Raw genomic sequence first — 72,089 nt, 5'->3', positions numbered from 1 at the left:
GATTATTTCACTGAGTACCTTCTATCTCCCACCAATACAAATATCGAATTAGTTACAATGCATCTACACAATATTGAACATTATTCATGATCCTAACTTAGTGTAAATGTAACAACTTTTACCTTCATGAGATGCACGACCAACATGCCACAGCTGACAAAATATGATAGCACCCTTTGCATGCACTACATCAACTATTTTCTTCCATTCCCTCACTTGCTCCTTTGTGAAAATCCCTGGCACATGAGGAAACCTGCAAAAAACCCCACCACAATATGATATTTCAGAAAGAAATTCTCAAGAAGCTAATTTGATAATGATTCTTTTAGAGGTAAATACATATTTGCATGCGGTGTTTACATCGAACTAAGCAATTAATCTTAAAAATTACTCCCTCCGTCCCATTTTATGTGGCACCATTTCTTTTTGATTGTCCAAAAAGAATATTACATTTTCTTATATGGTAAATATTTACAAGTATAATTTCTCTTTTACCCTTATTGATCCCACTTAATTTTCTAATACATTTATGAGGAGAGAGAAAAGTGAGTTACTTTTTTTAAGGGCAATTTGGTAAAAATTTCAAAATCGTCATTATTTCTTAAACTCTATACTAGTGCTTGATCAAATGTTGCCACATAATATGGAACGGAGAGAGTAACAAATTAAAGTGAAAATGCATATAATGTGTTTTTTAAGTGTTAAAAGATGTATATTGGGAAATATATCTTACATTCGGAATGATATTATTTTAAATTTATTTATATAATATATATATAAATTTAATTATTATATAAATAAATTTAAAAGAAACTTCAATATTTAATGATTATGATACACATGGGAGTGAAAAAATGCCACACAATAGGGACCCAAAGTTCCATTAATTAATTAATTAATATTTGACTATACTATTATACACATGTAAAGAAACTATACTTTTTTTAATGGTATAATGTGGGACCCACAAGCATCAATAATTGACTACTGTCTTACCGAAAAAGCCCCTAAAATGTAATCAAATTTTCAAACACATACCCAGCTGAAGTCGGAGAAATCATAGTGCCTTCAGTGATCAGAAATCCACCGGCCGACGCTCTCTGCTCGTAATACTCCCCTAGCGCCGCCTGTGGAATATTATTCAGTGCTCTGCACCTTGTCATCGGAGCCAATACTACCCTGCCACGTGTCAAACAACCGTAAATATTTTGTTCCTCCATTCACAAACTTAAGATCGGAGGTGAAGGTGACTGTAAATATGATCCCATCTCAAGGGTAAAATCGTCACAATAAAAATCCACTTCCATTTTTGAGTTCTAATGGAATCATCGCTATTATATGATCCAATAGATATAACTTTTTTCTATTCTGGAAACAAAAAAACTAGCAAAATCAGTAAAAAAAAAGTTAGGATCTTATAATGGAAAGTTGCAGATATGTAAATACCCTTTTGGATTTTTGTTAAGAAAAACCCATAAAAAAAAAGTATAGAGCAAATTTTGAGATCCAAATATAACTAAAATCTTCGATTCAACTGTGAAGTGAAAACTGACCTGTGGGATAGATTGAACTTCCCCATCTTGTAAGGAGAGAAAAGGGGATTGTTTCCATCTTGAGCTGAAGACGCCATTGTTGTTCGAAAGAGGATCTGTAGAACTGAGAAGAGAGAAGAATAGTGAGTTTAGAAGATGATGAGATACAGAGAAAAAGGTGTGTTTTAATGGTGAAAGATAAAAATGGACGGCGATGAATGGTGGACTGTGGAGGTCGTTTTCGTGGAACTTGGGAATTTGAAAAAATACACATTCTTCATGTGAAAGAGATGTTGAACATGACTCTCAACTATACTTTAAATTTTATTTTAATTTTTTTGATTCGTATTAATATTGTATTGTTAGTTTAAATTTAATGTTTGTTGTGATCGATATTTAAATTTTATTGTATAATATTATTGTTAGGTAGTATGATTAAAAAAGTTGTTTTATATAACAATTGATTTTAGAAAAAATTATTTTAATGCACAACCTAACTTACCTTATTTTTCATTTTCCCTACTTTTTTTTAAATATTTCATTAATCTCTTTTTTTACTCTTTGAAATCCATATCTTTGATACATAACTTTACATCTCCTAACTCACGTCTATCTCATTCACTTTTCACTCTTCAAATTACGTTATATTTTTAATTTTCAATTTGATTTTCAAGATATTTCTCTCTCCAGTCAAACGATTTTTCATTCCTTCTGTGTATTATTTCAATTTCATTACTTTTGTTCATAGTTGATAGGTTTTTTTCTTGATTCAAAATTCTGATTCATTATGATAATGCTCCCTTTTCCAGTATAGGTATTATCCAGATGATGAAATCTAACTTCGATCATATTTATGACCATGAAGACGCAAGTTGAGTTGAGAATAGATCGATGAAATTGCATTGATCCCCTGTAATTGCCAACGTGAGTATTGAGAAGGAGAGGAAGAATGTGCCTTTTTCTTCAAAAGCGAAGGTTGAAAAATCTCCTAAAAAGGGGTAGAAACATGTCATCTTCTATTTTCCGTCCTAATCTACCTAAGGTGATGAGTTCTGATCTGTTTTTGTATTTTTTATGTTCAATTTTCGATTTAATTATTAATTTGAATTCATGATACATTACTGATAGAATATCAATATAGATTTTTGTTATCATTTTTGAATGTATCACTATATATAATTTATTTTTAATACATAAAAATCTAATTTTCAGTAACATATTACGTATATGATACAAAATTACATAGTTTAGTTGTTCTCAAATATTTCATTTAACTGATACAAAAAAAATCAATTGTTCTTTTTAATATATCAATGTTTAAATATTGTTATAACAAACTGGATTATATATTATTCTCAACTAAAGACATACATTATGTTGTACATTCTTTATTCAAGTATCAAACCCGATTTATCATATAGAATACATAATAAATAATTTCAAATCATTTTTTATAGAACCAAAAATATAATAAATAATTTCAAATTTTAATTTTATCTCATGTAATCAAACACGTTTTCAAAACAAATGTTTGGAGCATTGTTATTGAAAATTGATAATAATGTTTTAAACATGTATTGTGTATGGTCAAGTGGACGGCGCCTCAAACTTCCCGTATGGACCCAACCCACAACGACATTACTTATTACTCTTTCCATTCTTATTTTATATTTTATATGACGTAATTTATCTTAGCATATAATTTCTTTTTTAAGAAAAAAATTATTAAAATTTGTGATTCAAAATAAATAGTTATATAACTTTAAATTATTTCATTAATAATGAAATAAATATTCTACAATTAAATTATTACTTAATATAAAAATATGTTATTATTAGAGTTTATTAAAAAGAAAAATAAATACTAACATAAAAATTAAAACATATGGAGTACAATTTTGTTGGGCATTTAGCTAATAGAGTAATGTCAAATCGATTTGAAATAGTATCTCTCTAGAATCTATCAATAAAAATGTTTCTTGTTTTAGATTTAGGGTCGGTTTGGATTGACTTTTGGCTTATGACTTGTAATAAGTAAAGTAAGTCATAAGTTGAGATTTCTAACTTATGAATTTTGATTTATTTTTGTTATTTTGACTTTAAAATAAGTGTTTATAATATAAACATTTTTTAACTTTACTCAAACACTTTAAAATTGCTCAAAAGTTATTTTAGTTTAAAAACACCTAAGATAAATCAATCCAAAAGGACACTTGGGCTGTTATATTTGTATCGCAGATGCTCTTCTTATTACCAATATCATTTTTCCTATTTTTGATTTCCAATATTTTAATTATGATTTCGATTAACTTAAATTTATATTGTTTAAAGCCTATCTTTTTTTAAAAAAAAAAAAGATAATTTTTAATTTAAAAATTGTATTCAAAAATCAAAATTGAAACTTATGATTAAAGGTTAGAGAATGCAATAATGTTCTAACCGTCCACTTTAAAAAAAAAGATAATTTTTAATTTAAAAATTGTATTCAAAAATCAAAATTGAAACTTATGATTAAAGGTTAGAGAATGCAATAATGTTCTAACCGTCCACTATGGTTGTGTGTTGCTACGAAAGAGAAAATATTTTCTAAAGGAAAATCAGTATATTTTTTAATATTTAGTACATAAATAAACTAATATTATTTTAAAATTATTTATATTAACTTACGAATAAATAATTACAAATAAATAAGAGAAAAGAGGTCTGATATACCCCTCAACTTTGTCATTTAGATTGGATGCACCCCTTGTTATGAAAGTGACTCAGATATACTCCTACTTATAAACAAATGACTCACATATATCATTTTCTTTTAACAGAAATGACAAAAAAAAATTTAATCTAATTTTTAATTATTTTTTCTAAAAAATTTAATCCCATATGAGTAAATTTAAACCTCGTCAAACATATTATTTTGACTTTTTTTGTTGCAATGACTAATTTAGAATTATTATTTTGATAATCAAATTTATTTCTGTTTCACTAATATTCTTGTAAAACTTATTGTAGATGACAAAACTTTTTTCTTCAAATACAAAAATCAAATTACAATATAGACAAAAAAATTAGTTTAATTTTTTTTTAAAAAAAACAAAGGAATAAAAGAAAAAAATAAGAAACTCAAATAATTATAATAAAAGAAGTCAAAAAATAATTTATGTATGAAAATAATTTAAATATACATTGAGCTTTGATAGAAGAATCATATATACCCCTAAATAATTTTTGAAAAAATTAAAAATATAAATTTCGAACTAATTTTTTAATTGTCGTTAAATCAAGAGTATATGTGAGCTCATTTTGTAACGGTAGGGTTATATGTGAGTCGTTTGTATTACGATAACGGAATATATGAATCACTTTCATAACGAGGAATATATCGGCTCTAAATAGCAAAGTTGAGAAATATCAGACTCTTTTCCCAATAAATAAAATCGAACGAAGAGTGGGGGATTCGAGGGTTGGGTGGGTAGGGTCGCCAATAGACTTAAAATGACGTTATTCTAAATTTATTTTCATTAAAAAAAATATATATCAGCTCTAAATAACAAAGTTGAGAAATATCAGATTCTTTTCCCAATAAATAAAATCGAACGAAGAGTGGGGGATTGGAGGGTTGGGTGGGTAGGGTCGCCAATAGACTTGAAATGACATATTCTAAATTTATTTTCATTAAAAAAAACATTCTTTCATTTTGAGCTAGCTTATTTTCTAATAATAATATTTTTAAAATTAAGAATAATCAATCAAAATGATAGAATTGAAAAACACAATTTGAAAATTGTATTCATCCGTACAATAATAATTTTATTTAAAAGTTCCACCACTAATAATAATAAGATTTGAGATATATATAAATCTTATTTCTATTTTTATTGGATAGAAAACTAATTTTCGATAAATACTTAAAAAATATATATAGAAAATAATACGGAAAATATTTGGGATATATTCAAATTTTAATTGGTATTGCTGCAATAATATCAAACTTTGAAAAGAACATTTACTCCATACACTATTTAGTAGTATATTTAAACGTGTATATACATCTACGTGAACATCATAAATATTATATCATTATAAATGATAACATGTCTACTCAGACACATATATATCCTTAAAATACAATATTATATAGTGCAACAAAAGAAATAAAAAATTCTTTATAAAACTTAATTTCATAATAATAATTTCAGCCAAAATTAAAATATTTTTAAAACTCTTTGTCCAGCACTATAACTAATTCCCATAAACTATTTATAGTTCTACAAAAGACAAAAAATAACACTATTAGCTTAAGCACTTTTCAAAAAAATGAAAATTATTATTCCTTCCATCTCATACTTTATTAGTTAGTCCTTATATATGTCATAATAATTTTTATTATATTAAAAATATTGAATAATACTTGTCCAATTTAAATAAAGAGATAATTTATCTTTTATATTTATTTTATTTATGATATTAAATATTATTTATTATCTAACACATTTTTTAAAGCATTTAAATTTAATAAAGTCAAAAGACAATATAGTAATAAAAAAAGAATTTGGCCAGAAAATTTGATTAGAACAGAATGGTATCTTATCTATGTTATTTTATCTTTTTAAACATTTTTATCCTTCTAACTTTAATACATTTTAACTAAAAATGAAAAAATATTAGTTTATTTGAAAATAAAAAAATATTGTAATTTTTAAAATTTCTGGCCAAATTTTATGGGCATTTAGCATCACTCATTAGTAATATATTCCTATTATTTATTATTTCTTTAAGAGTGTGTCAAGTTAATAGTGAAAATTACTATTGAACAGATAGACTATTACTAACATTATCAAGAAAAAATAAAATTAGTCTTTTTTATGTTAAACTTTGTACCCAATCAAATTGCAGAATTAAAAAAAAAAACCTATATACTAAAAAATGGCTAGAATTCATAAATAATCACTTTTCAGTCTATGTAATAAAAAAATAGTCAGTATAGTTTCAAATTCCTAATTAAACTTTAGAACATTATTAAGAAGTTTTATTAGAAGAATTCAAAATTTTATTATAATGACTATTTTTCAAAGATAAGATTGCAAAATGGTTATGAAAATGTTATTTCAACCTTAAATGGAGTACAATTTTTTGCAAACTGAACTCAAAATTCTACAAAATTGCTTCTAATCGTGGCTATTTTTCAAAGACAAGATTGAAAAGTGAAAACAAAACGTTATTTCTAATTTTTCATCATAAAAAAGTTACAGGAAATTGCATACTTAACTCAAAAATCTATAAAGAACTTTATGTCAAGGACTATTCTTCAAAGATAAGATCGAAAAGTGTTCAATAAACATTATAAGAAGTTGCATACTTAACTCAAAAGTCTACAAATTAAAAGCTTTACGATAATAATTATTTTTCTCAGAAGAGTTACCGAATAACACTATATCTACTTTAAAAGTGGTACAAGAAATTGCATCCTTAACTCAAAATCTACACATAGCTTTATAACATTGACTATTCTTAAAAAAAATGCAAGATCGAAAAGTGGCTTAGTAAACACTATTTCTACCTCAAAAGTAGTACAAGAAATTGCATACTTAACTCAAAGTCAACAAATTAAAAGTTTTACGATAATGACTACTTTTCAAAGACATTACCGAAAAGTTGCCATATAATACTATGTCTATCTTAAAAGTGGTACAAGAAATTGCATCCTTAACTCAATCTACACATAGCTTTATAACATTGACTATTCTTAAAAAAATATAAGATCGAAAAGTGGCTTAGTAAACACTATTTCTACCTCAAAAGTAGTACAAGAAATTGCATACTTAACTCAAAGTCAACAAATTAAAAGCTTTACGATAATGACTACTTTTCAAAGACATTACCGAAAAGTTGCCAAATAATACTATGTCTACCTTAAAAGTGGTACAAGAAATTGCATCCTTAACTCAAAATCTACTCATAGCTTTATAACATTGACTATTCTTCCAAAAGTACAAGACCGAAAAGTGGCTAGTAATCGCTATTTCTATCTCAAAAGTAGTACAAGAAATTGCATACTTAACTCAAAGTCTACAACTTAAAAGCTTTACGATAATGACTATTTTTCAAAAGACATTATCTAAAAGTTGCCAAATAACACTATGTCTACCTTAAAAGTGGTACAAGAAATTGCATCCTTAACTCAAAATCTACATAGCTTTATAACATTGACTACTCTTACACCCACCCACCCCCAAAAAAAAAAAAAGACCAAAAAGTGACTAGTAAACGCTATTTCTACCTCAAAAGTAGTACAAGAAATTGCATACTTAACTCAAAAAAATCTACAAAGAGCAAGTGTAACCAGGAGGTGGAGTCTTTCCACAAGTAAGAAGCAATTGAAGTGCCAATGGGACATAAAGGTTAAGATTCAAAAGCTTAAGCTTAAGAGTTGTACAAAGACAAACAGCAGCTTCAATTTCCACAAGCCCTTCAATAATTGGACAACATTCATTAACAACAGGATTACCAAGCCCAATATGAACAAGCCCACCAAGAAGATCCACACAAGCCCCAAGCTTAATAGTATCAATTGGACAAGAAGTAGTTGGTACCTCTATTGGTGGTGGTGGACTAATTATAATGGGCTTTTTCTTGTGTTTTTTGCAATGGCCACAACCAAGAATAGGAGTTAATGATGAAGAAATGAGTAACATGGAGATGAAAAAAAGAGTTGTTGTTTTGGTATTTGAAGACTCCATTTGTATATTTTTTGTGGTTGTTGGGAGGAAATTAGGATAGGGTAAAGAATTTGGTGCAAAGATTGATGATGTTATATAGAAAAAATGACTTGTATTGAGTGGTGGAGAAAGAAAACAAAAACCTAAAACTTGTCACGTGAATAAAGAGGGGTCTAATGTGGCCATGCCATGTTTTGCTAGTATAATATGGCAAAAGCAAAAATTAATTTAAGTTATATACATTGACAGCGTAAAAGACTCTTACATGTATAATTTATAACCACGTCACGTATATGAAATATTCCAGGTAGCATATGCACATATTCACTTATAAACAAATTAACAATAAGAACAAGAATCAACTACAAAAAGTGAAATTATATTCATGATTTAACATATAATACACTACTAGTATAAACATTATGTCCCTTATTAATAGATTGTATACAAAAGATTGATACGACTTTCTTTTCAGAATTTCACACATAGCGAAAGTTTTTTTGAGATGAAATATGAAAAAAGTATGTCAATGAAAAGAAAAAAATTGATATGTTAGAGGAGAAAGACCACAACTCTCCCCCAAACCCCACCCCACACACATACCTTCTTTTTTTTTTTGGCAGTGTGGAAAGGTGATAGATAGGGCAAAGATGTTGGTACAAAGAGTGATGTTTGTTATATATAGAATGAAATGAGTGAGTAATACTGGTGAAAGCTAGCAAACAAAAGAACTAAACTTTGCATGTGAACCATTGGGACTATGGTCACATGCCAATGTTTTCCTAGTATTACTAATAATATTACTTTACTTTTTACTTTATATATTTTATATATATAGGGTCAGGTCAATTGATTGATTTGCTTTTCTCCTATAGTTTCCTCTCTTTACTTAGTATTTTTTCATTTCAATTTATTTGTTTTGTGTTTTTTTAGTATGGTATGTATTATAAGAATCTTAAGGAACTTAAAAGTTAGTTCAATTGACTGATTTATCTTTTTTACTTCAATTTTTTTTATTTATATTCAATACTTTATTCATTTTAATTCATTTATCTTACCTTTTTTAGTATGTTATATATTTAAAGATTACGAAAAAATAATAATACTATAAATTACAATAAATAACTACTTAAGATACTAAAAGATTGATGAACTTTTGAAGTTTCATATGTACCATATAAACTGAGATAGAGTGAGTAACATATGTTATTTTAAAAATTCTATTAAAAGTACTATAAATCAAAATAATTAACAACGTTAGGAGTATGATATATATATATATATACATATATATATATATATATATATATATATATATAATTTTGGTTGATTTTCAAAATTTAACATGTATCACATAATTAAATAAAAATGGAATGAGTCACATATATAATTTGAAATTATTTTGAGTGTACAATAAACCACAATAACTAAGAGTTTATAATATTTAAACATCATACAAAATGTGATTGTCTCTCCTAATTTTATCAGTGACATATAAATTAAAACAAATATATCTTCTCCTCATTCCTTTTTATTCTTTTGTTACTTTTTTCTTCTTTATCTTTATCTTCCCCTCTTTCTTCTTCTTCTTTAAAATTTCACGTATCACAAAATGAACATCATTTTGAGAAAATTATATCAAAAGACTCAGAATATTGAGAGGACTTCATATCAAAATTTTGGGATTGTTTAGAGGTGATTTTAAGTAAATCGAGATAGAATAGTCAGTTTATACTTCTTATGTAGTTAAGCTATTCAAATTTTTGATTCATTGAGTGTGTCATAATGTACAAGCAGTGTATGACCCATGATAGGTAAGTTATATTGTATAATCAATATAAATTCTCTATAATTTTTGGTAAACTATATTGTATAGTTAAATATATTTTTCGCCTGTGGTGATCAACTAGCTCCATAGATAATGTCTTGACGGACACCATGTAAATTTTTGGCAAAAATCATGTCGAAATTTCGGATCACCAAAAATCTCATGGATTATAGCACATGAAAATCAACAAAATAGAGAGTTTATCAACTCTGGCGCTCGTTTGACCTTGTAAATGGGCAGTTTTGGCCGTGGTGACCAACTGACTCCATAACTAAGGACTTACCGAACATACATGTAAATTTTTGGCAAAAGAAGACGTCAAAATTCTGGATCACCAAAAAAGATGGTAGACTATAGAACACGAAAATTGGCAAAATTGGGGGTTTACCTGCTCTAAGGCTCGTTTGACCTCTAATATAGGTCGTTTTGGCCGTGGTGACCAATTGACTTTATAGATAAGGTCTTAACTTCCATCTAAATTTTCAGCAAAAATCATGTCGGAATTTCGGATCACAAAAAAAGATGACTATAACACACGAAAAGTGGTAAAATGGGAGATTTACCTGCTCCAGGGCTCGTTTGACCTCTAAAATGGACCGTTTTGGCAATAGTGACAACCTGACTCAATAAATAATGTCTTAACGGACGTCCATGAAAGTTTTTGGCAAATGTCACATCGAATTCTGGATCACCAAAAATCACATGGACTATATCACATAAAAATTGAAAAAATAGGGAGTTTACCCGCTCTGAGGTTCGTTTGACCTCTAAAATGATCCATTTTGTCAATGGTGACCAACTGACTCCATAGATAAGGTCTTAACTGATGTCCATGTAAATTTTGAAAAAATCACGTCGGAATTAAGGATCACCAAAAAAGATGGTAGACTATAGCATATAAAAATTGACAAAAATGGAGGGGGGAGGGCTTAATGGTGATCAACCGCCTCCAAGGCTCACGTCTTAACAAACATACAAGTAAATATTTGGCAAAAAAAATGTTGGAATTTTAGATCACCAAAAAAGATGGTGGATTTTAGCGCACAAAAATTGGCAAATAGGGGGTTTACTTACTCTAAGGCTCGTTTGACCTCAAAAAAAAGGTTGTTTTAACCGTGTTCACCAACTGACTCCATAAATAAGGTCTTAACGGATATCCAAGTAAATTTTCGGCCAAAATCAATCTGAATTCTGGATCACCAAATACGAAAATTAGCAAAATGGGGTGTTTACCTGCTCTGGGCCCGTTTGACCTTGTAAATGGGCCATTTTGACCATGGTGACCAATCGGTTCCATAGTTAAGATGATGGACTATAACACACGAAAAATGACAAAATTGAGGGTTTACCTGCTCTGGGCTCGTTTAGCCTCTAATATGGGATGTTTTGGCAGTGGATAAGGTCTTAACGGAAGTCCATGTAAATTTTTGACAAAAATTACGACAGAATTCTGGATCACCAAAATAGATCGTAGATTATAACACATGAAAATTGACAAAATGGGGGGGGGGAGGGGTTTTTACCTGCTATGTAGCTCGTTTGACCTATAAAATGTGTCGTTTCGGTCGTGGTTACCAACTTGCTCCATATATAAGGTTTTAACTGACGTCCATGTAAATTTTTGGCAAAAATCACGTCAAAATTTTGGATTACCAAAAATTTCATTGAATAAAACACACGAAAATCAGAAAAATAAGGAGTTTACCTGCTCTGGGCTCGTTTGATCTTTAAAATGAACCGTTTTGGCCTTGGTAACCAATTGACTCTATAAATAAGGTCTTCACAGACATACATGTAAAATTTTGACAAAAAGACATCATAATTCTGGATCACCAAAAAATACGGTGGACTATAACACATGATAATTGGTAAAATGGAGGAATTACCTGCTCTGGGGCTCGTTTGATCTCTAATATGGGGCCTTTTCGGACATGGTGACCAACTAGCTCCATATAAGGTCTTAACGGATGTCCTTGTAAATTTTTGGCAAAAATCACTTCGGAATTCTGGATCATCAAAAAAGATGGTGGACTATAGCACACGAAAATTGAAAATATGAAAGGATTTTACCTTCTTTTGGACTCGTTTGACCTCTAAAATGGGTTGTTTTAACCGTGGTGACCAACTAGACCTATAGATAAGGTATTAACAGACGTCAATGTAAACTTTCGACAAAAATCACGTCGAAATTTTGGATCACCAAAAATCTCATTGTCTATAGCACACGAAATTTAACAAAATAGGGGGATTTACCTGCTCTCGAGCCCGTTTGACCTCTAAATTGGATCTTTTGACCATCGTGACCAACTGACTCCATAGATAAGGTCTTAATGGATCCATATAAATTTTTAGCAAAAATCACGTCAGAATTCTAGATCACCAAAAATCTCATAGACTATGCACACAAAAATTTACAAAATTAGGGGTTTACCTGCTCTAGGAATCGTTTAACCTTGTCAATGGGTCGTTTTGGCCGTGGTGACTAATCAACTTCCTAGTTAAGGTCTTAACGGACATACAGGTAAATTTTCGACAAAATGTCGAAATTTTGAATCATCAAAAAAATTGGTGGACTATAGCACATGATAATTGACAAAATGAGGGGGGAATTTACCTGCTCGGGGCTCGTTTGACCTCTAAAATAGGTCATTTTTGTTGTGGTGACCAACTGAACCCATAGATAAAGTCTTAATGGACGTCCATGTAAATTTTTGACAAAAATCACATCAAAATTTTGGATCACCAAAAAAGATGGTGGCCTGTAGCACACAAAAATTGGCAAAATGGGGGATTTAGTTGCTCTAGGCTCGTTTGACCTCTAATATTGACCGTTTGGTCGTGGTGACCAACTGACTCCATAAATAAGGACTTAAAGAATGTCCAAGTAAATTTCCGGCAAAAATCAAATAGCAATTCTAGATCACCAAATATCCTATGGACCATAACACACAAAAATTGGCAAAATAAGGGATTTACCTTCTCTAGGCTCGTTTGACCTTGTAAATGGACCATTTTGGCTGTGGTGACCAACTGACTCCATAGCTAAGGTCTTAACTGACATACAAGTAAATTTTTGGCAAAAAAGTAGTCAGAATTTTGGATCATCAAAATAAATGGTGGACTATAGCGCACAAAAAATTGTCAAAATGGGGGGTTTACCTGCTTTGGGTTCATTTGACCTCTAATATGGTTCTTTTGGCAGTGATGACTAACTGATTCCAGATATAAGGACTTAATGAATGTCCATATAAGTTGTCGACAAAAATACATCGGAATTCTGGATCACCAAAAAGGATGATGGACTATAACACACGAAAATTGACAAAATGAGGAGTTTACCTGCTCTGGGGCTCGTTTGACCTCTAAAATAGGTCATTTTGATCGTGGTTACCAATTGACTCTATAGATAATGTCTTAAAAGACGTCCACGTAAGATTTTAGCAAAAATCACGTCGAATTTTTAATTACCAAAAATCTCATGGACTAAAATCAGAAAAATGGGGGGTTTACCTACTCTGGGCTCGTTTGACCTCTAAATGGACCGTTTTGACTGTGATGATCAACTACTCAATAAATAAGATCTTAATAGATGTTGTTGTAAATTTTCAACAAAAATCACGTCGAAAATTCTGGATCACAAAAATCCCATGGATTATAGTACACGAAAATCGGCAAAATAGGGGGTTTACTTGCTCTGGGCTCATTTGGCTTCTAAAATGGGTCATTTTGGCCATAGTGACCAATTGACTCCATAAATAAGGTCTTAACGGACGTCCATGTAAATTTTTGACAAAAATCACATCAAAATTCAGATCACCAAAAATCTCATGGATTATAACGAAAATCGGTGTTTACCTACTCTGAGATTGTTTGAATATGTAAATGGGCCGTTTTGGCCGTGGTGAAGAAACGACCTCATACATAAGGTCATAAGAGATATGCACATAACTTTTAGGCAAAGAAAAGCGTTAGAATTTTGGATCACCAAAAAAATGGTGGACTATAACATACGAAAATTGACAAAATTGGGGGTTTACCTGCTCTAGGCCTCTTTTGACCTCTAATATGATCTGCTTTAGCCGTGGTGATCAACTAACTTTGTAAGAAAAGGTCTTAGCGGACGCTCGTGTAAATTTTCAGCAAAAATCACGTCGAAATTTCGGATTACCAAAAAAGATGGTAGACTATAGCACAAAAAAATTGGCAATATGAGGGGTTTGTTTGCTCTGCGCTCGTTTGACCTTTAGTATGGGCCATTTTGGTTCCATAAATAAGGTCATAATGGATGTCCACGCAAATTTTCGACAAAAATCATGTTGCAATTCTGTATCATAAAAAATCTCATGAACTATAACACGCAAAAATTGGCAAAATCGGGGGTTTTGCTCTAGGATCGTTTGAACTGTTAAGTGGACCGTTTTGGCCATGGTGACCAACTAGCTCCATATTAGGTCTTAACGGACATCTATGTAAATTTTTGGCAAAAATCACATCAGAATTCCGAATCACCAAAATTTTTATGGACTAGTACACGAAATCAATAAATGAGGGATTTACCTGCTCTGGGCTCGTTTGACCTTAAATGCATCTTTTTGGCTGTGCCGACCAACCAACTTCATACTTAAGGTCTTAACGGACATACATGTAAATTTTTGGTAAAAAAGACGTTCGAATTCTGAATTACCAAAAAAGATGGTGGACTATAACACAGGAAAATTGGCAAAATTGGGGGTTTACCTGCTCTGACTCATTTGACCTCTAAAATAGGTTGTTTTGGTTGTGGTGACCAACTAGCTCAATAGATAAGGTCTTAATGGATGTCTATATAAATTTTCGGCAAAAATCACGTCGGAATTTCAGAACACCAAAACAGAGGTAGACTATAAGACAAGAAAATTGACAAAATGGGTAGTTTACCTACTCTGAATTCGTTTGACCTTTAAAATGAATTGTTTTGGCTGCGGTGACCAACTGACTCCATAGATAAGGTCTTAACGGACGTCCATATAAATATTTGGCAAAAATCACATCGGAATTTGGGATCACAAAAAATCATATGGATTATATCAACATGAGAATCGGCAAAATAGTGGTTTACTTGCTCTAGGGTTCGTTTTACCTTGTAAATGGATCATTTTAGCCGTGGTGACCAACCGACTCCATAACTAAGGTCTTGACGAACATACATGTAATTTTTCGCCAAAAACATGTAGGAATTTTGGACCACTACATAAGATGGTGGACTATAGCACACGAAAATCTGTAAAATGGAGAGTTTACCTGCTCTAGGCTCGTTTGACCTCTAATATGATTCCTTTTTTGTCGTAGTGACCAACTGACCCCATAGGTAAGGTCTTAATGAATGTCCATGTAAATTTTCGGAAAAAATCACGTCGGAATTCTGTATCACCAAAAAAGATGGTAGACTATAGCATACAAAAATAGGCAAATGAGGGGTTTATCTGCTCTGGGGCTCGTTTCACCTCTTAAATGGGTCGTTTAAGGCGTGGTGACAAGGTGACTCCATAGATAAGGTCTTAACAGACGTCCATGAAAAGTTTTGGCAAAAATCACATCGAAATTGTGGATCACCAAAAATCTCAAAGACTATAGCACACAAAAATCGATTAAATGGGGGTTAACGTGCTCTAGGGCTCATTTGACATCTAAAATGGGTTGTGTTTGGCCGTAAAGACCAACTGAATCCATAGATAAGGTCTTATCGGACATCCATGCAAATTTTTGACAAAAATCATGTCGAAATTCTTGATCACCAAAAATCCGATGGACTATAGTAGAAAAAAATCAGCAAAATTGGGGGGGGGGAGGGAGGGAGGTTTACCTGCTCTGGGCTCGTTTGAAGCTTTAAAATGGGTCGTTCCGAATGTGGTGACCAAGTGGCTCTATATATAAGATCTTAACGAATGTACATCTAAATTTTCGATAAAAATCACATCGAAACTCTGGATCACCAAAAATTCATAGACTATATCACACGAAAATCGATAAAATGGGGGGTTTACTTTCTCTGAGGCTCGTTTGACCTTGTAAATGGGCCGTTTTGGCCGTGGTGACCAATTAGCTCCATATCTAAGGTCTTAACGGACGTCCATGAAAAATTTTGGCATAAATAACGTCAGAATTCCTGATCACCAAAAAAAGATGGTGAACTATAGCATATGAAAATTGACAAAATAGGGAGTTTATCTACTCTAGGGCTTGCTTGACCTTGAAAATGGGTTATTTTGATCTTGTGGGCAACTGACTACATAACTAAGGTCTTAATGGACGTCCATGAAAATTTTTGGTAAATATGACGTCGGAATTCTGGATCACCGAAATTTCATCGACCATATCACACGATAATCGGCAAAATGGGGGATTTACTTGCTTCGAGACTCGTTTGACCATTAAAGTGAGTCGTTTTAGCCGTATGGGCTAGCTGACTCCATAACTAAGGTCTTAACGAATGTCTGTAAAAAATTTCGGCAAAAATGATGTAATTCCAAATGGATCAATTTTAGCCCCAATGAAAACTCTAACTCATAAGCCACTTGACCTACCCTTTGAACAATCCGATATGGCCCAATAAACTGATATAAATTAATTAAAATGATTCAATTTTTATCAAAACAATTTTTGCACCCCCTAATTTCAAATCAAATTTCAATCTATATTCACAAATATTCAAACCTCTCTTTATGATTTGTAACGCCATGCTTGTATGACAAAATAAAATTTAAAAATAATAATTGTATCAACCTTCACGGTCAAATAACTCTTAAATTTATTGATATTATCGAAAGTGAACCCCTCATTTTTGTATTATTATTTTAACAATTACTTTTTAACCAGAAACTCATTCTCACTTCACTCACATTCACCAATTCCTTTTTCAAAAAACAAGTCTCAAACCCTAGAATCCGCCGTCGTCGATTGAGGTATACCAGTTGATTTCCCTTTTGATTCTGTACTTTTCTTGCATTCTATTAATCTTCTTCTGTGTTGTTCCTCATTTAATTTGACTGCTACTAGTTGATTTTATCTTTTTGGTAATATTTTATCGTCCTAGATGGGTGCTCTTTTGCATTGATTAGTTGCTATTTCAGTTTTTTGCTTTGATTGTTTCTTGTAAATCATTTGACTTTGTTCTACCAAAATTCACCTCCATGTTTTGGGCCTTCTTTTTAATAAAAGTTGTGTTAAAGGAATAGATTGGGATTCAGGCTTTAGAGTTGTATGTGATTTTCCTCCGTCATTGTTTATTTTTTTTGCAATCTAGTGTTATCAAAAGTGAAAAATGCAAAAAAACTCTTTAACGCTTCAAGCACAAATTAAAAAAAAAAGAATATAGAAATTTATAAATTTGTATGTGTAGTTGAAATTACTAATTATAAACATGAACAAAACTATATGAACAAAGAAATTAGTTCTCTAATTTTTTTTTGATAAAGTGGAAATTAACTATTTAGATTCCACTTAGTAAGAAAAATATATCTTAAAAGCCTAAATAATACACAAAAATGCCTATAAACCTAGACACAAATGTTCAAACATGTTTTGCACCTCACTTTAGAGCTTAAACACACATTTCTTATGTTATACTTGATGTGTTAATTATCAAAATTGATGTCCAATAACAACACATACATCAATAATACATATATTTAATATAAATACAACATGTATAGTATTACTTATTTAATTATAACAATACTCATTTTAGTATTGATTTTAAAATCTTAGTATGTAAAACTACATTATATATAAGATTAATTTTTACCTTATACTACGTACTTAATTTTTTTTTAGCAACCCAAAAACTTGGTTTAATTTTGTATTTCATATTCAATATCTATATTAAAATTATAATATTTTAAAATCGTACGACTTAAAGTCCTATTCGAAAAAACTTTCATAGTTTAAATCCGAGACCTTTTTTTTGTTTTTTTAGAAGAGTCACCCATGGACTGCACCATATATTAAATCCCTAATTACCGAAGTCCAAAAATAGACGAAAACTCGATGTATTATGCAAAAGTTTTTTCAGTTTTTCGTTTTGCTCTGTGTCGGTCTCTTCTCTTTCACTCTCACTGCTTCTTGCTGCTACTGCTACACTATCTCCGTTCATGGCTTCCCTCAGTAAGTTTTTGTTTTTAAATTTTTGTTAGCTTTTTTAAAAGCAAAAACTTAATGAGGGTTTTTGTTAATGTAGAAATCTAGAGTATTAATCAATTAAAGAGTAAGAAACAGAGTCTAAACAGTGGTCATTAGTGTAAAATTTAGATGAACATTGTCACAAGATCATCATATTAGTAGTTTATAAAATTGAAAAATACCATAATCAATGAATTATGGGGTATTTGGATTAGCTTTAGGTGGTTATTGGCTTTTTAAGCATTTTTTGTTATTTTTTTTAGTTTTGGAGTTGTTTGGAAAAGTTAAAAAGTGTTTTTTTAAGCATGGGCTTTTAGGCTAAAAAAGTTTAAAATCCCAACTCTTTTTTTAAATGACAAGACAAACTGTAAGCAATATCTCGCAAACCCTATAGGAGAGTAACCTGCGGTAACCCGGTGTGAGGAGTTTGACCCAAAAGGCAAACCTAGAGATTTCAAACTTGAGACCTTTGATATGAGGTCTTGACGAACATACATGTAATTTTTCGCCAAAACATGTAGGAATTTTGGACCACTACATAAGATGGTGGACTATAGCACACGAAAATCTGTAAAATGGAGAGTTTACCTGCTCTGGGGCTCGTTTGACCTCTAATATGGTTCCTTTTTTGTCGTAGTGACCAACTGACCCCATAGGTAAGGTCTTAACGAACGTCCATGTAAATTTTCGAAAAAAATCACGTCGGAATTCTGTATCACCAAAAAAGATGGTAGACTATAGCATACCAAAATTGGCAAACGAGGGGTTTATCTGCTTTGGGGCTCGTTTCACCTTTTAAATGGGTCGTTTAAGGTGTGGTGACAATGTGACTCCATAGATAAGGTCTTAACAGACGTCCATGAAAAGTTTTGGCAAAAATCACATCAAAATTATGGATCACCAAAAATCTCATAGACTATAGCACACAAAAATCGATAAAATAGGGGTTAACGTGCTCTAGGGCTCATTTGACATCTAAAATGGGTTGTGTTTGGCCGTAAAGACCAACTGAATCCATAGATAAGGTCTTAACGGACGTCCATGCAAATTTTTGACAAAAATCATGTCGAAATTCTTGATCACCAAAAATCCGATGGACTATAGTAGAAAAAAATCAGCAACATTAGGGGGGGGGGAGGGGAGGGAGGGAGGTTTACCTGCTCTGGGCTCGTTTGAAGCTTTAAAATGGGTCGTTTCGAATGTGGTGACCAAGTGGCTCTATATATAAGATCTTAACGAATGTACATCTAAATTTTCGGTAAAAATCACATCGAAACTCTGGATCACCAAAAATTCATAGACTATAGCACACGAAAATCGATAAAATGGGGGGTTTACTTTCTCTGAGGCTCGTTTGACCTTGTAAATGGGCCGTTTTGGCCGTGGTGACCAATTAGCTCCATATTTAAGGTCTTAACGAACGTCCATGAAAAATTTCGGCATAAATAACGTCAGAATTCCTGATCACCAAAAAAGATGGTGAACTATAGCATATGAAAATTGGCAAAATAGGGAGTTTATCTACTCTAGGGCTTGCTTGACCTTGAAAATGAGTTATTTTGATCTTGTGGGCAACTGACTCCATAACTAAGGTCTTAATGGACGTCCATGAAAATTTTTGGTAAATATGACGTCAGAATTCTGGATCACCGAAATTTCATCGACCATATCACACGATAATCGGTAAAATGGGGGATTTACTTGCTTCGAGACTCGTTTGACCATTAAAGTGAGTCGTTTTAGCCGTATGGGCTAGCTGACTCCATAACTAAGGTCTTAATGAATGTCCGTAAAAAATTTCGGCAAAAATGATGTCGAAATTCCAAATGGATCAATTTTAGCCCCAATGAAAACTCTAACTCATAAGCCACTTGACCTACCCTCTGAACGATCCGATATGGCCCAATAAACTGATATAAATTAATTAAAATGATTTAATTTTTATCAAAACAATTTTTGCACCCCCTAATTTCAAATCAAAATTTCAATCTATATTCACAAATATTCAAGCCTCTCTTTATGATTTGTAACGCCATTCTTGTATGACAAAATAAAATTTAAAAATAATAATTGTATCAACCTTCACGGTCAAATAACTCTTAAATTTATTGATATTATCGAAAGTGAACCCCTCATTTTTGTATTATTATTTTAACAATTACTTTTTAACCAGAAACTCATTCTCACTTCACTCACATTCACCAATTCCTTTTTCAAAAAACAAGTCTCAAACCCTAGAATCCGCCGTCGTCGATTGAGGTATACCAGTTGATTTCCCTTTTGATTCTGTACTTTTCTTGCATTCTATTAATCTTCTTCTGTGTTGTTCCTCATTTAATTTGACTGCTACTAGTTGATTTTATCTTTTTTTGGTAATTTTTTATCGTCCTAGATGGGTGCTCTTTTGCATTGATTAGTTGCTATTTCAGTTTTCTGCTTTGATTGTTTCTTGTAAATCATTTGACTTTGTTCTACCAAAATTCACCTCCATGTTTTGGGCCTTCTTTTTAAAAAAAGTTGTGTTAAAGGAATAGATTGGGATTCAGGCTTTAGAGTTGTATGTGATTTTCCTCCGTCATTGTTTATTTTTTTTGCAATCTAGTGTTATCAAAAGTGAAAAATGCAAAAAAACTCTTTAACGCTTCAAGCACAAATTAAAAAAAAAAAGAATATAGAAATTTATAAATTTGTATGTGTAGTTGAAATTAATAATTATAAACNAACTATATGAACAAAGAAATTAGTTCTCTAATTTTTTTTTGATAAAGTGGAAATTAACTATTTAGATTCCACTTAGTAAGAAAAATATATCTTAAAAGCCTAAATAATACACAAAAATGCCTATAAACCTAGACACAAATGTTCAAACATGTTTTGCACCTCACTTTAGGGCTTAAACACACATTTCTTATGTTATACTTGAGGTCGAATACCAATACATACATCAATAATATATATATTTAATATAAATACAACAAGTATAGTATTACTTATTTAATTATTTTAGTATTGATTTTATAATCTTAGTATGTAAAACTACATTATATATAAGATTTATTTTTACTTTATACTACATACTTAAATTTTTTCTTTTTAGCAACCCAAATATTTGGTTTAATTTTGTATTTCATATTCGATATTTGTATTAAAATTATAATATTTTAAATTCGTACGACTTAAAGTCCTATTCGAAAAAACTTTCATAGTTTAAACCCGAGACTTTTTCTTTTTGTTTTTTTAGAAGAGTCACCCATGGACTGCACCATATATTAAATCCCTAATTACCGAAGTCCAAAAATAGACGAAAACTCGATGTATTATGCAAAAGTTTTTTCAGTTTTTCGTTTTGCTCTGTGTCGGTCTCTTCTCTTTCACTCTCACTGCTTCTTGCTGCTACTGCTACACTATCTCCGTTCATGGCTTCCCTCAGTAAGTTTTTGTTTTTAAATTTTTGTTAGCTTTTTTAAAAGCAAAAACTTAATGAGGGTTTTTGTTAATGTAGAAATCTAGAGTATTAATCAAAGTAAAGATTAAGAAACAGAGTCTAAACAGTGGTCATTAGTGTAAAATTTAGATGAACATTGTCACAAGATCATCATATTAGTAGTTTATAAAATTGAAAAATATCATAATCAATGAATTATGGGGTATTTGGATTAGCTTTAGGTGGTTATTGACTTTTTAAGCATTTTTTGTTATTTTTTTTAGTTTTGGAGTTGTTTGGAAAAGTTAAAAAGTGTTTTTTTAAGCATGGGCTTTTAGGCTAAAAAAGTTTAAAATCCCAACTCTTTTTTTAAATGACAAGACAAACTGTAAGCAATATCTCGCAAACCCTATAGGAGAGGTAACCTGCGGTAACCCGGTGTGAGGAGTTTGACCCAAAAGGCAAACCTAGAGATTTCAAACTTGAGACCTTTGATATGAAAGTTCTAAACCCAAACCAATGGGTCAAACCCAAAGGGTTTGAGGTATGCCTGCTTTTAACTTTTGACTTATAAGTTACTTTTTTATAAGCTCATCCAAATGGGCACTACGTTTTTAGATATTCCCTCCATTTTTCAATTTCAAATGGAGGGACATGTTTTGACTTGACATATAGTTTAACTTGTGGTCTAAAATTAAAGATTTGTTAAATGTACCAAAATGCCCTTTGATCTTTTGGTGTTAAACATCTCACGTGGAAAGTTGAAACTAACAAGTTGCTAAAAAGGGAAAAAAATCATTCTTTTTTAAAATGGACTAAAAAAGAAAAGTAGGTTGAATAAATTCAAAATGGAGGGAGTATTAGATATCAGTGACATAGAAATTAAGTTTTAATAAGTACAGTTCAGTTGTAAAAATTATGCTGCTTCTATAAATTCTGAATGGCCCAAAACATGCTTTCCTCTGTAGGTATGGATTTGTTTGATTGCTTGAGTTTTGTCCCTTTGATTCTAGGTTGCTCGTTGGTTTTCTGTAGTACTATCGTTTTTGTTCGAGAATCGTGTAGCTTTCTTTAATGCCATCTCTTTGTTCATTTTATTTTTGGGTATGCCATTTGGATTGTGAAGCTTAAGTGCAAACAATTTAGATATCTAGATTCATTGTTTCGGGGACAGTGGGGTGATAAATGAAGATGTAACACACGTACTTAAAATAGGATGATCTTAATGGAGGAGCGTTATGGAAGTGCAACACATAATTATATGATAGTTCCTTATTGTACTTTGTAGACCTTCTTGGTACTTATTAATGTAATTTGCCTCCTTTTTTTTTATAACTAAAACATATAATTATATGATACAATTATGCTTAACAAAGCGCAAGACAAGTTTTATCTGACGACGGTATGACTAACAATATACTATGAAAGTGAATGTTGGAACAATAGAATATTTTCATAGGATAAATATTGTAGAAATGTGGATCCTAAGATGCATGTTTCTCTGACAAGATTATACAATATTAGAATGCTGATCTCCAATAGAGGGTGCAACTTGCAAGTAAAAATACGGAGTATAAACTCAGAGAAGATGGCCTAAAATGGTTTCTCCATGTCTTGTATAAACCGCCAAATACATTTGTTAGTAGGTATATATGAGTGAAGGCGCTAAAAGTGGATGGAGTAGACCTAAATACACATCAACTGAAAGTTGGTCCAGACAACCCTTTATTTCTCAAAAACCAATACCAGTTTAGCTAAGAAAAGAACACCACAGAAGCAAATGATCCATTTACGCTATACCAACTAATCAAGGTTAAAGTTTAGTTGTCTTTCACCTATACTAGTTCCAGTATTTTCAAGGAGTAAATTTAGTCTGGATAGAGACTTTGTATGTCTGTGAAATGATAATTGTGATATTTGTAACATCTAGTTTCTTTAGAGGACCCTATTTGTCTTTTCCGAATGATAACAATAGTAATTAGTTTGGTTTGGGTTTGAGATATAGTTAATTGATATTGAGATTCCTTGGGAGGTGATCTAAGGTTTTTAGTTTCTGTTGGACCATAAACTTAAAATGACTACTTACATTGCTGAGTGTTAGGTAACATTGGAATGTCAATAGACAACTGTGTTTGTTTGGAACCAAAGAAGAAATATGTAGGATGTGTTTTGGTTTCATCCAGAAGAATCAAATATGTAAAGATACTGAATGGGTCATCTAGATATCTGGTTGGACAGCTATTGGTAAACATAGTTGGGGTGTTAACGGATGTCATCATGCACAATTATCAGATAGTGAGAGGAGTTGGATATGATTTGGTTGAGATTCAAGCTGCTCTTCTGGTGCAGAATGAAGTCTGTTTTATTTAGTTTAGGCTTAATGCATACTTTATCCCTCCAACTTGCTGGAACTTTTTTTTATGCCTTTGTTTGTTTACACGCTCTAGTTTGTCATGTCCGTAACTAAGATCTCCCTAGATGACTTACGACCACTTCAAGTTGGGGAGTCCATAACACACCAATGGGAGCATGACACACGTGTCACATTAAATTAAAAGAAAATACCCCCTCATCTCCTCTTGAGCTTCATTAGTGACAGTTTAAAGGCAAAATAATTTTCATCTTGCAGATTTCCTCTATACAGACCACCTCTTTCTTTGTGTTAAACTGGAATACTACTGTACTTCATTACTGTAAAATATCCCCTATGAAAAACTTGGAAAAGAAACGTGAAGAAATTAACTGAAGTAAAAAAAGACTGCTTTTGGTGTAAAGAGAACTTTGCAAAGGAAGCTGAAATTCTGTTAGAATTCTTAAAATCCTTTAAGAAGAACAATGTCACACATTTGTTTTTTGAAATTGTAAATATGCTCCAGCATAGCCTTTGTGCTGATGATTAATGGATTGTTGTTTTCTTTTTTTCCTTTCTCAAAATAATATAAATAAAAGAATAATATACTGTTACTCAACAAAAACCAAAAGACTTTTTTATTGCAATAATTTATCCCTTTGGCAAAGCTAGTTCAATCCTATTCTGTGGTCGGATGGCTTAGTCAAGACTAAGTTGTATTTAGTCAATGGGTTGGACTACGTTATATATTTTTGCGAGGCAAGTTGTTTACCTTATTTTTATTTTTATCTTGTATATCAATGGTGTGTCCAACTTGTTTTTGCTTCGACTAATCCCCTGGGTAGCCGGACCAGTCCACAAGTAAAGCTTGCCAAGTTAATCCCACACAGCAGGGGTGGAGTAAATGGTGCAACACTGAGTGTTGTAGTTGGAATTCTGACCTGGATCTGCAGGTTGTACGGCATGTTTCAAGCACTAGGTCATCCCCATGGGACAGTTATAGCATACCTACTGATTGTTATGGACAAAGGGGAATGTATTTTTTTTCGGGGTGGGGGTGGGTTGGGTGGGGGGTGAATAATCACTCAGATAAAGCTTCTAACATGTACCCTTCATTTCTGTTGTCAGCTGTAGTTTAAGTTCTCTCCTTAGTTCTTTTATACTATTTCTAGCTTTCTGAAGTGCTTGTAGATGACTTTTCTTTGTTTTCCTCTGATTGTTCTCTTATCTTATTGATCTTATTTTGCTAGTGAGCAGGATTGAGTTATAACTGTGCGAGCAGTTGTTGGTCATAAACGTTTTGTTTTATTACGACTTAAGGAAGCTTGGATGGAAAAAAAAATACTCCCATCTTCATCTGGAGGCTACGACATTGCTTCATGTGGGACGCATTTGGGTCAAAGGATATCGAGGCCAGTTGATTTGCCTGAATTTTCCTGGACTCCAGAATCAAGTCTAAAAGGGAATGGTCCACTCTTATTCACCACAGAAGAAAACACCCGTGAGTCAACTGTAAATCAATCAAAGTCTGCCTCAATGGTTGCTCATGGAGATAGTTTCCAGCATCAATTTAATCATCAGAACAGTGTCGAAGGATACACTAGTAATTCGAAGGCCCAAGAAAATGAAGTTAAAAGTATGAACCATTACTCTTCATGCATGCAGTTGCAATCTACACAGCACCAGCATCCACTCTGGAAATATGATTTTCCAATTGGGGAGGCACCTGATTCGCTAAATTGGGTATCACAGACAAATAACATGCTTGCACAAGCTGACACTGGTAGATCCTCTTCAAAATCCGATAATTCGTATACTGGAAAATCTCAGCTTCATCCTCATCTGGGATATTTGATTTCTGGGAACCCTGATGTCACCTCTAGGATGTCATTCGAAATGCATAATGTTTCCACTGGAGGTGTGAGAGAGTTTGGAGCAGTTGAGCAGATTTCTTCTCAGCACCATTCCTCATATGCTTCTTCTCATGGAAGAGGCTGCCCTGAAGAAGCCAATAGATTTGGAAATTCTTGTGTTTCGGATCAAAGTCTTAAGTGTTCAAACAGATCTGGACTGCCTTGTTGGTGGGATAGAGATATTCTCTTAAGGGGCTCGGCTTCTACTGACCAAAAGGCTGGTGGAAAGTCATTGCAGACCAAGGCTCAGAATTCCATTGGTTCTTTTGATAATCTTGTAGACACACTTGAAAGTAGAGGAACAAGTCACATGGAAGGTGATATGAAAGAGGACGTGAAATCAATAGATAAGTCAATCCATAGATCTCACAGATTGAATGAGAAGAGTAGGTTACCGTCTAATAAGATGTCTCCTGCGGCTGAAAAGCTATGGGAAGGATCTCTTCAGCTGAGTTCATCTATTACCGCTTCTGTGGTGGCTTTCTTCAGAAGGTCTTTCCATTTACTTTTCATTTTGGTTTTCAACTTTTGCTTATAACTTCTTAAATCTGCAAGTTACCTTAGAAGTAATACTAAGTTTTTACTTTATATTATTGAGGGGTTGTCTGCTGTATTTTAATCTTGGCGTTGCTATGGCACATTATGTGTTAAAAGATTCCCCATTGTCTCGGTTAAATCATGTCTGAAATGCTGCTCCTTTGCATGTTGATCTTATTGTTTTCTATGTTCTGCGGTAGTACTACTAAATTGCTTTGTGACTGTATTTAGTTTTGATGAATTTCAAACCCAAAAGCCATAGTGGAATGATATCTTAAATTAAGAAAATTAAGCAAACAAAGAAAAGAAGGAAAAAATGGATTAAAAAGCGAGTGGAGAAGATGTTTGTCCAAAAAAGAATTGATAGGAGATTGGGACTAATTTGTTGTTTAGAGTTTTTGGAGAAACCAAAGAATGCTTGGATGTTGACAGTTAACCTTGCTCTTCCTAAGCCCAAGTGGATTCTGGCCAACTACTTAACTTTTGCTGCTATATACTTGACCTACCCAAGCATAATTTAGTTAGCTGATTCCAAAATGATTTTGCATGGAGGGGAATCTGCTGGAATTTTGATATTGAAGTCGGAGTTAAGAACTTGCAGCAATTAATTAGTGGTGCATAAGCAAAAAGGAAGCTTAACATCTGGACAGATTGTGGAAGGTAAAGAGAACTATAAGAAAAGAGCCAGAAGATATGGATTTTTGAGGACGTTGAATACATGCTGAGACGAGGAAGGGATCTGTAACTATATGGCGAGATTGCGAGAGATTTAGCATCGGGTAAAACAAATAAAGATAGAGAGAGCATGAATAGGAAAAGAGAATGATTATGTTGAAGAAAATCCATCGTTCTTAATAGCAGCAGGAATTACTGTAGTAGAAGAAATCAGATATGAGAAAAGAATTAACAAGGAGTGGTAAAAAGAGATCACGATAGGTGAGTTAGTGGAGGAATTGGGGGGGGGGGTTGAACAAAGTTTTTTTTTTTTTTTTTTTGAAACGGGTAACATTTGTATTTCAAATAGTACTTAGGTAGTACTGAAAAACCATATTTACAAAAGCAGAAAGGAAGTATAATCTATCCAAAAAACTGAACCAAATCTAAATGGATCCTAAAGCATCTATGATTTGACTCAGTTTCATTGGAGTAGACATTTGTACTCCAAAAGCAGAACAACAAAATACACTTAAGCTTAACTTCCTGCAGGTTGTTGTTCCTATTCTCAAAACGTCTCTCGTTTCTCTCCCTCCATATAGTCCATCAAATACTAGCAGGGATCATCCTCCATGTTTCTCTGTTTGCAGCCCCAACTCCAGCCATCTCCCAACTGAATAGAGTATCATCATTCTTGCTAGGCATACACCAAGATATGCCTGTGAGATTAAGGAAAATCTGCCACAAATCTGGGGTTGAACAAAGTTCTGCAACCCCCTATCCCATAAATGATCTATGCCATCCTCTGTTCCACAAAAAAGTAGTTTTTTTTTTAAAACTGAAAACAGTAGTAAATCTCAAGGTCATAAATACTAAAATTTAGTTTGCAATTAATTTGGGCCTGGTACACCAATAAAAGTTTATGTTTGTCACCGAGGTGTCATCAGAAAGAAGCACGATCATACACAACTCAAATATTAGAAAGTGGTCAGGGAAGATGCACGGTGCTACTCAAATTAGATTTGATAAAATAGTCCCGAAAAGATGCATGATACACGCCAATCAGATACGAGAAAGTAGTCATCAAAAAGATGCGGGGTGGTATACAAATTAGATATGAGAAAGTAGTCACTGAAAAGATGCACGGTGCTACGCAGGTTGCTATAGAAATCAGATATTGGAAAATATCACTTGAAAATTTTTAATGACAGACCATAGTTTTGACAAAAATTAAGCTCATGAGAAGAGGATTGTCCAAGTCCGTATAGGCAGAATGCATGAGATGTATGTGCATTTTCCAATACCAAAGTGCATTGTGCTTTTAAGGTTTAACAACCAATACCTCCTCCAACTTCGAGGTTGCATAAAAAATCATCTTATTTGATTCAACAATGGGTTGGACTTGTGATAGTTCCAAAAAAGCACCTCCTCATCTCGTCAAGTTATCAGCGTCGATGGGATTATGAATATAAGTTTGGCACTCTTACAAAGTGTGCTCGAAGAATAGAGAGATGATCAAATTCTCTTTGCATCTTCATGGTTGAGGTGGTTCTGTCTATGTAGGGTTCTAGTTGGATCCTCTTTCCCAATTGCCCTTTGCTTAGTTTTTGTCAAAACTATGGTCTTTCATTAAAATTCTTCCGGTTCAACCTGTACTACTATAACAACTTGTGACACGTCATCGGTGTGAGAGAATATAGTGGGTCTTTTAGTAGAGCCAAGTTCTTTTTGGTAGAGCTCACCTTTGACTATAGCCCCTCTGAATTAGCTTATTTAGGTGCTTTTAAGTCAAGGTAGCTTTTAAATAGTGTTGGAGAGTTTGGATATAGAAGTTCTTATAAGCACATGTTTTTAAGCCAAAAGGCAGAAGTTTAGAGGTTTTTTAAATTTTGGTTTATATGTTAAAAGTCAATTCAAAATATGCTTTTAATCGTTATAATTTTTATGCAAATTAACATTATAATTGGTCTGCTTATATGGATATGGCAAATCCTGTCACGCCTCAAGGCTACTCCCTTGACGTAAACACGGGACTTAGGATCACAACTGACCCCAAGGGTTAGTCTGACATAACATAAGTGCATGCTGACATTATCTAAGAAAACAAGAACTAATGCAGAAGCTAAAACAATATTTAAATGAATGTGGGGAATACCCAATACTAATACGAATATATATAAATATTATCTAAGAGTTCAGTGATACAGAACAATCACTCAAAACTAAAGCCGAGTCTAAAACCATGTCCGAAAAAGCCTCTAATTGACTAGAGTTGCTTGGACATGAGCTAACCCTATCAAAACTAAATCTGAAATAAAAGATTGAAATGGAAAACATGTCTATTGTCCTCAAAGTATGAGGACTCACCACTGAAGCTGCTGAATATAGATCGGCAGCTGATTTACGCGTGATCTGAATGCTGAGGACCTGAACCCACATTATTGAAGGATGTAGCGTAGAGTATGCGTCAACACTTGGAATGTACTGAGCATGCAGGACATAGAATATAACTGGACATATATGTAAGCTGTAAAAAGCACGACTGAGCAATGACATAATCTGAACATAATGTAAATACCGAACTAAATGTAATGACCAAGCACTCCTTATAAACATGACATGATGGGACTAAATATTGAAATATAATTGAAAACCTGGTCAAATGCACTAGAATCTGACTGTGGGAGCTACTATTAATCGACATAAAATCATGTGAGCTAAACGTGGAGTCCGATGTATACGCCCTATTGAGAGGGCATGACTGACGTGATTTCTAAATCTGGTGCCCACAGAGGGACTTATAAACCTACATGGGTACGTAGTTCTGGGACTATGAGGGTACGTTGGACCCTAGTCCAACTTGGTGCTAAGCCTACTCCCAACTGGAAATGTGTATGACACAACATAATTGAAATACTAGATAGCTTAATATTCTGACATGCAAATCTAAGAATGCAACATTTATGAACTGACAATTAAACATTCGAAACTAAAGCATATATATATATATATATATGTTTAACTGACCTATCAAGTGTAATTCATTAACTAAGAGAATCTACACAACTAGGGTTCTGAGTTTCATGCAAGTAACTAAAAAATGATTCCACAAAACATGATAATCTGATTACAAATACTATAACAGCTAAATCGCAACCAATATCTAAGGTTTTAAAAACCTTAGGTCTAAGCAAGATATAGAGAATTAAGAATCTGACTTAATTTTAGGGACCTAATGGATGAAGATAACCCACTAGTGAAATCCCACATATGTGGTGAGGAAATCTACAAAGAATTCCTTCTATTTCGGGGCTAGAATGGAAGAAAACCTGTTGCGTGTTCTTGAGGGGTTTGTTCGACTCTTTCTACTATTTTTCTAAGTTTGATGAATTTTTGGTGAATGAATCGCTTAGGGTTAGTTTTGATCAAGCTTCTAAGCTTAAGCTGACCAAAATGACGTAGTTTAGGGGTTAAACGACGTAGTTTAGGTGTCCAACGCATAGGGCAAAAGACAAACATGACCCTAACTTAAAAGCTGACGGGGCCATCGACAGACCTGACCGACGGTCCGTCCAGCTAAGGCATTGTTTGACTTCAGAGAGTTGGTGTTGAGGGTCACGATTCACGGACTGTGGTCTAACCTACGGTCCGTAGGTCCGGCCGTGGATCGTGCCTTTACTGAACTTTCTGGGTGGAGTTGAGGTGACTAACCATGGACCCCACCTACGGTCCGTGGCTCAACCTTACAGTCTGTAGGTGGCCTCTGTCTGTGGCACTTGCAACTTCTGATATGTTGTCCTTTCTCGAATCCGTGGTGTTACAAATCCTCTCCTCTTGAGCTAACTTGTAGAGTTGAGTTAAACCCAATCCAAGTGTCATATCTTTACATGGTATCTACTCCGTCATCCCTGTATGTGCTTCTAATCCACATTCCAGCTGGGCCTGGGCGTGAAAAAGGGGGGGGTTAGAGTGGGTTAAAGTCTCACATTGTTTGGGGAATGGATTGATGGTTTGCTTATATGGACTTGGGCAATCCTCCCTCATGAGCTAATTGGGGTTAAGTTAGGTCTAGATACCATATCTTTACAGTTTGGGGGAATGCTCTAGAACCTTAGAACTTGTTGCTATTTTTTTTAAAAATGTTTTGTAGAACATTCCTATAATTCTAAAAAATGGTAGCCTGTTACCTGCATGTGGTGTATGTACTGGCCAGTAACCAGGCAATCTTCCCTTTGATCATTTTTGTGATAAGTGTTAGCTGAAGAGTCCTCCTTTTTTTATGATGTACACGGATAGAAGATAACTAAGCTTTTGATGACCTAGTTAAGACATTAAGAACTGAACATTACCAGTTTTTTTTAAGAAGGACATTAAGAACATGTATCAGCGCCTCAACTATTGGAGAATTTGATTTAGGTCTTCATTAAGTTGTCGAAACACAATTATTAGTAAGGTTATCACTCACCATACATGTGTAGCTTGAACACTTGGTCCACGAGCAATCAAAACACATCCTTCAATCAATCTATAACCACACAGTATCTCTCTAGTGTCAATTTTCTGAGAGTAGCATCACCATATCCCCATTTGATGCTTATTTTGATCTGAAATATGTGAATATAAAGAACACCATGTTTCATTTCATACATTCAAAACACAGCTTTATTTTTATTTTTGTTGGGTTTCCTGGGAAATTATTTTCCATGCCTCTTACAATTGAAAGATATCTGGATCTTTTGTGTTTGATAGTTGTCCATTCAGGCATAATTCATAAAATCATACAAATCTCAATGCTTAAATGGGGAACTATCTTAAGGTATATCACATATTCCAGTTCATGTTGAGTGCAGTTAAGAGAAGGAAAAAAATAAATTGTGTCAGTGGGATGTATAGTAAGAGCTTGTGTGGTCTTTTATATTGGAGAGATGCCTAGAATTCCTGCGTGACACCTTTCATGATATGTCAAGCACACTGAGCTTACTTCTAAATTGTCCACCAGAACAGATTTGGGAATTTTTACATCTCTTCTACTCTAGGTAGTTTCATGTGCGTTCAGTTTAACTAGTTATGTTCTTGAATTGTGTCTATTTGTTTCAATGTAGTTAGCGTAGGTCTAAGTTCTAATAGATTTCCTTAGATATGTTTAGGCTTTACCGACTGTTCAGTAGGATGGCACTTTCAGTATGAAGTTTGGCAGGCATTTTATCTGTATTCAGGAAAGATTCTCATATTTCATGGTTACCTATTTAATAACTTTATTTTAGCTGCCTCTACTATTGAGCATATTCTATAGGGCTTTCCATTTTCCATGTTTTTGTTCACAATTTGACTTGGTCTTGCGCCGATCCTCTTAATATGTGATGTTGATGGATCTACGTCTGTTCACTTGATTTGTAGCATTACAGACATGCATGCATGGCAAGCTGCTTTCTGTGTCTTCTTTGATAACTATTGGTGTCCTCTATATTTTGTTGACCCTATGAATGATGAATTTTATGTAGCGGCGAGAAGTTGCTTGATGTCAAGTGGTCTGAATTTGTTGAAGCTAGAGGCAGAGTAAAATTTGTTGACTTCAAAAGCTACGTCAGAGATCTTCGTAGTTCAGGCAGTCGGACACTAACTGTAAGACTTGTTATCTTTGTTCTGTTACTTGAACTGGGCTTTTTAATATGGAGAGTTAACATGATTCATTTGTGGTAGATGCCCTAAAAAATTTCAGAAAAAGATGGAAGAAGAAAATATGCCTTTTTCTTTTGAGATTTCAGCTGAAAAGTAGAAAGATGAAATGGCTAATAGAAATTAGATGCATGAAACATTACTTTAAATATGTGATGCATTTCGCTAGTCTCTGATTACTCACTTCCTCCTCGGTCCTTGAAAATGAAAAAAAGAGAAGAAGAAGTCACCTGTTTATTGGCTGCCTAAACTTGGTGATCCAAAAATTGTATCTTATTTGTGACTGTCACTTTCCTCTGCAAATGTTTTAAGTTCTTCAGACTGATTAAATACTCCCTCCATCCAATCTAACAGTCCTTGTTGAGTTGGCATGCTTATCTGGAGAAGATGAATGTACTTGGATACTCTAGAAGTTTTCCGTCTTCTTGGCAAAGATGGTAGCTGCTGTCCGTTAGTTGTCTAACACGATACTCAAATAAGGATCTTGGTAGAAATTATGGATTTAGAATGATACAGCAGAATCATCGTTTAAGAACTCCCAAAAACAGTAGAACTGAACTGAGATATACAATCTTGATACGAAAATCTCAGGTTATCTTTTGTTTCCTGATAACGATATAAATGATCAGGTAACGTTGTACTGAACAACCAACACTCATCTCAATTTTACAAGGCTTATCTTGTTGCCTCTATGAGAACTTCAACTGAAGATGCTAAACAGCCTCTACATACATCTATGGAACTCAAAATCCATATCCTGTTTTTCGGGGTGTAGTTTCTTAATATTAGACTAGGCCTTTGGAGGTACAACCACCATTAGAAGAACAACACTTCATTTGAATGTTATCCAATTTTTGATTACAATAAGGATATATATCATACACGAGTACCCTTTATATTTAGGCTTTTTTGGGTATGGAAAAACTATTTCTTACGGTACATGTTTTAAGGAAAAACATTTTCTAGATGCCTCTTTAACTTGTAGAGGCAACTGATAAGAGTACTATTTATTACAGAGAGCTGTGGTGTAAATTATTTTAGACTTAGTCTACCAGAATTCTGCGCATTTTGCGAAACAAAAGAAGCATAAGATCCATATAGGCTAGACCAACTCGTCTAGTCTTAAGTAAGGTAACACACACATTAGGTTCAATATTTGCTTGAAGTCTTTTTAGTTTGTTTTGAGATCTATATGGCATTGTAGTTGTAGGGAAACATGTGACTGTTGGAGAACCTATAGTTTAGAGAGCTCTTAATCTGTCTTGAAAGATAAACTATAAAGTGTTGTAATCAAATGAGACCAAACAGAGCACAAAGGATATAGATGATTCATTTGTCGATCCCACTTGGTACTGAGGTTTGTTGTAGAAAAAGGTTAATTATCTTCTGTAAAATATTATTCTGAAAACCTTTTTCAATTTTTTATGCAACCAACATTAGAAAATGACTTTTGTTAATATCACCCAAGAAACTTTTTATAGCATACCTAATAGGGAATTGATCCAGTTCTATATATCCATGTGGGTTTCCTAGCCAAATATTGAAGTATCTACTATATAATTAGGTGTATATTCTGGAATTAGAAAAAGGGGATGAGAATGTTAATCATTCAGAGCTCTTTGACTTGATTAACAATGTTTTATATGTTAAATTTGGAAAGCATGCTTATTGGTTTACCGGTGATTCTGCTGATTTAAGAAATCCGTTGAAGCCTGTCAATGTTAGTGAGCAAGGCAACACCAGCTGGTATTATCTGCTTGTAAACAAGTGGTGAATCCTTATTGCTGAAAAGCTGGTATTTCTAATTTGCTTGCATTAGTATAAACTAGTATCCAGGCTAGGTTTTTCGCCAAAAAGTCTTGATAAAAATTAAATCTAGATAATTTGAGAAAATAAAACCGCTGATAAATCCAGAAGGATGTAATATCCCTATCTAAACTTTTGTCAACTATCAACAATCATATTATTGTTCTGAACCATTGTAACAATACTAAAATAAATGAAGCTAAAGTGAAGCAAGTTGACCTCTCTGAAACTTCTTATGTTAAGGTCGTCAACTTGATGACGTGACAACATAAATTACCTATATTTTGAGCTCATGTAATAAATTTTTATTAAAGACTGGTCTGCAATCACTTACAATTGAGTGTGGCATTCATGTGATGAAGATACGTGTTTATTGTCAGAGTAGATTTTTTTCTTGGCTTTTCAAGTTATTTTGGATATAGAAAAAGATGCTACTCTTAGGCGGCCAGAATTGTTGTCTGAAAGGGACAAAGGAGGAGTAGCAGTAGGAGCTTAGCTTTACTGGCGAATTGAACTATTACGAGATAAACAATGAGTTAAAGGAGAGGACTTAGACATTTCATTTTGAGTCTCAGGAAGTCTGCCAGTAACATGGAGTGTGTATTAAAACCATGTTTAAATTATTGAGATACTAATGCAGGTCCTTCCCTTCTGAATAAATCTATCTGAAAGAGGTTAGGAGTAAGTTCTTGTCAAATTTCTTCTCGACAAGTTGGACAACCATTAAGCCATTCAAATGCATAGCTAGACTCTGAATTCAAACAACATTGACCAGTCATTACACTATCACCAGTAACAGTATAAACAACACTGACCGACATTACTTCCAAAATGTAGCTCTGCTTCAATCAAATTAGCTATTTGCAACCAATGTGCCTTTAGTGGCATGTGCAAAATGCATCTTAAATTTCTTCACCTTCGAAAAACTACTAGTAACCAAAACTGTCCTACTTGAAGACATCACAATATACAGTGAGTTAAAGAGAGAAAGAATGCCACTATTTAACACTGTTCTTGAAGTTTCAACATATTGCAAATTTTTTTTAAAAAACACATATTCTTGAAGTTTTAAGTAGTAACCTTCTAAAATAGAAATGTAGAAGATGAAGAAAAGTGATGAACGGGGTTCATGAAGTGGGCTCCTATCCATGCATTCGAAGTGGACTTAAACCAACCAGAATATATTTTCTTATCAAAAAGAAGAGAAGTAGTAATTTCTTATTCTATCAAATGTGACCTTATGGGGATTTTAAAGTGGATACTTCATTTTAAATATGCTTGACTGCTTGGGCAATCAAAGTTACTAAATGAGAGTTTACTTATAATTGTTCAACTCACAAAACAATACTCCTCATTCTTTATTAGGTGATATTTTCTTGATAACCAGAAAGTTGAATTTACTACAGGGACAAAAATGCATGTAGCTAGAACATTAGTGTTTCTAATAGCAAGATAACCCTAAAAACACGTTTATAAAAAAATAACCCTAAAATAGTGTAACCATATCAGTTTTGAGATTGTCTGTTAAAGCTTTCTTAATAGATAATATGAACTACTATATGGTAGTTACCATCAGTCCATCACTACATGGATACTTAACTTAATTTGTGGACATTATCAATAGAATTAAATCCAAAAATAATAGATACATGAACATGAATGCATTTTCTAAACAAAATCAATCCAACAATTGAGAAGATTTTTGGCAAGGCGCAGCTGTGAATGAATTTGCACATGTGGAGCATGTTATGCTTCTTATGCAGTACAACGGGGAGTTGGATGATGTATATGAGGCCTGTTATTTCAGTGTTAATGGAGTTTTTGTTGGAGCAGATTGTAGTTTTTTCTGATTTTGTCATGCCCAAAACTCGTTCAAAAAGGATAAGTGGTTGCTGCGAATGTAATCCAGCTTTTAAATCCGGAGTCGAATGCCCTGGAGAACTAAGTTTAGCTATAATTATTCTATTTCTCTAAGAATATAAGTTTGAACAATTTGCGAGCATGAGGGTGTTGAGAAACAAGGTCAAAGAAGTCAATTGATTTTTACTCCCAGACACAGTTCCCAATGTTCTCTCTCCTACTTGTAGTAGAGAGGAGCCCATCTTTTTGGCATCCTCTACCGGAATCAACCTTTTTTTTTTAAAAAAAATAGCCAACAATAATCACCCAATGTGATTATTGATAAATCACCCACTAGTAGGATAGAAGAGAATCAAATCTATTTCAATGCTGGTTTCAAGTCTTTCGATGTCACCAGATGGGAAATTGAGAAAGCTAAATGGTATAAATGGGTAGAGAGAAGCAGAAAGATGATGCGCAGATTGTCTATGAGTAGAAAGGTGTTGGAATGGATTTATCTGTCTAATAGAAACATCCAAAGAAAAAAAAGGAGACAAGGAGGTGGAAACTAGCTGAGCAAGAGGAATGCATTTTTGCACGAGAAGAAATAATATACATGGGAGGTGAAATAAAATCTTTCTCTAGCAATCATATTCAACTTACACGAGGATATATATACATACAGAGACTAACCAAGAAACCAAGTTGATTACGGTACAGAGACAACATAGTCTAAACAAACTAGGATACCAGAAACCAAGACATAGTTGAACTCTTCTATGTTATCATCATCATTCCCCCTCAAGTTGAGCAGGGTGCTGAACCACTGTCAACTTGAACTTCAATTCATGAAATCGTGACTTCGACAATGGCTTAGTCAGCAGATCGGCTATCTGATCATGTGTGTTGACATAACGAACCACAAGAGTTTTAGCACAAACCTTGTCTCGAACAAAATGAAAATCAATCTCCATGTGTTTTGTACGAGAATGAAAAATGGGATTGGCAATCAAGTATGTAGCACTGAGATTATCACATAAAAGAATAGGAGTAGAAGAGGAGAAACAACCAATCTCACGAAGAAGGAACTCAACCCAAGTGAGTTCAGAAGTTGCAGCTGCCAGGGCCCTATACTCAGCCTCAGTACTCGATCTTGAGACAACACACTGCTTACGTGAAGACAATGAGATCAAGTGGTTGCCAAGATATATGGCAAAGCCAGTAGTAGACTTTCGATCATCCATATCGCCACCCCAATCAGAATCTGTGAAACCATGAAGTAGGGTGGTTGAGGTGGGTGATAAGAATAAACCATGAACAGATGTAGATTTGATGTATCGCAAAATCCGCTTCACTGCCACCCAATGACTGTCCATAGGACAATGCATAAATTGTCAAACTTTATTTACTACGTATGCTATGTCGGGACGAGTGAATGTCAAGTATTGTAGGGCACCAACTATACTACGATACAAAGTAGGATCACTGAAAGGAATTCCACCAGAAGAGGAAAGCTTTAAAGCTGGGGAAATGGGAGTAGTAACAGGATTGCACGAGTTCATCTGTGCTCGGCGAAGAAAATCAGTGACATACTTGTGTTGCGATAAGAATAATCCTTCCTTCGTCCAAGTTGCTGCAATACCCAAAAAATAGGATAAGGTGCACGGACGGCAAACTGAGATTGAAGTTGAGCAAGCAAAGCCTTGATATGTACAGGGTTATTGCCCATCACTAAAATATCATCCACATATATCAAGCAGAAAATTGTCACCTGGAGTGGACATATAAAATAGAGAAATATCAGCCTTAGAACCCATGAACCCAAGTGAAAGGAGAGCATCAGTGAGGCGCTTGTTCCACATCCGAGGTGCCTGTTTGAGACCATAAAGAGAGCGCTTAAGTAGGCAGACATGATCGGGACGAGAGGGGTCAATATAACCAGGTTGCTGAGACATATATACCACCTCATTTAAGTGTCCATGAAAAAAAGCATTGGAGTTGTCCAGCTGCGTTATATGCCAACCATTAGTCACTGCTAACGAGAGTAACAAACGAATAGCAGTTGGCTTAACAACTGGACTAAAGGTATCCACAAATCAACCCCAGGCAACGAGACGAGCCTTGTAACCTTTTGCAACGAGACGAGCCTTGTAACCTTCTAAGGAACCATCAACTTTCAATTTTGTTTTAAATATCCAGCGACAAACAATGATATTTTGCGACGGAGATGGAGGAACAAGCTGCCATGTGCCATTCTGTATTAAAGCGTTATACTCCTCAGCCATAGCACTACGCCAATGTTTAGTCTTAATAGCTTGAGTGTAACATGTAGGTTCCTCAAATGAAGGAGTAACAACAGACATGGAAAATGGTTGTTGAGCTTCAATGAACCTGTTTGAGACTGAGTAACCATTCGTCGAGCAGGTGTTGAGGGCAACTGAGATGGAATACAGTCAGAGGCAACAACCGGCAAGTCACATTTAGAGAGGTCAGTACACTGAAAAATCGCATTAACTGAAGAGTGAGTCGGTAAAGGTTGCAAAGTTCCAGATGTAATTGAAGGGGTTGTAGGTAGAGTTTCAATTTGACTGGAAGGTGAATGTGGCTGGGGGTACACAAAAATGGAGGTGGAGAAGGAACTGTTGGAGATGTAATTGGAAGTTGGAATATGAGAGGATTGTTGGTGGCATTGGTTGATGTTTCGAGCACCATAACATCCTGTGATGAAAAAGGAAACACACTTTCATAAAAAATGACATACCGAGATACAAAAAATTTGGAGAAAATAGGATCAAAACATTTATATCCTTTATGAATTTTACTATATCCCAAGAATGCACGAGGTTTTGAATGAGGTGATAATTTGTCCTTCGTATACGGACGCAACCAAGGAAAGCAAAGACAACCAAAGACGCGCAATAGAGAATAATCTGGTTCAATTAGAAATAATACCAAAAAAGGAGATCGATTTTGCAATCTAGGCGTAGGTTATTTTTTAATGGTGTAGACTGCAGTTTCAAAAGCATTAGTCCAAAAACGAGAGGGGACGTTAGCATGATGTAGTAATGCTCTACCAGTTTCCACGATATGCCTATGTTTACGTTCAGCACAACCATTTTGTTCGGGTGTATAAGGACAAGAAGAGTGTTGTGTAATGCCATTATCACGCAAGTAACTTGTCAAAGCTTGAAACTCACCACCCCAATCAGCTTGAAAAGATTTAATTGGACAACCAAAATATTTTTCAACCAAGGTACGAAATTGAATAAACACAGCAAGGACTTCAGAGTTAAAGTGAAGAAAATATATCCACGTATATTTACTAAAGTGATTGAAAAAGATCACATAATAACGATAACCATCATTAGAAACAACTGGGGCAGGACCCCAAACATCTGAACAAATTAAATCAAGAGGCCTGGAGGCCTGAAAACTAGACTCACTAATAGGGACCTTATGACTTTTGCTAACAGCACATATAGCACATAAACTAGAAGATTTACTAGACTTTAAAACAGTTGATGGTAATGCTTGACGAACGGTAGGATATGATGCATGAGCCAAACGAGCATGCCAAACACCGAGAGAAGTTGCAAAGCAAGCTGGAGATGATAACTTTGTAACTAGAAGTGAATATAGTCCTTACTCAACCCTTTGTGTAGTGGTGCCCTCGTTTCCAAGTTCCTAATCAAAAAAAATTTAGGAAAAAATTCAACAGAAACATTATTAGATTTGGTAAAAGAATTTATGGATACCAAGTTTTGAGTAGAAGTAGGAACATGAAGAATATCGTCCAAGTGTAAATTTTTTTGCAGAAGCCATAATAGAGCTTTTACCTATATGAGAAATTGGTAGTTTAGAGCCATTACCTAAAGTCACCTCCTCTGGACCTTGATATTCAGAGTGAATTCCAAGATTATTAAGGTTAGCTGTTAGATGATGCGTGGTGCCACTATCCATCAACCAATCTTGGGTAGGTGAGGGTTGGGTGTTTGCTAGGTTGGAGACGGGTCTGCCAAAAGATTGAGTTTCATTGAGTGTTCTAGGTGACGGACATACTCGTGCTATGTGACCTTTTCCTTCACAATTGTGACAAATAATGGGTGATGCATCAGTGACGGACGACTTCATATTAGAGGATGGAGGATTGTATGAATAACCATTATTTTGAGCCATCTGAGAGTAACCATGATTCAATGAGCGACCACGGCCTCTGTTACCTCTACCTCTACCCGACCACGATTGGTAGCAATTGAGCTATGGTTAAATTGTGCAGTTGGTGCTATGACATTAAGAGCCTCATCGCTTTTCAATTGTCGTTCTTCATTCAACAACAATCCATATAAAGTATCAAAAGAAATATCTTCTTGACGCGATTCAAGTGATCGTGTAAAAGGACGATAGGTTGGTCCCAAACCAACAACAATGAATTCTACCAAATCATCATCAGCAACGGGATGCTGCAATGCAGCCAATTTGTCTGCTATACCCTTTGCATGTTGCACATAGGTTTCGATACTTGAATTGTCTCTCCGCACTGTGTGTAACTGTATTTTCAACTCACGAATTTGTGGCTTGGAACCAGATGCATAGGCAGCCACAAGTTTGTTCCACGCTTTATGAGTCGTCTCTGCACCAACCAGTTGAGGTAAAATACCTTCTGAGACTGAGGCAACAATCCAACTTAACACAAGTTGATCTTGTCTTAGCCAAACATGGTACACGGGATTAGGCTGATCACCAGTCAGAACCTGATCTGGAATCACTGCGCTTCCATCGATATGATGACCAAGACCACACCCTCGAACCATCGGAGGAAATTGTGTCTTCCACAATAAAAAAATTGAGGAGGTGAGTTTAATTGGTAATTGGTGTGCGAGATTTGGTGACGGTAAAGGCATATTAGTGAATGAGGTTTGTGTAGTTGCAATCAAATCTGGTCCTAACGATTCAGAGGCTGTGGAGATATTATCGTCCATCGCCATTGGAGTTAGTTCTCTGTTTTTCTGTTTCTTTTTTGGTTGTTTTAACCTTTTAGGGCTTTGATACCATGAAATAAAATCTTTCTCTAGCAATCATATTCAACTTACACGAGGATATATATACATACAGAGACTAACCAAGAGTCCTAGTTGATTACGGTACAGAGACAACAAAGTCTAAACAAACTAGGATACCAGAAACCAAGACATAGTTGAACTCTTCTATGTTATCGTCATCAGGAGGTTCATAAGCATCATACTGTATATAGAGGGGGAAGGTCAGGCCTAATTATTCCTGAGTTGGCATTGAATGTGGGGTGGGTGGATGTTGCTTTGAAGATTGACAGGTTCATTAAATGCAAGACAGGAAAGGAGAAATACCCAGTACAAGGGTGGTTGCTGATTGCCCATATGCTAATGCTATATGAGATGGTAAATGGCAATCCAGGAACCTATGCAGTATAGAGGTCAAAAGCATTATTAGTAAGGTGGAAGTCCTAGATAAAATAAGTACCCAGGAGGGTGATCTGTTATCTAGATGCTTAGTTGGGTTTTGCAATGAGAAGCCCAAGGAGAGGACAACTTTAGCAGACATAAGAAGATGGTCATCAACTAATTGGAAGAAAGCCTTTGGAAAATCAACATTTGCGAACTGAATGATGAGAAGTTTCTGTTTGAGTTCCCAAACAGAAACATCGCAGAACAAACCAAGTCGTGTTTGAGGAAGATGAAGTCCTGGAGACAAGTTGTGTGCCTGGGACAAGGCCCCAGGCCCAGATGGCTTCCCAAGTTGATGGTCTTATTTCCAAACTTACTTTCCTTGTGCACCAATCTGGATGAAACAGTGGCTAAGGTATGGTCTACTCATGGATGGAATATTGGGTTCAGAAGGCATTTAAATGACTGGGAGATTGGTAGAGTGGCTGAGCTATTACATGTTCTGTAAGGGTTATTGGTAGAAAAAGATTCTATTGGGTGGAAACACTCTAGATATTAAAGCCTTTATGTTAACAAGCTATATAAAAAGGAGGTGAAAGAGCATGCAGTTTGTAAGCTTGGACCTTGGAAGCAGACTTGGAGGAACAAGGTTCCTACCAAGATAAAATGTTTCTCTTGGTTGGTTGGCAGAAGAGCATGCTCCTCACATGAGAAATTGAAAAGGAGAGGTTTCTATATTGCCTCTTGGTGCTTTCCTATAATGAGACTCAGGAAACCAACCACCACTTGTTCCTTCACTATAGAGTGACAACATAATTGTGGAACCCTCTTTTAGGACTAACACTTACCGAAGGGATTATGCTGGGGCATACAACAGATCTACTTAGTTGTTGGGTCAGCAGATGGGGGAAAATTTCTATGAAAAAATGGAGTATAATACCATCATGCATTTGGTGGTCTATTTGGAAAGAAAGAAATAACAGATGCTTTGAAAACAAAGCTAATTTAATAGAGATTCGAATGGAATTGCTTGACTACTATTTATATTTGGTGTAAAGAAGAAGGGATAGAAAAAGCTGCACAAATTTTGGATTTTATAGGTACTTTGTAATCTATTAGCCTTAATTTTTTTTCTCTTGTTGGAGTCCATTTTTCGGAGGTCTCCAACATATCCTTAATGTTGAGGAATACAACATGTTCTCAAAAACAATATTATTAGTCCACTCTAGTGGGCTCAAGCTACTTAAATTTCTGCTCAAATCATAGAGGTCTTGATGTCATATGGATAAAAGAAGAGAAGAAAATATAACTAATGAAAAAGTAGAAGAAAATATGATTCTCCTTGATAGAAGAAGAAAATAAAGCAAATTGCTGATAATCTATGAAGTAGTAGGTTGAGAAGATCTGCAGCAGAGAAGAAGAAATGAAGAAAAATGTTTGAGAAATGATGAATGGAAGAGCTTAGGGTTAAGAATTGATTTTTTTTTTTAAAAAAAACAATACAAAATTAATGGGTCAGGTCATATAGTCGTTACATGTATCATGTGGATGAAATTTATGAGAAAATGAAGTTGTCACGTGCCTAGAAGCCATTGTATGCGAACACTTGGTCTAGTCAGTAACGACGTGTTTTGATAAACATTTGCTGATAGTTTAGGTAGGAAACTTGATCACCTAATAATTTAAGTATGAAACTCGAATAAATTAGGATACTTTAAGTGTGTTTTTGACTTTTCACTATGAAATAAACTTTTTGACTAAACTACCCTTAATTAACTATTATCTAATTAATTTTCTTGATTACATAAAAACTCACTTATCTAAATAGGGGTAAGTTCTGAAGGAAATAATTTACTCCTTTTTGATTATACAAGTGAACACTTTGAACCAAAATGAAAATGCTGATTGGACATATTGAAGCGAGTATGAGGCTAGTAAAATCAATCCTTTCATATGAGGAATTCTAATAGATCCCCAGTAGCTCACAAATGAGGAATTCTTCTGCTGATGAAAAATACTCACGGATGAGGAATTTTCCGCCGGCGGAAAAAGTTCGACGAGCTTCCCTTCATTCATTACTAAGCCAAGGTTCCAAGTCTCCGAGTCAGTTTTTTCTACCCTAACTTCCTTGGAATTGAAATGTAATTGCATCATCAGCAACTATAATGTTGAATCTTCAACAGTTAGACTTGAATATTTTACGTCTCATAATAGTTCTCCATGCTTGCCTCTCTACCTCTGAGTTAGTGGTAAGGTCTGCATATACTCTATCCTCTTTAGACCCTACTTTGCGGAACTGCACTAGGTATGTTGTTGCAATAATTCTCATGCTTCTGTTCAAACCTTCCATAGATAAAAAGCCAGATATTTAAGTGGAGAAGGGTAGTGAGGCAAGCCCATCATCTACCAAGTTGAACCATCTTCTTTTATTCCTTTTCCTAGAAAAAAATAAAAATAAAAATTCTGTATGCTTTTGATGTCCAGTTGGAGGTTCCCCACCTTGTTAAAAGGCTTTACAAGTCCTTGGTGCAAAAAAACTAATATTTGGTGTATGAAGGTACAATAAGGCTATTATAGATTATATGCTCTCGTGATCAGATGATTCAGATACATCGGCTGTATTAGTGTGATTTATTATTAAGTAAATTGTTTTGTGTTCAGGTAGTTTCTATTTGCCTCAAGGAGGGAGCTTCTGTAATAGAACTCGAGGGCATGAAAGCGGTAAATGCTATTCCTACCAATAAATGAAAATATTGTTTCTGTAAATGTTCCCCTGCTTAAGATAGTGTTTTCTTCTTTAGGCTGTTAAAGATTATATGAGATGTGGCAGAGTCGGTAGAGCAAAGATATCTCCAGATGTTACTATTTATATTTGCCCACCTAGCAATGAAGTTTTCATTGTTCTTGAAAAATATGGTTTCTTGAAGGGAACGGCAGCTGTGGAAGGGAACTCTCAGTTGATGATTGGTTGTGTTGTAAGGCAGAAAAGTCAAACAGCTTTGACTTCTGTTCTTAAAAAGTCTGAGGAAAAGGCTAATTCTTTGCAGGAGCAGCTTCAAAAGTCTCTATCTGATTCTTCTACGTTGCAAGGTGGGGGACAAGGTTCTTTATCTGTGCCATCAGTTGAGAACTCAAACCCATCTGCCCCACTGAGCTCTTTCTCAAATATTGAAGTAGCAAATGTCACTGATAACAAGAATATTGGTATTGATTCTGCAAGCAGGACGACTTTAACAGCTTCAGGTGTGAAGTCACCACCTTTTCAGCAAAAAAAATCTGAATTTTCCGGCTCACATCTTTTGGGATCTAAAGGGCACTTGTCGAGCATTGAAGCTTCTTATGTGCACCAGTCAAATGATGAACCACCCAAGGAAAGCAGGAACCTCCCAAAACCTGTAATATCATTGCTGTCCAATGCATCAAAACGAAAAATGGCATTTCCAGATGATGAAGATCTCCCTGAGTTCGACTTTGGAACTGCTAGTGGAATATCTTCAAGTTCCCATCATTCCTATGGATCCATTATTGGCAATAGGCTTCAACTTTCTGGAAGTAGAATTTTAGGTATGTCTAAACAGCCCACCAGACTTGTGGCACCTTCAGCTTGCATGACTATTCCTAGGTCTGTAATATCGATCAGTAAAGAGATTCCCCTAGCTAGAAATGTTAATGACTATAGTCAACTGGTCACTGCTTCTAGGCAAATGGAAGAAAAGCATTACAGCCAAAGTCATGCTATTCCAGTGACAATTCCTGTTTGTGCATATGGTTCATCGATGGTTCCGTTTCATAGCTCGGGTAAGAAGAATTTATTTAATGATGCTGATATGCCTGAATGGTTGCCGCCAGATGCTCAGAATGAAAGAACAAATGAACCACCAAAGACCTTTCTGCCTGAATACTCAACCTCGAGAATGTTGCTGCCTCTTCCTACAGGATCAGTGTTTCCTTATCCATCTTCTGCCCCTATCCGTAACAGTTTTTCTTCACAACCATCTCCTCTATATCATCTGCCTGCCAATTCCAGTGTGCCACCCCCCATACCCTCTCAAAAAGGTGCAAGTAATTTGACAGGATTCACCTTTAACCCAGTTCCAAGGTCACAGTCTAGTTCCCGTGCTGCTGCAAGTTCATGGAAACCTGCGGATAAAGAGTAAGGAGGTCTTGATACTAGCTTGTAAACTCAATCAACAGTAAAATGATTCTTCGATAATTGTTCAGCAACATTCTGAAGCTGTAACTATGCATATGAACAGCTGGTCAGGTTCATGGATAGCAGAGTAAATTTAGACAGTCTATAGTTGGTTTTCTTTCTTCTTGTTCCTTCATGTGAAATCTACAATTGTTTGTTGTGAACAGGCTTTTCTGCATCTTATACTTGCTTTGTCTAGTGACTTAATTAGCTGTGTTCTTGATTTTCTTAATTTCCTTTTCCCATCCCCCTACCCCCCCCCCCACCGGCCCGCGATATATTATTCGTATCTTATTGGTGTTGTAGATGGTTAATGTGCTTATTAGCTAAGTTGCTCGGTCTCTCAAGAAATGTTGCCGCACCCGTGTTGGATCCTTCAAAAATACACTATTTTTGGAGGATCCGACACGCACCCATCGACATCTTTGAAGTGTCCGAACAACATAGCTTATTAGTATTTGGTATGTAAGAACCTTGAAACAAGTAGTGGTTGTCTTGTTCACCTTCCATGACTTGTGAGAACCTCTATGTTGCTCGTACTCTTCAAAAATGTCGAAGAGTGTGTCTGGTCCACAAAAGGTAGTGCTCTTTTTTGGAGGTTCCGACATGAGTGCGGCAACAATTTTGGAGAGTTTGGGCAACTTAAATGAGGATCTTATTCAATGCACAAGATAATTAAACAAAATTATGTGTCCTATTTCTATAGCCAAGTGATCATATGTGCATTTCCTTGAGCATCTAGGTGTGTCTAGAACATTTCTGATAAAGGCAGCATGAAAAGCACCTATATTGTTTTCTGTATGGGGAAGGACGATTAAGCAACTATGCTACTATTGGCACCCCAAACTAAAAACTACACTGTTTTATGAGAATGGCTATTCAATTAGCTGTTGAAATATGTGTGCCTCATTGATTGTTAATGTAGGTTTAGAATGCTCCACTAATTGATCAAGTACTGGCAAGTTGGCAGCAAGCATTTTTCTCCCCTCTTTGTCTGGAAACGCTTGTCAGTGCTGGCACACGTGGCAGCACCTCTGGAGCCGTCATTCTGTAGGTGCATTTGCTTTAGCTTTAGTGATCCTTTGACTCAATCTTTAATTGAAGTAATAGCATTATAAAAACTCTTTCAGAAATTCAGCTATTGATTCGATGATCCCTATAGGACGTGGTCAGATTTACTTATTAGGGACAGAAAAACCAGCAAAGCACAGGTACGATTCTCAATCAACAAGATCAAAATGTAATATGTTTATGTTGATTGTATGATTATTTAAACTTGGTTAATGCACTAGATCGTTTGGTAGAGTGTATTAGAAAAAATAGCATGCATTAGCCTTGTGTATTAGTAGTACCTTGTTTGATACTCTTTTCCAACCTATACACTCTATTGTGCATTAAGGTGTGTATTGCTAATACCATGGATTTCTAGGTATTAGCAATGCAATGCTTTTAATGCATGCATTAACTCAATTAAAGACCCACTTTTCCCTCAATACCTTTTTTATATCTTTTCCACCATTAATAGTGAATGGTATTTTTGTAAATAATTTTGTAATGCAATGCATTCTATTTTTAATGCATCAAAACCGAACAATGCATAAATATAAACTATGTATAATTATTGCAAGCATAACTAATACATGCACTGCTAGCGCAAGCATTACTTATACACTCTATTATACATTCTACCAAACGACCCCTTTGTTTCCATCCCTCAAGATTTATTTTGTTTCCTTTATTTAAAAGAAAAATCTAACATAAAAAACTGTTCAATATCAATGCAATGTTTTGTTTTGGTAAGAAAGCGTTGCATTATAAATAGAACATTTGGTTTTCGAGATAATATAAAATGATACATGCATACTTATGCAAGAATTTTTGTATTATCTTATACGTTATAGAATATGCAACAGTACATCGAAATCAAGGATATATGACTATATATAGATACATGCCCGCATGTACTTAATTATTTCAGCATAAAAGAAAGAGAAACCACTTGAGAAAAAGATTTCTTTGAAACAGAAAACACAGGACTTCTTGCCTGCATGTTGATTGTGCAAAAACTTTCTTTCTTGTTGGTGAGAAGTCCTTTGAATTAATAGTTCATTGACGAAAGCCATAATGACTTGTTTTTTCTTAATCGAGTATGTCCATCGATTCACAAGCAGGTTAAAAATCAATGATGAGAATCTCCGATGGATATGTGAGCTCTTGAATCAGCTTCAGATCGCAAGGTAACATATGCAGATGGGGAAGGAAAATCCATGAGTATGTCTAAAAAGTATATCAAAACCTCAAGTATGATCACTTTGTAAGGATAGAATCATGGTGAGAAGACGAGAAGAGTTATGATTGATGAATGTCTGGTATGTATTAAGTAGTAAAAAGAGTCTCAAAGAAAGCAAGTAGCAAGTCAGTCTGCACATATCATACTTTTTCAACTATTCTCCTTCCTTGTTGAAGGAGAATGGAAATCAAAACTTCAACACGTATGACCGCTTTGTAAGGATCAAATCATGGTGAAAAGATGAGAATTGAGTTATGATTGATGAAAGTCTGGTACAAAAATGGAAGCTTGACATCCTTTCACTGGAGTTTATAAGCCATACTCTGATCGGGAAAGATTAGAATTTTGGGAGTCGAGGGTTTATGAAAGATTCAATTGCATACCAAGGTCAAGAGCACCATACCTATTTCTCTGTTTATATCAGCAGTCTTGTCCTATGATATCTGTTACTCCCCATTGTTTCTTGAGCTCTGGTTATCGCATTATTTGACTACTGTTGTTATTTCTTGTTTTCTGAATGCCATGTAATGCTTTCCGTATTATTTGATATGTCCGGTTTACTTCTTTTTTTCAAATTGCTTTGACGTCTATCACTTGAGCAAAAGGTCTTTTAGGAACAACTTCTCTGCATGCACAAGGTAAGAATAAGGTTTGCATACACACTACCCTTTGCAGACTCCACCTATGGGATTATACTATGCATGTTGTTTTACGAAGGTTAAGAGCTATGAGTAGCTTTTCTCTAACTTTATTTAGGACATGGAATTGATTGATCTCCCATAACAAGGAGCTTGCTACACCTGGTTTAGTGGAGAAGAATCTGCTCAAGCTTGCAGAAATTCAGATTCCTAATCTGTAATGAATGGAATGATACTTTTGGCTCTATAAATCAACTCTCTCCCAACTTTTGGTTATCTTAGATCATAGACCAATTTTGCTGGAAAGTAATGACTGGTCTACAAATCATCTTATTTGAAAGAGATACAGGTCTATAACACATTGAAAGTATTCCACTCTTTGAGTTCCAAATCAGTTTTGAACTTTTCCTACCTGAAATTTTATGTACCTTAAGTGTGAGTATGAATCTTTCATTCTATTTTAATTTGAAAACATGTGCTACAACATGAAGGCTGGACATTTTTTAGCTTTGTTAGCTCTCTAGTTTTGTATATTTTGCAATCCCTTTGCACCTTTTTGATGCCTTTTATGATATCTTCATTAAAAAAAAAACAAAGAAGAGTACATGCACTGGCAATACTTGGATAAGGAGTAGCTAAATGACCCTTTACTATTTGTGTTATCCTCAATTCTTTTTTTTTTTTAAAAATATAAAATAAATTTGATGCTCCTTGTGTGGTAAGGATACAGAGATAGTAAAATACCTCTTTCTACACTGCAATTTCACTGTATAACTGTGGCAGATTTTCCTTAATCTCAGAGGCATTTCCTGGAGTATGCCTAGTAAGATTGATGAGACTCTCTTCTGTTGGGAGGAGGCTGGAGTTGAGGCTACAAACAGAGAAAGATGGAGAATAATACCTGCTTGTATATGGTGGACTATATGGAGAGAGAGAAATGATATTTGTTTTGAAAATAGGAACAACAACCTGCAGGAACTCAAGCTTAAATGTATTTCGTTGTTCTGTTTTTGGTGTACAAATGTCTACTCCAATGAGACTGAGTCAATCATAGATGGTTTAGGATCCATCTAGTTCCTAGTTTAGCATTGGAAGGACTTTAATCTTTTTCTTATTTTGTAAATATGGTTTTTTAGTACTACCCAAGGATTGACTGAAATACAATGTTACTGGTGTAAAAAAAAATTGATGAAGAAATTTATGAAACAATAGATAAATGGAAAGTTGAAAAAAGAATTAAATTTTCTTTGTTTTGGATGAAGGATTATTGTTATAGTAATTTAATTCCTATTCAGCTACTTCAACTATTTCTGAGCAGCTTATGTACTCCCTCTGTCCCGTTTTATGTGACGCTTTTTGCTTTTCGAGAATCAAACAGTTTAATTTTAACCGAACATTTGTCTATGGAATTTTCAATCTTTTTGAAATGAAATTTACATATATATAAACTACGTAAAGATATTATAAGTCACACTAATTAATAATTCAAAACGTTAAAAGGAATTATGAAAAAATTATGATAAAAAATAGACTTATTTGAATTTCGAAATGTGAAAAAAGAGAGTATTATCATTTTATGGCACAGATATGCCCAAAAGTGTTGGTTAAAATTTTGCAAGCCATTAATACATTTGATTTTTTTTTTAAAAGGCCCATAAGTAATTGGGTAAATTCACTAATCTAAAAAAATAACAGCATTATGAAAAAAACAGTAGAATATCATGTACAATATCAAGTGAAAATCAAACCAACAAGCAGCAATACTAATTTCTGCCAATTCTGGCACAGAGGGTCAGCTATTACATGTAAACTCATGTCAACTGATCTCTCTATTTCTTTTTCTTTCTTCCTTTTTTTGCTTTAGGGGGTGGGGGTTTGGGGAGTGTGGAGTTGTTTTGACTTATTTTCAAAGAAATCAACATAAATCTACAAGGTGATAAATTTATGAGAGTAATAAAAGAAACATTTACAGAGTTAAGAGGAATCAATTGGTGGCCAAACTGTCTGAATCAACATCATCAACAGTGAGCCAGTCACTGGATTCTTCGCCTTCGGAATCTTTATCCCGGTGAATAGATTGGCCAGTCTTCTGTTGACTACCTTGAGCTTTAGAGTTCTCATTTAGTTGAATCCATTCATGAGATTCACTAGATGAGGAAACTTTCTTTCTGTGTGTGGGCTTGCTTCCTAGCAGTCTACTATCCGATAGGTCAGTATCATCATCCTCAAGATCACTGAAAGAAACGTCGTCCTCGTTCTTGTCAGCATATGAGATTGTACCTTTGGTCTTTTCATCTTCTAACTGTTCTTGACGTTTCTCGTCATGAAAACTGTCTTTATCTTGAGAGACATTTGCTGTCTCCTCTGAAATATTTTTCTCTTCCAATTTTTTACTTTCAGACGCGTGCTGTCCACTGATCTTGACATCCTTCTCAGATGCATCAACAGTCTCAGAGTCCTTAGATTCTTCTGGCTGTGGATCTTTCTTACTTTGCAGCTGCTGCAGAAGTGTCTCCCTTACTTCAACAATCTACAGCAGAAGTCGAATTAACTTGGAAAAGATGATCAACAATAGCAAGAACATATGTAATCCTACAAGTAGGGTGTGAGGATGGTAGGATGTACACAGACCTTAGGTAGAGAGGCTGTTTTCTTGAAAACGATGATCATGTCATCATAAATTTTCATTCAAAGAAAGTCAACAAAAGATATACCACTTGCAAATATGAGAAAAGGGAAAAAATAAACATGACCAAGAGAATTCTACATCTCCTCCATGGGATAACACACCTCAACCCCTCCCCAACATCTCCCAAACAACCCCACTGAAAAAAAAAAAGTGATTAAACCATCTCTTATCTCAACATGTTGGATCAGATGTAAGCCGCTGCAACCACCTGAAAAGTCAATCACTTTGGCATCTCAGGGAGGAAGAGCTGGTTTAGGATCTTCGCGAGGCAAGCGAGTTGAAGCCTACACTATTATTTACTGAACTCAAGCCAGTTGGAGCCTACACTATTATTTACTAAATTCAGCCAGTTGAAGCCTACACTATTAATTACTGAACTCAAGCCAGTTGAAGCCTACACTATTATTTACTGAACTCAAGCCAGTTGAAGCCTACACTATTAACTTAGAAAAAATACATCATTCTTCCCTCAATCTCAATTGCCAAGTCAATACTTGGATCTTTTTCTTTAGTAGTCTATACTTTGTACATTTTCCTCTCTGTGATTTATACTCTGCAAAATGCTGTAACTTACCAATTCCATGAATTACCTACAGATGGCATCGGCATGTAGGTCTACTCCAGATTGTCCAGGGTGTAACAATGATAATAGGCAACAAGCTACTGTTAGATAAAAATACTAAAACCGACCGACCCAGTCAGTCCAAAAAGACGACCAAAACAGTTGTTAAATTTACCACTAAATATATTATAAAAGTTTAACCAACTGTCAGTATTCTTAAAAAATTATCTAGACCGACTGTAATATTGAACATGTTGGTCGGTTCTTTTAAATAAATCCAGATCTAGTTGTTGACTTTCCACCATTTTTGCTCTCCTCTCAAAATCACCCTCCTTTCCACCCCCACACCCTAATCGTCAGCACACCATCATCCATAGCCACCGCAGCCATTTCCCACCGCTGCCCCCACCTCCCTCACTGCCGCCAGTAACCACCCCATCACCATCTAAGTATTTTTGTTTTCTTTCATTCTTTAGAGAAATAAGCACTTCAAATAATGACACACACAACGAGATACAATTAACTAAATCCCAACATAAAGGAGTGGGATTAATATCAGCAATATTGTATATTTGGTACTTGAATTTCTAACGTTAATTGCAATTTGATTTGATTTTCATTTATTTACTGTGTGATTCAGTTGAAAGAAGCATGTGCTTCACTTCTCACTTTTCGCTTCAGCCTCATGGAACTTCTCGCTTAGAACAACATTGCTTCTAATTAACTTCTAAACTTTTGTTTTCCTTTTGGTACTCTCTCGTCATATAGTTTAACAAGTATTTGATACTCGACTGGGACTACTTTAGACAAAATAAACATGAATTAGCGGCTTTATGAGAGTCTTTTATTCTTTGTAAATGCATTCTTTTCTATTTAGAGAGAGAGAGTCTTCAAATTCTTAGTAGGAACCGTACGGAGACCCTGCACATGGGCTTAGGTCAACTCTTAAATAATAGCCAGTCATCAATTGGAGGCGGCAAGATGGTGATTATTGCGATTGGTCTAAACCTTCGACCAACGACTTGATTTTTCTCAATTTAACAGTCTCTTGTCTGCTCACGATTTATAAAAGAATAGCAAGCAAAACGTCATTCAACATATTAGCTTGTCAGAGAGAAACTTACCTCAGGAGTTGACAACAGCTCCAAGTCATTCCCACTCAACCTTGGAAGCAATAAAACGAAATAGATCATCCAAAATTGCAGATCAGATAATTCATGGCAAACCATCTGCCTCAAGGACTCAAGTCCAGGCACAAACTGCACAATAGATGCCACATGTTCTTTCTGACTATCAGACATGGAAAAATCTGCAAGAAAAATTGATAACCATCAATCAGAGGCCGCAAGAAACATGGAGAACAGTTGTGCAAACACATGTAGTTTAGGTGTAACTAAGACATATAAAAACATAAATAAAACAAAAAATAAATAGACAAATCCTGGTATCCCACCCCAGACCTCCTCCGCTCACACCCAAGGTGATCTCCTCTTCAGCACACAAAGGTGTGGGCTTAGTGTTCCACGAAGTGAGTTGTGAACCATGAGATCTCAGGTTAAAATCGAAGCGAAGACAAAAAAATTAGGTGATTTCTTCCCATCTGTGCCCTAGTCTTTGATGGGCAAAGATACCCGATACTTGTTGTTGATTGGAGGTCGCAAGTATACCGTGGAAATAGTTGAGGTGTCATACACTAGCCCAGATACCACAGTTATTTAAAAAAAGTCACCTCTTCCATATGTGCAGTAAACATCAACTGTCTATAACTTAAAACCCCAATGGCAATCACAAATTCACTAATTACATTTTTACTTTTTTAAGTTTTGGTTTCCGCTCATATACTTTGCAGGCATAAAGAACTAGCAAACACAGTCTACCTTTTGTTTTCCTTTTCAGCCTGTCAAGTTTCTGTTATACATTAATTATCATGTTATAGATATCTTGACTAACAAACCATTATTAAAACAGATTAAAGAAGAGATTCTTAAGGAACACAGTCCAGCGCGCATGCAAAAGCCCCTTGGTTTGCTGATGCATGTGAAAGGTTATGGATGAATAATCCATTACGATTGTCAACTTAGGAAGTTGTTCCATGCTACAATCTGCCAACATATTCTGTCAGGTAGACACACAAAATCACTTACCTAAGTGAACTTCTTAGATCAAAACAAAATATCTTCAGCTCCAAAAATTCATTAAAAGAAAAAATTGGCAAAGAAAAGGAAGGAAGATATCAAATTCATATTCATGATTTGAATTCTATACCATTGATGGGGTCTGGATGGAAGAGAAATATTGACAAAATTTCAGCATCTAATAGTTTAGGTTTGGTTATAAGCCCAAAAAAATGATAATTTCCATTTCTCCTTTTCTTGTTTATCTAAGGGACGGAGCGAGCAGGTGGCAGTCCAACACTCCCTCTATGGGACCGAAACCCCACAGGAAAGCTTAATCATTTTTGTATGCCTTAAATGTATAATTTCCCTTACTAACCGTATGTGATATATGTAATGCCAAATTTGGTCGCATACATGTTATTTGAAGTATATATGCAAATCATCTATATGCCATCTTGTTTGGATTAGTCAAGTTGCAACCTGTCACCCAACCCATGTCAACTAAAAAACACAGTCAAAGATTGCTCCTTTCTTTTGTGATAACCAAAGGAGGGATGCAACAACACGAGGACTTCCACAGGTCACCTATCCTAGTACTACTCTCGCCCTGCAGTCAAAAATTGCTCCTTTAACAAGCTATAGTGGACTAGCACCCAAGAGTGTCACCTAGTGGCCAATAAAGTGAGTGCAAACCTTGGAGACTATGGTTTCAAATCCCAGCTTATACAAGAAGTATGTTCAACCTGCCTAAGCCCCGGTAGCTACATTTACTGGGGAGTTGTGCTGGGAGGTGGTGAGTATCTAATTAAAGAGCCGAGGTGAACGCAAGCTAACCAAGACTCAATTTTTTTTCAAAAAGAACATTCAGCAAGTGATCACCAATCAAAGATACTAATCACCAAGTAATAGAACTCATTTAGCACAGCAAATGAACTAAAACAACATATTTAGGAATTACCACTGGGTAGAGAGAGTGGAAAATCAGTCCACAACTGTGGCCGTCGTGAGATTGTGCTAACAAAATCCACAACGTCATCCGTAATACCTACAACTTCCTCTTCATCATCATCATCATCATAATCGTCATCTCCATCTTCATCTTCAGCATTTTCATGATCAACTGACTCATCACCAAACTGTAAAAAATTGGAAGCCAACTTGGAAATCTCTGAAACAGTTTTGTTTGAAGAAAACAAAGATAAACCCGATTTAAAGCTATCTCCAATCTCCACTAAATCACTCTTGATTCCACTAAATTTTTCAGCTGACGATTCTTGCTCCGACTGAGTTGGCGATGTCGGCGCAAGAAAGGCAGCGACACCGCGAAGATGCTGTGAGAAAGTCTGGGAGATGGCTGAGAAGTCTTCCTTTATGCCGGATGAATTGGGATCGGAACCCTTCGCCGCCGGTGATGAGGGTTTTTCACCGCCGGCGCCGTCGCCGTCGTCATCGAATTTGAAAGGATTTGGAAGAGGAAGAGAGAACCAAGATGACATTTTTATTTTCTCTTTCTTCAATCTGCAATTTTTTCTCCTTTAAAACTTTTAAATTTTAATTTAATTTAATGAAAATAATTATTATAATAAATCATACAATAATATTTTATATTTAGGGCATTTTGAATTTAATAATGAACAATTTCCAATAACAAGATTGGACTTTATATTAAATATTAATATTTGTATATGTTTAATGAATTTATTAATATAAAATGTATTGCTTGAGTAACTAGTTTTCTCCAGCTTTTAATTAATTTTATCATAAGATTTTTATGTTAAAAGAACTTAGTTTATTAATAAAAATAAAAATAAAATGGGCATGACAATATGAAGAATTGAAATTAGGGATTATTATATATAATAACAAACTAATAACCTAAAATAAATGGAGTAGATACGGTTTGATTTAATTGTGCTCCATAGCAAATGTTAGCCAAAGTTTGTCAGTCCCCTCTCTCCCAAAAATCTCGCTCGCCACTCTCCCATTCTCGCTCGTCACACTCCCTCTGCTCGCCTCTCTCGCTTTTTACACAGAAGTGTATAAATTGTGTTTATGTTTTGTATAAAACGAGAGAAAATTGTATATACACATGCAAAAACATATATCTCCGTGCTATACACTTAATTATGCAATTTACAAACATTTTACTTCAATTCAATTGTAGACAAATGCAAATTTTATACAAATATTGTAGCGAAAAAGGCCAAAGAATTATACAATTGTGAATTATACAATTGCAGTGAAATACAATTTTCTCTTGTTTTATACAACAGAAGTGTATAAATTGTGTTTCTGTTTTTGTATAAAGCGACAAAAAAACCTATATCTTCTTCCTATACACTTATAATTATGCAATATACATACATTTTACTTCGATTCAATTGTATGCAAAGCAAATTTTATACAAATATTGCAGCGAAATAGGTAGCGAATTATACAATTGTGCATTATACAATTGCAGTGAAATAGGATAGCGAATTATACAATTGCAGCGAAATAGGCCAGCGAATTATACAATTTAGGCCAGCGAATTATACAATTGTATATGTATAGCGAATTATACAGTTTTATGTTTGATATGGAGCGCAATAATGCAAACTTTGCTATAGCATATAAATATGAATTTTTTGTTTGTTATATGTAAAAGTTGCCCAAGTAATAGATATTCTTATTGTTATGATGATGATGAGACTTCTTCATAATATAACTATTTATGGTAACAATATTGCCATAATTAAGGTTAAGTTTTATACTTAATAAAATAAACAAAAAGTTGATTTTTTTGTTATATTTTACTATAGTAGTAAAAACATATTCCAACAAACGACATTATTATCAAAAAGTTTGATTGTATGAGAGAATAAATTGCGTATCGATCAGTTGAATTTTAAACTTTATTAGTTCGATTGTTTAGTTATCGATTTGTACTTTGTAGACAGACTAAAATTATTACAGTACTATTAAGATATTGACTAATTGCTTATCGTTATCGATTATGAACATAATAAATCATTATAGAAACATTAAAATATCGAATTATCGATTATTGGTCATTATCAATTTGTTTATTGATTTAACCGTTAAGATTTAACACAAAAAAAAAGATCATCAAAAACCACTTTAAAACAAGGTGATAAACTAAATGAATCACGCACATGAGTTAATAGATTGCATCTTACTCAAATGCAAACGCTGTCACTTTGTTGAATAACCAAAAAAGTTTCAGATAAACAGAATAAAAGTGTAAATATAAACTCTAAGTCCAAAATTTTACATTCTAAATGACATAAATATAATTATTCAATTTACCATCAGATTATTCATTATCCGTTAAAAAATACTCCAAATTGTTATGAACTAATAGTTCAATAATTTAAAAAATCAAAATTATTATTAAAAAAACTAAATCAATAATTCATTATTAATAAATTAAGTTTTTTATTTAATTTATTGATTTTGATTCAATTTTAAATTGCCTTATTTGGAAAGGTTATTATCAAAGGAAGGTGAGTAGGACCTATTCCAATTTAGTCTCTTTGAATTGACAATTTTTGTTGTTTAATGTTTTTTTCTCTTTTTTTTTTTTTTTTTGTGGTGTAAAGTTTTCAAAAAAATTATTTATTTGTTTGCTTTAAAAGAGTATTGTTTTATCTTTTTCCTCTTGTTGATATTGTCACTCTCAAATCACCCAAACATGTCACTCTACTATTTTATTGGTATTTTTTTTTTACTAATATGATAAACAACTATTTTAAAAATAACTTAATCGAGTGTATCTCCATTCCTTGACTATTTTATCGATATTTACTAATTTTATTAATATATATAAATAGCCAAAAATATTCCCTATAAAAAAAGATATTATTTTGACTTTTAATTATTTTTTGGTAACAATTATAACTCAAATTTTGAATTTATAAGAATCCGAAGTCATAAGGGCCTTTGTACGTTTTTGTTTTTAGAAAATGACCCTTGAGGCTTCGAATTCTTGTATAAGGAGACGTTTTTTTGTAAGTGGGTCGCTTCGCACAATATATTGTTTAGGACCAACGGATCAAACGACAGGTGCACAATCTACTTTGCGCGTTTCATCCTCACTTTTGGTCTCAAATCTTTGAGGTTGCTTTAACCAATAAACGTTGGTTGCATTTCATTATGTAGCCATTCTCGATGAATTGGCCAGGAGGAATAAAACTTATTTCAAGTACTGATAAAAGCATTCGTTACAAACTCTCTCAATACACATATCCGGGGGAGCAACTGTTTAGTAGGCAAGGATCGAAACGGACGGATCCCAGGTCGAATTCCTAATCTATTTGTTTTAGCCTTTGAGGATTGGGCTTTTTGAGAGCTCGCTCGTGTGCAGAATCTCTCTCATTACTCAGGATTTCTCTCAGTTGATCCGATGCTTTTTCTTTGCCTTTCAAGATAGTGCATATAAAGAGAAAGATAGTCAGTTCTCTTGAACGGCCGAGAGTGTTATGTAAAAAGGACCAAGGAGGTTGAATAGAAGCTTACTCTTGCCCCCTTCTCTTATGTTGTTGAAAGACATTCTATTCTACACGTCAAATTGAAATAAAGCACCTTTTGATTGCAGCCAAGGCAAGAATGCCACGAATGGTGTTTAGCAACCCGATCTCTTTTCGTTTGTTTTGAATATTACCAAACCTAGCATAGCCTTCGTAAAACACACTAAAGCGGACATCCAAAGGGGTGTGAGAAAGCTTTTCGAGGATTTCCTTAAAGAGGAACCTCGCGTAAATACCACGAAATAAGATAACGATCCAATTCATGAAGATTCCGTAACTATATCAAAAGGTCAATTCAAATGCTTCTCATTCTAATATTGGTTTAAGTACAAATGTTGCAACTACATTGCCTTGCAACATGCATAATAACAAAAAGAAGATTACCTAATAAAAATGGAGTATACAAAAAGACCAGATTTCATATCCAAATGATGTACAAATCATTAAACAAATTTGTTTCACAATACATCTGGTGTGTTCCAACAATCACAAATCTTACAAAACAGAAAACTGATAAAATTTGAGTCAAGAATTATTGAGCGCGCCCACGATGTTTGCAAATAATGAATGAACCAAGAAAAGCTATCTAGATATATAACAAAATAATTCTTTTCCTACCCCACTAATCTTCCAAGTATCAAAATCAATAGCTGAATATAGCATGATGTTCTCTCTGGATTTTTTATCAAATGAGGCCAGTATAAGGATTATAGGCGGTTTGTACAGGCATACCAGGGCCGTATGGATTGGCAGCTGCTCCATAAGGGTTGGCAAAGGGATTTGCAGTTGGTTGTTGTTGGGGAGTCATCATCATCATGTGTTGTTGTTGTTGCTGTTGTTGTAACATGAAAGCCTGTTGCTGGCTGGCCATGGCTGCCATCTGCACATTTGTCGGGGCAGCTACCGTGTTGGAGACATAGAACGGGTCATATCCTACATTTTGCATCATGGGAGCCACCGCTGGTGCAGGTTCCCATGGATTATAGCTCACGTTTTGGTTGGTTTGTCTCATTGCATCATCATACAAACTATCTAGCGTAAGTTTATCGAGACCTCCACCCTAGATTTTTACAGAATAGGAAGTGTCAGTATGAGTATGACTCTTTATACATGTGAAGAAGAATGTGCACCGGTGCATCTAAATTTCTGCATGTAGATCAACGATATAAACTTGAAAGGTTCAGCCTGTAAATTCTTAGCATTGTACATGTGAAATATCGCGTTGAGACTTGATATTTATCAAATTCTCACATGTATATCTGGAATTCACATTTTGGTGGCGCTATGGCTGTGCAACACCAGCCTTTCACCAAGTATGGGATCCTATTCTTCGTTCTTCTCGATTTCAAGCATATTTCTTTTCAAAACTCAGTTTTTCGGACAGGAGCGGGTGTCTGATATAGGTGTGGATCTAGAGATCGGATCCTTCATTATCTAAATTTTAAGATACGAGGGTACGTATCCAAGCATGGATATAGGTGTGGGAGTTCAGCTTTAAAAATCCCAAAGACCTAAAAGTAGAGTTATGCGTCTGAATTATGAGACATGAGGAAAACTTACAAGGTATTCCGAGATCAAGAGGAAATCCCAAGGAGAAAAAAGAAAACGAAATGACATAGAAATTGCTACATACAAGTTATTCCATTTTCTTAAATTTCACCTTCACTTTGTTTTGATTATAGAAATCATTAGTATTTGTCCCAGATTTCTCCGTCGATTTTGGTCAAAGTAACCAAAGTCAGTTGATCAAATCCGGTTCGGATCCCACACACACGTCGTCTTGACATGGGTGCGACACCATCAGTGAAGAGGCTGAGCAACTTAGGTCAAAATACTGGGTTCAGTTGAACCTATAGTACCTATTGTACGAAGGTTGCATCCACCTCTACTTGCAGGCATTACATCAGTCCACAAATTAGAGATGGTGAGATTATAATCTTGTCTCTTGCAACACGATTCATTCAATTTTCTAATCAATGGACACCGATTAAAAGCAACAAAACAAGAAAGATGCGTAATTGTACCAGTTTACTAGCAGTAGTGGCACTCTCATTCGAGCTGGGAGCTTCCACAAGAGCCAGTTCCCAGCCTGAAGTTCCATTTGTAAAATTTGAACCAGTTGAAGTCGGTGGGTTGGTAGAGCCTGTGATAGCACCAAGAGTCAGAATATCCATCTTGTGTCGGGGGCTTTGGTGAATTGCGAGCATTTCTAGGTATCTGGTGCTATTGAATTTGAAACACTTACCAACTGGTATGATAGCTAAAGCCAAGGAATTCTTCTCATCTAGTTCTGCAACAGCCGGAGAAGGATCGTCCATAGACTACAGACGACAAATATAAGGCTTCAAATATCCAATCGTAGAGTTAAATACAATAAGGCTACAGATGAGACGTGTCTTGAAACTACTACCAAAAGATCAGCAGTTTCTGCTGGAGGAGCTTCCGTTTTAACAGGTTCCGGCTTTGGTTCAGGTTCCTTTTCAGGTTCAGGTGGAGGGGGAGAAAGAGAGCCAGCATCTTTGACCTCTGGGTCCTTTTTGTACTCAATAGCTAAAATAACTTTGGGTTCCTGGAAGTCGAAATAAGTTGCATTAAAATTCAAATCTAATTGGAGTAAAACACACTTGTTCGTATCAAATTAAAATCTAATGGCTACCGTTATCCAAAAAGGTAATTTTGCATGCTTGGTGAGCTTTTCAAATGAAGGGGCTTGTTAAACATTATTAAATAAATAAAAGTATGTTGTCTATTCATTTAATAGCTCCATCCAGAGATTATTGATGTATTATCAAGGTGTGAGGAGATATCTTACCGAATCTTTCCGCACAGTAGAAGCTCGTGGTGCATCTCTCACATACTCCTCCATAGCTTGTAAAAATGATGCAGGGGGCTTGATTATAAATAAAACACAAAAAGGATTAGAGAGACATTTATAATGGCAATTAGAAACATTGCATATTCCCAGAAAAGTTATCTCATACCTGCTCAATTTTAATAAATTTCTGGCCACGTCCCACGTCAATATTCTTACATATTTCGTAAAACTCTGAAAGTGCTTCCGCCTAAAAACAAATGGAGATGTATCAGGGAATGTATCTGAACTCCCAAAGGAACAGTCTCTCGACTGTTATGATGTATTATCTGGCTCTGCAAATAATGTGTCAGGATGATACCTGCTGACCAGCCCTGCGGTATATATCCAGAGACCTAAGAGCATCATTCCGTTGCATCTCAAAGAACTGTTGAGAAAATAACTCGGTTAACCTTAATTAATTATTACTGAGGGGAAATAAGACTAGCTATAATATAGCCAAAAGAAAAGCCTAACCTTGTCAACTAAATTAACTGTACCATCACTGATAGCATTGTAGATTTTAATGCTTTCTGAAGCAACCTATCAAAATAATAATAAGCTATCAGACAGCGTGAAAATAAAACACGCAAATCATTTCTCATAAATCATTGAAGAACAGATTACTTACCATCGAAAGTGCTAACTGAATCACAAAATTGTGAGCAGATGCCCCTTGTGGCTGCATGAAAGTTTCATGATCATAAATTTGAGGACAATAGCATATGCCATCTGAATAAACGACATATTGTCAATTTAGCAACTATATTGAACTGATTATGAAGATAAACGTACCTGACAGCTGTTAATACGATACAGAAGTTGTTGTAAGGCTGGTAACTGTTCAAGCAATTCCGGCGTGTCCAAATCTTTAGTTCTCTGCATTAAAAACACATAAGGAAATTCCAACATTTAATGTTAAATGGGTCCTTGAAATGTAATAACAATTGTTGCACAAAAACAAAATAATATCCACACACGTAGGTGTCACCAAGAGGATGGCCTAGTATGGGAGTAACAAACTAAAGATCCCAAGTTCGAGCCCTATTGAAACACGTGGTGCGGGTGTTCCAACCTTGGAAGGAGGATAACCTTAGCAACCTGACTTGTGGGCTAGACAAGGGTATCTAGTCGATTCTTAGAGGGACACATAAGTTGGCCTGGACAGCCAATTTAATATACATGCACAAACACATACATATATGCAACAGAACTCCTTTAAACTAACTATTGGCAGGGATTAAAAAGAGTGTTCATCTCACCGGCCGATCAGTCTCCACATCATATTTCAGAACTCGAAAACATTCCAGCCTCTCCTCGAGGAACAAGGCATATGAACGCACCCAAGCAGAGTAATCCCATGCTGCAGAGTTCATCAGAGCAATTATCAATATTGAAGGAGATCACTATGGTCAACTTCCTGTAAGCAAGAAAAGAGGTTGATAATTTGCATACCATTTGGACTAGAGTCATCTTTGAAATGAGCCATGTTAAGCATGCGATTTCTGCTGCGGCCATAGTTAATAAGTTCCTCATGGAATGTGGGGTCCACCTCTCTTAAAGCACGGTGAATGACTATCAATGTTTTTAGAGCAACCTGTGAAGCGACAACAATGAAAAATGAATCAGTAATGGGCAATATGTAATTTTAAAGTTCATGTGAACCCATAGTCTTTCCGCAAAACTAGGTACTTTATGCATATATTTTCTAAAATTGATTCAATATTACCTGTTGGCACCTATGCTACAAAAAGACTTAACGGTGGTGCACTTGGTTGAAAGCTAAGTTATTCACCTAAAGGATTAAGGATCAATCCCACTTATAGTATTTTTTTTCCTCCTTTCTTTAATAGTGCACCCATGTTCTATAAATCCTAGATTTGCCACTGTAAAGGTGCTTTACGCGTCACCTATGGAGAGGATATAAGTTATGATAATCAGAAAATAAAGGTTACTTAAACGCAGTCAGTTTATATGTTTGATGCATAACTATGATATACCAAGATTAAAAAAAACAAAGCAAAATGAGTCTTAAAACATTCAAACTAACACTTGATTATCAAAAGTATTCCTCAGCTCCAGGAGTTAGATCTTCACAAAAGCAAGACGATATTTCGTCTTCATGACTGAAGCTATATTGCAGAAAAGAATGGGCTTATAATCTGATTTGTTGTCACCAATGAAATTAAGGTCAGTGGCTATCATGTGTCAGTAGACCAAAATAACTAAGTACACAGCACAAAAACTGTTGTCTATTTGTCTCATAATATGCTCAACATAAGCTCTTGAATATATTGGATCTCAACATGAAAAAGAGAGAGACAATCGAGATCTTCATGGTATCTCCATAGGACCTTAGGCACATCAATTTTCTTTGAATAGTGATGCTCTGCTGTAATTATAAGTCGTCGTATACTTTAGAAACTTCACCCTGGACCTTAGTGATGTCAATGTTCTCTCAAGTAGCTCCTTCAGATGTAAAACAACTCAATAGGGCTAAAGTTCACCAACTTAAGTTTCTTTTCCTTTTCTTTTTAAATTTTATACCATCTTGATGCCCCAACTTGGGTAACACCAATTTGAGTTCATTTGATACTTACACCAAAAGAGTACCATAATGGTGCCTTAGACCAACCAAGATCCTACAATAATAGCTCTCAGCTATATGGCAGTTAAAACATGATCAACTTCTATAAAAGCCAATTACCAGCTGAAGCTCCAGTAATCAAATGATAGACAAGAAAAAAGTACAAAATCAGAAAGTGAGAACCTATGTTGCACAGACTCTTCAAAATCCATGCCACACCCATGTCGACACGAAATGTGTGGGGGGGAGGGGGGATCCACACCGGATTTGGTCAATTTATCTATGGTGCTTTGACTACATCTATGACCAAGAAGTATAGATTGATTGGGTATTAGATTAGATTTTGTCGGTTTAGATTTACATATATGAATATACGAAGTATGAGATTGCTATGCTATTTCACAAGGTACCCTATAAATAAAATATTAGGTAGTGATAAAAAAATTAAATTTATTAGCTTTAGTTCAATACCTTTAATTAATCAAAATAAATACTTTATATGTCACGATATACATTTATTGACTGTATCAGTACTAGTATCTGCACTCGGATCCATACCACCAAAAAAGTTGTGTGATGAAGAGTCCAACCTCTAGATTCGTACCCATATCTACCTGCACCAGAGTCTAAGCAACATAGGTGAGAACCCTCTCATGATCCACAATGTCGCATTACTGCTGGCATAGCTCGGTTTTGACATGGATACAGTAATGCTGCAAGATCAATGCTAGGATCTTAGAGTGATAGACCCCTTAATTGAGGGTCCCATCTGAACAAAGAAGAGAAATTTTTTACGTTTTTCTTAAGAACAATGGACTGACAGCCTAACCAAAGATGTAGTAGTACCTTTAGGTCTGTGCTCTAGCCCAATGGAAAAGTGTGTACTAATCCTAGCTCACCCAACCATTAGAATAAAAATCAATTATTCTTAAAGGGAAGTTGTTGCTCTGAATGTGGTAATTATGTGGATCTTTTTCACTTCAGTCCAACAATGGAAACCTGAAAGGTAATGAAACTGGGGACTGATACCCCCTTCAATGTATTCAATTTTGGGCTTGCATAAATTGGCACAATTAATGTAATAATATAGCATTTCTAGGACTCTAACTCAGTCAGCCAAAATTGCAAGCTTACAGGCTTGACAACTACACAAATATTACCTCCCATTTTATGGGCCCTCATAAAATAAGACAGAGAGGAAACATCAAACGAATATCTATCTTAAAGTTTCCACAAATAAAGCCATCTGAGAATTTTAACCCAGAAATTAGAGAAACCCTCCTATCCATGAAGAATGTGAATGTAGTTTGTCTTTATCAATAATAATGCAAAGTTAGTTACAATTATAAAGAGCAAAAGGCAATAGATGATTAGATGAGTAGTGAAAAATAAACAAAATGGAAACTCTTACCTAAAGGAAGGATTTTATTTGTTTACCCCTCCCTAGGAACTCCACCTTTATTACTCTTGATCGAACATATAACCTTAAGGTTGGAGGTGGAGGGTGCTTACCAGCTGAGCAGCCCCCTCGTCAGTAAAAGAAGGATAATTCGAGGGATATAATATTCTCTTGCATCAATGGAAGGATTGCTTAAGGGATTTAATTAACTTTCCAGGAAGAACATAGTTAGTTTGGTTTTTCTGTAACCAAAAAAGAGTAGTTTTTTCTTTCATGACACTGGGATGAGAGTTCCATAGCACCCCTTAATTTTTCATGTTCACCTTTAGAATCTTTATGGTAATTTGTGCTCATAGAAAAGAAGAATCGATAAACTAACCGATCTTTGCCAAATCAGCATTTCGAGAACTAATATTGATTGATAGGTATGGGACAAACTTTTTAAGAATTTACCATTCATGAGAAGGTGCTACTAAATTGAACTCATTACGCTTCTCAGGTATAGAAACTATAAGCAGCATGAGGCAATAGATCAGCTAGGCAAAGTTACAAAACGAATTTTTTCTCTTCCCTTAATGAATGAATTTTTCAAGAGATTTAACTTGTTTTCCCTAAGGAACCTAATTATATTTAATTTTCAGGACTTGTGGGGTGAATAGTAGTTCACAGGGCCACCTTGTTTCTACGTCAACCTTTAGAATCTTTATGGTAATTTCTGCAGTTATAAATAAGAAACAACAATAAAACTAACAGGACTTACCCATATCAGTATTTAGAGAACTACAAGGATTGATTGGTAAAGAAAATGCTTCTCTTAAATTTATCTTTCATGAAAAAGATACTACAGAATTGAATTTATTGTTCGTACCGCCCAATTATGTGTCTTTGACAACCTTCTCGCAAGAGCATGAATGCAGTATGCAACATCAGCTCGAGGTCTGGTAGCCGAGATGGCAGAAAAAATGGCTGAAAATGAGAATCATACAACTCTATCAAGTCCCATTCTGAATGCAATTTATTGCTATAATTCGGCACTGTAACATAACCTTGTGATGCTTACCTCTTATGTACTTCTCCTTTGCTGGATGTTCAACATGATTTGTTGCCTTAACTATAGCAATATCCAATTCCTGATGAACATTGAGAAAACAGGTCTCAGGAGAGAACTCAAAATGGACATAGAATGAGAACATGTAGCAAAACTGAATATCATTACCTTATAGCTACTATTAATTTTAGCTAAACTGACAGTGGTAGTATCCTTGAGTGATCCAAGGGTTTTTCTTAAGCTGTTCTGAGTACCTCCTCCCGACATTTCTCTCTTCAAGGCTTCCTGCAGGCAGTGGCTATAATAATAAGCGTACATTAATGAGCTCAAATGTACCATAATGAAACATTTCTCCGATCATCTACTCCCTCCGTTTCAAGTTCTTTGTCTGTCTTACTTTTTTAATCCGTTTCAAAAAGAATGCCTCTTATCCTTTTTGGCAACTCTTTACTTTCATCTTTCCACATGGCATGTTTAAGACAACAACATTAAAAGACATTTTGGAACATTCAACATATCTTTATTTTAAGAACACGAAATTCAAAAGTCTTTCTTTTCTTTCTTTAAATTTTGTGTTAAATCAAAAACAGACAATCAAATTGAGACGGAGTATGATATAACTCCACAAGAAGTGACAGCATGCTATCCTCTAAAGTAATCAGAGAAGAACCAGTTTGAACCCAACAGGCAATAAAGTCAAAGCATCTATATGGTATTCATTTCACCAGAAGATTCAAACACCCTACATCCAAGTCAGTCTAATTTTGGTGAATCTAAATCAAAAAATCCAAGAATTGAAAGAAAATTCTGCTCATCATATCTGAAACATAAGAGAGCTAGTGAAGTCACAAAGTCGCTTGAATTGATCTCTAAAACTTTCTGTAGGTATAATTCTAACGCGAGAAACAAATGCAAAGTTATGCACCTAGGGATCATCTAATAAGCTCAAGAAGAACAGAACATCGGAAACAACAAAAACCTTTTAGTTAGAACCAACATAAGAATTTATTCCAAGAACCCACAAAGAATCAGGCTGCACATTGACTCAAACACTTCATAATCAAAGATCCAACAAACTCATAATTCAATCTTTACTCATTCACACCTCAAATTTTCAGCTCAACCAATAAGATCTAAAGGGTATCCTTTTATGAACAAATAAAAATCAAAAGGCAAGTTTAAAACTCAACTTCACAGTCAAAAATCCAACAAATTCAAAATGCAATCTTTACACACTGATACCTCAAATGTTCAACTCAACCAAAAACAACAACCGCCAGAAAGGCCAAAAGGGTATCTTCATACAAACAAATAAAATTCAAAAGGCTGTCTGAAGCACAAGTTTATAATCAAAGATCCAACGAACACAAAAGTCAATCTTTATTCATTTAGACCTCAAAAAAAGTTCCGCTCAACCAATAATCACACAACCAAGAAAGATAAAAGAGTCTCCTCCTATGAAGAATATAAAATCAAAAACCAGGTCTGAAAGTAAATTTCATAATCAAAGAGATCTAACACACTAAAAATTACATCTTTATACATTGATACCTCAAATGTTCAGCTCAACCAAAAACCCCACAACCGAAAAGGCCAAAAGGGTATCTTCTTACAAATAATTAACAATCAAAAGGCTAGTCCGAAACACAGTTTCATAATCAAAGATCCAACAAACCCAAAATTCAATCTTTACACATTCATACCTCTAATGTGCAGCTCAATCAAAAACAGCACTACCAAAAAATAAAGGCCAAAAGGGTATCTTCTTACGAACAAATAAGAATCAAAAAGCTAGTCAGTAACTCTAATTCATAATTAAAGATCCAAGAAACCCAAAATTCAGTCTTTACACATTCATACCTCAAATGTTCAACTCAACCAAAAAAAAGCTACAACCAGAAAGGCCAAAAGGGTACCTTCGTACAGACAAATAAAATTCAAAAGGCTAGTCTGAAACACAACTTCATAATCAAAGATCCAACACACTAAAAGTTCAACCTTTACATACTAATACCTCAAATGCTCAGCTCAACCAAAAATGGATAAAAGGATATCTTCTTACAAAACAAATAACAAACAATAGGCTAGTCTGAAACAGAACTTCATAATCAAAGATCCAACAAACCCAAAATTCAATCTTTACACATTCATACCTCAAATGTTCAGCTCAACTAAAAACCCCACAACCAAAAAGGCCAAAAGGGTATCTTCATACAGACAAATAAAATTCAAAAGGCTAGTCTGAAACACAACTTTATAATCCAAGATCCAACACACTAAAAATTCAACCTTTACACATTAATACCTCAAATGCTCAGCTCAACCAAAAAGTCCAAAAGGGTATCTTCTTACAAAACAAATAACAATCAAAAGACTAGTCTGAAGCACAACTTTATAATCAAAGATCCAACAAACCCAGAATTCAATCTTTACAGTTCATACCTCAAATGTTCAGCTCAACCAAAAAACCCCATTACCAAAAAAAAAGGCCAAAAGGATATCTTCTTACAAACAAGTAACAATCAAAAGGCTAGTCTGAAACACAACTTCATAATCAAAGATCCAACAAACCCAAAAATTCTATCTTTACACATTCATACCTCAAATGTTCAACTCAACTAAAAAAACCAAAAGGGTATATACTTATAAACAAATAAAAATCAAACGGCTAGTCTGAAACACAACTTCATAATCAAAGATCCAACACACTAAAAATTCAACCTTTACACATTAATACCTCAAAGCTCAGCTCAACCAAAAAAGCCAAAAGGGTATCTTCTTGCAAACAAATAACAATCAAAAGACTAGTCTGAAACACAACTTCATAATCAAAGATCCAAGAAACCCAAAATTCAATCTTTACACATTCATACCTCAAATGTTCAACTAAACCAAAAAGGCCAAAAGGGTATCTTCTTATAAACAAATAAAAATCAAACGGCTAGTCTGAAACACAACTTCATAATCAAAGATCCAACACAATAAAAATTCAACCTTTACACATTAATACCTCAAATGCTCAGCTCAACCAAAAAAAGCCAAAAGGGTATCTTCTTACAAACAAATAACAATCAAAAGACTAGTCTGAAACACAACTTCATAATCAAAGATCCAAGAAACCCAAAATTCAATCTTTACACATTCATACCTCAAATGTTCAGCTCAACCAACAATCCCACAACCAAGAAAGCCTAAAGGGTATCTTCCTATGAACAAAAAAGAATCAAAACACAGATTTTAAAAGTTGAAACTCAAGTGAAATTGAAGAATCTCAGAGAAATATTTGAGTAGAAAGGCAAAAAGGGCTATAAGGGTATGGACTCAGGGTGTGTGGGGAGTCTTTTTTGGTGGCCTGCACAGAAGAAAAGTCTCCAACAATGAATTTGTTTTGGTTGGCGGTCGGCATCATTTACCATTTACTGTATTTTTTATTTCATTTCTTCAAATTGTGAATTTTAGGAGTATTAAATTTTGTGTATCCACATCTATACTATACATGTATACTCATCATTGTACATGTTACCTGTCTATGTCTATACAAGTTTTTCTTTTTTTTTTTTTTAGAAAATACACAAGTAGCCACTCAATTTGTCCGAAATGTCAGAGATAAACTCATACTATATTAACGTCCTATTACCCTGAACTTATTTTATAAGTAATTTTCTACCCCTTTTCAGTCTACGTAGCACTAGCTTGAAAAAAAGGTCAATCAGAATTGAACCCACAAGGTAGTGTCACGTAAGCCGAAAAGGGGTAGAAAATTATTAATAAAATAAGTTCGAGGATAATAGGACCTTAGTATAGTATAAGTGCGTCTCTGAGATTTCGAACATAGATTGAGGGATACCTGTGCATTATCATTTTTTTTAATTAATATGTATTAGTGGCAGAGTAATTGAAATTGGTATAATATAGACCTTATTTAGGAAAAAATATTTTCTATCAAAACAAAATCATGTTTAGAGCTTTGAATAAAGATATTTGATTAAGAAAGTAATAATCTATATTTGTTGTACAATATTCTTTGTTGCTATATTCTTTATTAGAACGATATTTAACGATCAAAATTTTGATAAAATTGATAATTTAAATATTAATTTATTAATATAGCGTCATTGAGTTAGCTGTTTAGAATTTTTATTACTATTTAATTATTGATTGATTTTGAATATCTAATATATTGGTTGATAAATAATTATATCACAATTAAAATTTTAAACTTTAAATATATAAGAGTATTGAACTTTATAATTTTGAAAATAAATACTTGTTGGATATTTGTAATTTTGTCAAATTGTCATAGGGGTGACTTGTTCACTTTTATGGCCTAAAGTCAATTTTACTTTTAATAATTATATTTCAATTGCTAATATTCTTTTTGTTTTTGATTGAATAATTTCAAGGTTTTTAAATCAGTAATTAAATTTTATTACAACTATTATATATTTATAAATTTACAAGATGTTCTACAAAGTAATGTAGAGTTATACTAATAAATTGAAAAACAAAATACGAAGTTGGTGAAATTTTTTCATATATATTTAACTTTTATCAATAATCAAATTATTTAACGATCAAAATATAATAGTGATTAAACAATTGATAAGCACCTCTAAGTAAGGCATCTCAGGAAATTTCTATTTTTTTTATAAATTTATTTTAAAATATAGATATTTATATATTAGTAGTAATTGTTTTGTCTAGTTATTATTTAATAATTTTTTATTTTTATTATATATGATTAAGCACATCAAAATTAATTAGTTGAATTTGTACACTTTTGATTTCTATCATAATCTTTAATCACCCAATCACTTAATTACTCATGTTATATTGAGTATATTATTTAATATGTGATGTTATAGATAATAAATATAACATATTTGTTTGTTGTATAAATAGACCAAAACACATTTTATTATTCTGAATTACCTCGTTTGTTTTATCCATAATAATATTTGAATAAATTAATTTTTTTTATTGTATAAAAGTATCAGTGGTGTGAACTATTATTTTTAATAAAAGAATTTAAAATTTGAAGAATTAAATGCTCGAACTAATTGATGAGGCTTTGACATCTATTATATATATATAAAAATAATTTTAATCATGTAATAATAATATTTCCGCCGAACAAGGCTTGGATGAACTCCTAACAGAAAGTTGGTTCCGCCCCTTGAATGTGAGAGGAACAGTAAGAGAGTGAAACTACGATCTAATCTTACGCATGCGAGGATAATCCTCTAAATAAGTTTATACTTTCAACGAGATCTTTTCATCTTGTCAATCTTTTCCTTCTTTACTAAAAAATTATCTGATAAGCAAGATCTTTAAT

At 34.3% G+C, this 72,089-nt stretch overlaps 5 protein-coding genes across 9 annotated transcripts in view; 1 reads left to right on the top strand and 4 right to left on the bottom strand.

The window, feature by feature from the left end:
- Positions 1-1,830, bottom strand: part of LOC107026457 (12-oxophytodienoate reductase 3) — a 4,159-nt gene extending 2,329 nt beyond the window's left edge. The window contains exons 1-3 of the mRNA XM_015227429.2: positions 1,554-1,830; positions 1,039-1,179; positions 123-253 (exon numbers count right to left, since the gene is read on the bottom strand). Of these exons, the coding sequence (XP_015082915.1) occupies positions 123-253; positions 1,039-1,179; positions 1,554-1,630 (349 nt within the window). The 5' untranslated portion in view covers positions 1,631-1,830. The remainder of the gene's footprint in view (positions 1-122; positions 254-1,038; positions 1,180-1,553) is intronic.
- A 5,631-nt stretch (positions 1,831-7,461) lies between these two features.
- On the bottom strand, positions 7,462-8,331 carry LOC107024312 (36.4 kDa proline-rich protein-like). The gene has a single exon (XM_015225273.2). The coding sequence runs from the start codon at positions 8,267-8,269 to the stop codon at positions 7,853-7,855; it is 417 nt and encodes a 138-aa protein (XP_015080759.1). The 5' UTR covers positions 8,270-8,331; the 3' UTR covers positions 7,462-7,852.
- Positions 8,332-21,494: 13,163 nt separating this feature from the next.
- On the top strand, positions 21,495-49,592 carry LOC107026466. 4 transcript variants are annotated; one of them, XM_027918454.1, is made up of 8 exons: positions 21,495-21,662; positions 25,258-26,412; positions 32,613-32,733; positions 44,514-44,573; positions 44,654-45,416; positions 46,970-47,094; positions 47,175-47,255; positions 48,216-49,592. In XM_027918454.1, exons 2-6 carry the CDS (start codon positions 25,337-25,339, stop codon positions 46,990-46,992), a joined length of 2,043 nt encoding a protein of 680 aa, XP_027774255.1. In that variant the 5' UTR covers positions 21,495-21,662; positions 25,258-25,336; the 3' UTR covers positions 46,993-47,094; positions 47,175-47,255; positions 48,216-49,592. The 4 variants fall into 4 exon arrangements, with proteins under 4 accessions (XP_027774255.1, XP_027774254.1, XP_015082923.1 ...); XM_015227437.2 differs by having other exon boundaries at positions 21,496-21,662; positions 44,654-46,005; XM_015227439.2 differs by having other exon boundaries at positions 21,496-21,662; positions 44,654-46,013.
- A 1,077-nt stretch (positions 49,593-50,669) lies between these two features.
- LOC107026534 lies at positions 50,670-55,866 on the bottom strand. The gene is made up of 3 exons (XM_015227534.2): positions 55,299-55,866; positions 53,348-53,532; positions 50,670-51,502 (listed from the first exon to the last, which is right to left on the bottom strand). The coding sequence occupies exons 1-3, from the start codon at positions 55,834-55,836 to the stop codon at positions 50,957-50,959; spliced, it is 1,269 nt and encodes a 422-aa protein (XP_015083020.1). The 5' UTR covers positions 55,837-55,866; the 3' UTR covers positions 50,670-50,956.
- A 3,402-nt stretch (positions 55,867-59,268) lies between these two features.
- Positions 59,269-70,154, bottom strand: LOC107026260 (putative clathrin assembly protein At5g35200). Of its 2 annotated transcripts, none has more exons than XM_015227166.2 (16): positions 69,903-70,154; positions 66,923-67,039; positions 66,767-66,836; positions 66,575-66,672; positions 63,176-63,317; positions 62,983-63,083; positions 62,516-62,599; positions 62,352-62,402; positions 62,198-62,263; positions 62,043-62,108; positions 61,851-61,931; positions 61,682-61,759; positions 61,280-61,438; positions 61,115-61,190; positions 60,894-61,012; positions 59,269-59,929 (listed from the first exon to the last, which is right to left on the bottom strand). In XM_015227166.2, exons 2-16 carry the CDS (start codon positions 67,019-67,021, stop codon positions 59,555-59,557), a joined length of 1,665 nt encoding a protein of 554 aa, XP_015082652.1. In that variant the 5' UTR covers positions 67,022-67,039; positions 69,903-70,154; the 3' UTR covers positions 59,269-59,554. The 2 variants fall into 2 exon arrangements, with proteins under 2 accessions (XP_015082652.1, XP_015082653.1); XM_015227167.2 differs by lacking the exon at positions 69,903-70,154 and adding an exon at positions 68,306-68,341.
- Between the last annotated feature and the right edge of the window lie 1,935 nt (positions 70,155-72,089).

Source organism: Solanum pennellii, chromosome 7, assembly GCF_001406875.1.
Source record: "Solanum pennellii chromosome 7, SPENNV200".
NCBI classification, from domain to species: domain Eukaryota; kingdom Viridiplantae; phylum Streptophyta; class Magnoliopsida; order Solanales; family Solanaceae; genus Solanum; species Solanum pennellii.
Note: the sequence above shows the minus strand (reverse complement) of the source record. Positions and strands in the feature narration are given on the sequence as shown.

What these genes read in the sequence shown, in the direction of transcription:
- LOC107024312 (XM_015225273.2), bottom strand. Translation starts at nt 8,269, where the DNA reads ATGGAGTCTTCAAATACCAAAACAACAACTCTTTTTTTCATCTCCATG.
- LOC107026260 (XM_015227166.2), bottom strand. Translation starts at nt 67,021, where the DNA reads ATGTCGGGAGGAGGTACTCAGAACAGCTTAAGAAAAACCCTTGGATCA. An exon ending in AAAGGAGAAGTACATAAGAG is followed by an intron (nt 66,673 to 66,766) that starts GTAAGCATCACA and finishes TCTCATTTTCAG; the next exon opens with CCATTTTTTCTGCCATCTCG. An exon ending in TTTAGCTATCATACCAGTTG is followed by an intron (nt 61,013 to 61,114) that starts GTAAGTGTTTCA and finishes GTGCTATCACAG; the next exon opens with GCTCTACCAACCCACCGACT.
- LOC107026466 (XM_015227437.2), top strand. Translation starts at nt 25,337, where the DNA reads ATGGAAAAAAAAATACTCCCATCTTCATCTGGAGGCTACGACATTGCT. An exon ending in GTGGTGGCTTTCTTCAGAAG is followed by an intron (nt 26,413 to 32,612) that starts GTCTTTCCATTT and finishes AATTTTATGTAG; the next exon opens with CGGCGAGAAGTTGCTTGATG. An exon ending in CAGGCAGTCGGACACTAACT is followed by an intron (nt 32,734 to 44,513) that starts GTAAGACTTGTT and finishes TTTTGTGTTCAG; the next exon opens with GTAGTTTCTATTTGCCTCAA.
- LOC107026534 (XM_015227534.2), bottom strand. Translation starts at nt 55,836, where the DNA reads ATGTCATCTTGGTTCTCTCTTCCTCTTCCAAATCCTTTCAAATTCGAT. An exon ending in TCCACTCTCTCTACCCAGTG is followed by an intron (nt 53,533 to 55,298) that starts GTAATTCCTAAA and finishes TTTTTCTTGCAG; the next exon opens with ATTTTTCCATGTCTGATAGT. An exon ending in AGCTGTTGTCAACTCCTGAG is followed by an intron (nt 51,503 to 53,347) that starts GTAAGTTTCTCT and finishes CTTCTGCTGTAG; the next exon opens with ATTGTTGAAGTAAGGGAGAC.